The sequence below is a fragment of the Rhineura floridana genome, chromosome 13 (assembly GCF_030035675.1).
Source record: "Rhineura floridana isolate rRhiFlo1 chromosome 13, rRhiFlo1.hap2, whole genome shotgun sequence".
In the NCBI taxonomy this organism is placed as follows: Eukaryota; Metazoa; Chordata; class Lepidosauria; order Squamata; family Rhineuridae; genus Rhineura; species Rhineura floridana.
In genome coordinates, this window is record NC_084492.1 from 29139162 (window position 1) to 29211250 (window position 72089).

General features: G+C 43.0%; 1 protein-coding gene across 1 annotated transcript; it reads right to left on the bottom strand.

Moving 5' to 3' along the window:
- Positions 1-946: 946 nt before the first annotated feature.
- On the bottom strand, positions 947-44876 carry BRD7 (bromodomain containing 7). Its single transcript, XM_061594583.1, has 17 exons — positions 44650-44876; positions 38999-39207; positions 37892-38021; positions 33266-33323; positions 32280-32424; positions 30134-30244; positions 29233-29414; positions 27838-27961; positions 27511-27586; positions 25566-25673; positions 22251-22383; positions 20233-20344; positions 11993-12055; positions 2626-2740; positions 2387-2530; positions 1526-1669; positions 947-1132 (listed from the first exon to the last, which is right to left on the bottom strand). The coding sequence occupies exons 1-17, from the start codon at positions 44696-44698 to the stop codon at positions 1065-1067; spliced, it is 1971 nt and encodes a 656-aa protein (XP_061450567.1). The 5' UTR covers positions 44699-44876; the 3' UTR covers positions 947-1064.
- Positions 44877-72089: the final 27213 nt, after the last annotated feature.

The window sequence follows — 72089 nt, forward strand, 5'->3', positions numbered from 1 at the left end:
CTTCCTATAATAAACACACCGTTTCAAAGGTCAAATGTAGGGTGGCATTCAATGCTAGTCCTACTCAGAGTAGACTCATTACCATTAATCATGTCCATTAACATAGGTTAATTTCAATGGGTGATGCTTAGTAACAGTTGAATTCACTAATAGGCAAAAAAACCCTTGTGGTTTAAGAATGTACCTGTAGCCAACAGATATTTCTATCAAACTTTAAAAAGCAGGGAAATTGGGCAGCTAGACAACTGTCGTCTGCCACCCAAATGTAAAACCAAAGCTGACCCTGATTAGCCAAGCCAAACGGCTGTTAGTCTGGTGTTGAGAACACTGACAGCAGCTTCTTACTGAGCATGCTCGCACTATCATAGACTCCAATGTTAATTTTCTTAAATTAATTAAAAACCAGCCAAGCATTTTTTTTAACTTTTAAACTTCAGAAGATGAAAGTCAGAGTATGGCGCAAGGTCAGTAATAGGATTACAGGGACTCTATGAACATGGGTGATTTTTAGTTAATTTCAACAACACTGACAAAAAAACCTCCAAGGATCTGATTTTTTTTTACTACTATTTCAGATTTTAAACTCTGGATTTTCTCTGAGTGTTTTGTGCATTACCATGAAAACTGAGATTGTTATGCAAGCATTTCTAAATTCAGGACTATACGATTTGTAAGATTTTGTTTTGAAATAAACTTATGGGAAGCAGTAGAATGGCATGGGGGGTATTTTCAATTTAACATGGTGGAATGTAAAAAATCCATGCCGGCTACAACTCTTAATGTTTTCTTGCCAGTTTTCCCTTCAGTCCCATCTGACTCAAGGAATTTGTGCACAGTAGGGGCATCTAGTGTAAGAAGACTTATGTGAACATAAACTCTGTAACTTGCTTCATTTGTATTCCATTGAAGAAGCATCTCTTAGAGCTGTGATTAGAATAGGACTGGATTGGTTTTAAAGATTTTATTAGGAATTCAGATATAACACAAAGTATACAAAGGGCCATGCATGCACTGGCGCAAAGGTTAAAAAAAAAGACTTAAAATTGGTTTAAATATTAGAAGTATCAGGTACCACCAATGGGTTCACATTCATTTGCAATTAAAATGGTAGCTTTCGGAGGTTCCTCTGCAACTGGAAAAAAAAGCATTAATAATAATAGATTACCTTGCTTGTTTTGCCTGAGGAAACAGGTGAAAAGTATATTGGCTTCTGGCTATTTAGACAGATAATGGTGTGAATTTTCTTCAGAATGAACAAGCAGCCCTTTGTGCAGGAAGGGAAAAGTGATGCCTGAAATGGGCCAAACTCAGATTTATGTACTTCATGCAACTCTAGCCCACTCTGATAGGGAGAAAGCCCAACTTCTATGATAAAGTATTCCCGTTTAATGCTTCTCTATGTTAAATGGCTTTAAAGTGCTAGTTTATGGTTACTGTAGTTGCTCCATGTGGTGAGCAACTCACGAACCACGTCTGGGGACAACCAATCTATGGGGACCTGCTGAAATGCACTGTGGTTACTCACCATCTGTTAAGTCAACAAAGCTGTCCATGGCATCTGGTAAAGGGACTGAAATCCCCATTGCTTTACGGATTCCATATGTGCTCACAATATCTCCTGGAGCCACTTGTTGTGCGAGCTCTTTTAGGTTACTGGTCACTCTCTCCGCTGGAAAAGTTACAGTAATACACTTTATATAAAGTTTATCTAAACTCTGCAAAATGCTCCCCAAAGCCTGAATATCTGGGTTATGATAGAACAAATTTGCACACATTTGTTTTCTATGGCCACATTCACACCAGACATTTATTCCAGTATTGTTCCGTTTTTCAATAGTCATGGCTTCCCTCAAAGAATCCTGGGAAGTGTAGTTTGAAGGGTTCTGAGAGTTGTTAGGAGATTCCTATTCCCCTCCCAGGGCTACAATTCCCAGAGTTCTCTGGGAAGAGGGACTGACTGTTAAACCACTCTGACAACCCAAGCTGCTGTACTCACTTGCTGCACAGTCTTTGCTGGCTCTGCCCTGCCCCTCCACAGGAGGGCTACGCTCATCTCGCTTGGCCTCTCTACCAGCAGCAGCCTGGCAGGCTTCAAAGCAGCCCTCTTCAGCTTGCACTAACCAGCCTTTAAATCCCTGCCAGCAAACACCACCCTCCTAAGCCTCCTCCACTCTTCTACTATGACATCCTGCTTTTGGCAATCTGGAAGGTGTTCCTGTATTGTTCTAGCAATGCTGCACTGTTTGATAATGTGGTTACCTAGGCAACCAGCCTGCAAGCTTCACCCAGCATCAGTTTTAAAGAAGTTACAGGGTAGAGATCACACTAAAGAACTAGAACATGTCTAAAATTTAGAGGTTTAATATGCCATGAGAGCCACACTCACCCAAATGCATCTCTTTATAAGATGGGCCCAAAAGGCAAATCATGTTAGGAGGTGGTTTTGTACTCAGTCGTTCATTCTGAGCATCTTGCAGCTCTTTAAGCAATTTTGTGGTTTCATCAAGTTTTCGCTGGAAGACCTCTGCTTCTGTTGAATAAAAAACAAAGTTGTGGGCAGAAGGCTGGGCTGGGGTGTGCCAAGGGGCCTTGCTAAGCAACTCCTGCATGGTTAATGCTACTCACCTTCTGAGTCAAACTCGTCCACGGGCATCCCAAAATTGGTTACTGCTCTCAGTGCTGTAAGTCTCTCCTTGCTAAGAGTGGAGTCAAACCTGCTGGGTGGATCTATTTCCACAATCTGTAGATAGCAGCAAATGCAGGTTCTTAAAATCAAGCAAAAATAAATGCATACAAAATATTGAAACCAAGCAGTGTGCTTGTGGCAACTCTGAATTTTTTCTTCAAAGTATGTCAGGGATGGGGAATGCGTGGCCCTTCCAATGTCCATTGTCCATTTGGGCAGCAACTGATGTGAACCAAGTTCAACAACATCTGGAGGGCTACACGTTCCCTATTCCTGGCATACATGAATAGATGGGATGGTTTAAAGCACCATAGTTAGTTTTTTATTCCCTTGAGTATAAATTTAGAAGTACCCCAATATTAGCTGGCCAGCTATCATATCTGAGGCAATGATGTTGATACTGCATCCTCAGCACTTACATGTTGACAATAATGTAGAGGCTAGAGTGTTGGACGAGGACCTGGGAGACCAGGGTTCAAATCCCCACTCAGTGAAGCTTGGTAGGTAACCTTGTGCCAGTCACCCACTCACTCTCTCAGGCTAACCTACCTCACAGGGTTGTTGTGAGGATAAAGCGGAGACCAGGAGAACCATGTACACCACCTTGAGCTCCTTGGAGAAAAGGTGGGATTCTAAATCTAATAAATAAAAACACAAAAGGAAGACCTTTAAACCATCCTAGAGAATCTCACCCTTTTGCTAATAGGGTCTGATGAAGAGGATACCTCATCAATACATTTATACCTGAAAAAAACTGCTTTAAGTGTCACTACAGGTATTTTAATATAGACAGCTGAGCAACTACAGTGCCTTGCAAAGGTAGTCAGAACCCTGACCAATGCTCTAATATTACTGAATTACAAATGGTACAAGAATTTCATTCTGTATGATATTTTATTTTGAAACACAAACTCAAAATCAATTATTGTAAGGTGACATTGGTTTTATGTTAGGAAATGTTTATAAGAAAATAACAAACTGAAACATGTTGCTTGCATAATTATTCAAACCCCCTCCCCATAATATTTGGTAGAGCCACCTTTCGCTGCATTAACAGCTTTTAAGTCTTTTGGGGTAGATATGTACCAGCTTTGCACAGAGTGTCAGAGGGATTTTGGCCCATTCTTCTTGACAGATTCGCTCCAGGTCATTCAGGTTGGTTGAACATCGCTTGTGGACTGCAATTTTCAAAGAGCGCCACAGATTCTCAATGGGACTGAGATCAGGACTTTGACTGGGCCACTGTAGCACACTCACCTTTTTGTTCTTAAGCCATTCCAATATTGCTTTGGCCAAGTGCTTGGGATCATTGTCCTGCTGAAAAATGAATTTCCTCCCAAGCTTCAGTTTTTGAATGGACTGAAGCAGGTTCTCTTGCAGTATTTCCCTGGATTTTGTTCCATCCATTCTTCCTTCAATTTTAACAAGATGCCCAGTCCCTGCTGATGAGAAGCATCCTCACAGAATGATGCTCCCACCACCATACTTTGTAGGGATGATGTGCCTTGAGGCACAGTGTTAGGATTGCGCCACACATAGCACTTTTGAGTTTTCGCCAAAAATGTACCATTGGTCTCACCTGAAAGGTGATTTTCATAGGAAGGGGCCATCACTGTGGGAAATAGTTCCACCTATCGTGCGAAGGCAAGAATGTTTTTGAAGTCAAGACTAGGGGCGTCATGCCCCTCCCACTCTCCAGTTCATTCGTAGCGAGTCTAAAAGAGATATCTAAAAATACAAGAACAAGGCCAACAGGCCCGCCAGGAAAATAACATAATAGTCACATGCATAACAACATGACTCTAACCTAACTACATAACATAACAGAACTAAAAGTCTTGACTTCACTCTTACATTTAAATATAATATGGAAACAATAACATGTAACCCACTGATAAAATCACTAGTCATCCTCCAACTGGGAGGGTCGTGATGGCCCCTTCCTATGAAAATCACCTTTCAGGTGAGACCAATGGTACATTTTCCATAGGAAGTGGGCCATCACTGTGGGATGTACCAAAGCAACCCATATAGGGAGGGACCATCCGCATGTTAATCCTCATTAAGAACCTGTTGCAACACTCGTCTGCCAAAAGAAGCATCAGCAGAGGCATAACAATCAATTTTATAATGCCTTATAAACGAGTGTGGGGTAGACCAGACTGCGGCCCTACAAATATCGGCAACAGGAGCATTAGTGGCAAAAGCAGCCGAGGTGGCAGCTGACCTGGTAGAATGAGCCGTTATACTAGCTGGAACTGACAGCTTCAGGGACTCATACGCTAAAGTAATGCATGCCCTTAACCAACGAGATAAGGTAGAATTAGATACTTTATGCCCCATAGACCTTGGATGAAAGGGTACAAACAGAGACTCCGTTCTTCGAATCTCTTAGGTCCTAGACAGGTATGACTTGAGAGCCCTCCGAACATCCAACGAATGCCAAGCCTTCTCGAGCGGATGGGTAGGATTCGGGCAAAAGGAAGGTAAAACAATGTTCTGGTTGCAATGAAAAACTGAATCGACCTTGGGACGAAAGGAAGGGTCAGTCTTCAGCACAACAGAGTCCTTATGGAAGACGCAGAGGTGTCCAGCAGAAGACAATGCGCCCAACTCCGAAACGCGTCTGGCAGATGTGATTGCAATCAGAAACAGGACCTTGAAGGACAGTATGCGTAGGGGCACAGTCCTGATGGGTTCAAACGGAGGGCGTTGCAAAGCCTGCAGGATTTTCGGCAAACTCCATGAGGGGAACCGATGGACAACAGCCGGAGAGCGTAGGGCGACTCCCCTCAAAAAACGTTTAATGAACGGATGTGAGGAAATATGATCTCCAGGAGAGGACACTGAGAGAATGGATGACAGAGTAGACGCATGTCTACGTAGAGTGTTGGGTCGAAGTCCCATCATAAAGCCACTATGGAGAAATTGGAGTACCTGGTGCACATTGGCCTGGGATGGATCGTGGTGGTGGGACTGACACCACTTGGAGAAAGCCACCCAGGTATGTTGATAAATTCGAGCGGTAGATGGTCTTCTCGAGGCCAAAATAATATCAATCACAGCGTCAGACAGTCCAGCTGACCTCAAGTGTCTCCGTTCAAACGCCACGCTGTTAGATTGAGCCAAGTAGGGTCCTGGTGCAGTACTGGACCCTGGGATAGGAGGTCTGGCGTTACTGGAAGTGTCCAAGGATCCATCATTGACATTGCCAGAAGATCTGAGAACCATGGTCGGCGTGGCCAAAATGGTGCTATCAGAACCAGCTGTGCCCTTTCGGTTCGCGCCTTCCTCAAGGTTTTGGCTAACAATGGTATGGGAGGAAAGGCGTACAATAGACCGTCTGGCCACGGTGTTGTCAGAGCATCCACTGCTTCTGCTGTTGAGTCCAGGTATCGGGCAAAGTACCTTGGAAGCTGGCAATTGTGACTGGAAGCAAACAGGTCGACTGAGAGGGTGCCGAATCGACACTGGAGACGATGGAAAATGGCTGGATGAAGTTTCCATTCTCCCGGGAAGACCTGTTGTCTGCTGAGCCAGTCTGCTGTCACATTCAAAATCCCTCTGAGGTGCTCTGCTTTCAGGGATTGTAGATGTTGTTCTGCCCAGACAAAGATGAGGGAGGCTAAGTCCTGCAGAGGACGAGACCTGGTGCCCCCCTGTCTGTTCAAATGTGATTTTACACACGTGTTGTCTGTTCGAATGAGCACATGATGCAAAGGGAACAGAGACTGAAAATGACATAGAGCTAAGTGGACAGCCTTTAGTTCCAGCCAGTTGATGCTTTGAGATTGCTCTGCGTTGGACCAAACCCCCTGAACATACTGGGAGTTGCAGTGGGCTCCCCAACCTATGAGGCTGGCGTCTGTGGTCACGACGGTTCTGCGGGGTTCTCTGAACGACGTGCCCTTGGAGAGGTGTTGAACCTTGGTCCACCAGCGGAAGGAGAGGCGCAGAGCGGGGCTCAAACGAACTTTGCGATGGTTGGAGCTGGCAATGTCCTTTTGAAAAGGCAACAGAGTCCACTGAAGGGGCCGAGTGTGAGCTCGAGCCCAGGGCACAATGTGGATTGTGGAGATAAACATCCCGAGCGCTCTGGCGAGAAGCATGACGTCTGCGGATGTTTGTTGCATCAGGGACCTTGCGATGCTTGTGATGGCAGTGATGCGATCTGGAGACAGGAAGACCATTGCCTGCAGGGTGTCCAACATTGCCCCAAGATGTAGTAGGCGTTGGGTTGGTTGGAGATGGCTTTTGTCGAAGTTGACAAGCCAGCCGTAGGTCTGCAAAACATTGAGGGTGATCATTAAATGATGATGAGCCAGCTCTTCAGATTTGGCCCGTATGAGCAGATCATCCAAATATGGGTAGATATGAACCCCTTGGGTCCGAAGGTAAGCCACTAGGATGAGTAGCACCTTGGAAAATACTCTTGGAGCAGAGGAGAGGCCAAATGGCATCGCTCTGTATTGAAAATGTTGGTGGCCAAAGGTAAACCGAAGAAACTTTCTGTGGGCTATGCAAATGGGTACATGGAGATAGGCTTCCTTAAGGTCGATAGAAGCCAGGAAGTCTCCTTCATGCAGACTCTCGGTAATGGAATGGAGAGATTCCATTTTGAACCTGCGGTATGTTACAAAACGGTTGACAAACTTGAGATCCAATACCGCCCTCCAAGATAAATCTCGTTTTGGCACAGCAAATAGGAGGGAGTACACCCCTTCCGATCTCTCAGTTGTGGGAACTGGCTCTATTGCCGCTATGTGCAAGAGGTGATGTATAGCTGTCTGCATGATGTTGTGCCTGGCTGGTGCCCTTGGGCAAGGAGACGGGTGGAATCTGTCTGATGGGGTTGCCCAGAACTCTATGGTATAGCCATAAGTGAAGAGGTCCCTGATCCAGGGGACCGTAGTAAGGCGCAGCCATCGATCTCCAAAATTAAATAATCTGCCACCTATGGGGATGGCGTTAATACTACTTGTGTAGGCGAGGACCTCCCCTATATGAGGACGATGAGTTGCCCCTGCGCCCTTGGTACTGACCTCTGCCCTGGGGGCGTCGGTTCCAGGAGCCCCTGAATGCGTTGGAATCATAGGGTCTGAAATCGCGGCCTCGTCCTCCTGGTTGCGTTCCTCGAAAGGGCTGGTTAGAACGAAAGGAGGGAAATCGCCTGAAGGGCCTGTGGTCGATGTTCTTGACTGTGGCTAGAACCGGTTTGTGGGCGTCTTTTGGATCAACCAGAACTGCCTTTAGAGCTTCCTCACCGAAGAGTAGAGATCCGGAGTAAGGAGCCTTGGACAGGTTCAATCTGGCCGCTGAATCAGCTTGCCAGTGACGAAGCCAGAGGGTGCGACGAGCGACTATTTGAGTCGTCATGGCTCGTGCCCCTAATTGGGTGGCATCCAAAGTGGCGTCGGCCACAAAGGCTGCTGTCTTACGTAGTTTCAATAGTGCTCTTTTGAAGGCGACAGGATCAGGGTTATCATCCTCTAGAAGGTCATCCAGCCACATCATAGATGCTCTGGAGAAAATGGAGGCTGAAGCGGAGGCACGCATGGATAGGGCAGTGGCCTCGTGGTTCTTGCGGAGGGCGAAGTCTATTCGACGTTCAGTAGTATCTTTTAGGTGGGATTCCCCTTCCCTGGGCAAGATAGATCGCGAAACGAGGCGAGCGATCGGTTCGTCTATGCCAGGGACATCTAACTTGGTGGCGAAGTCTGGGGCTAGGGCGTAAAGTCTGTCAGCCGTGTTCTTGAAGCGTTGAGCTTTGAGTGGGTGGGCCCATTCTTCGGAAGCTAATTTGGCAATTGGGTCCGGCACCGGGATGTAGTGTTCAGTAGGTGCAGGGGATTTGAGGACCTTGGCCCCTTTGAGAGTTGGAGCGGACGAAGTTGAAGGCGCAGTCTGGAGACCAAGGGTATGAAGTACCCTACGTGCGAGCGGTTGGTAATCTGAGGTATTGAACAAGCGATACGATGTATCCTCCTCATGATCTGAATAGTCGCTCCAGTCGTCTCCTTCAACATGGTCAGTGAAAGTTAACTCCTCCGCATACGAGGCTTCGTCCGTACATCTGCCTCTGGCTACATCGAAAGGATCTGGTGAGCAGGAAGGATGAGCAGCATGGAACGCACGTTGGTCCATGTTGAGTGGGGGTATGGCAGGAACCTGTGGTAGTGACTGCATTCGTGTGAAATAAGCCAGCATGGCTTGGAGTTGAGAGAGGAAATCAGGAGACAGCTGCAGACCAGATGTGTGAGATGTATGTGCCTGGTGGGCTATTGGAACAGATGTCTGAGGCGGTAAGCCAGAGGTAGGTTCGTTAGGCGAACCGTGAGGGGGAAAGCCAACAAACTCTTCCTCGTCAGATGCAGTAGCAGGAGAATGGAAAATATCACTTATGTGTGTCTGTGCTGTGGTGGTTGTTGGCACAGAGACATAACGAGGGCGCTTTGGTTTACTATGGCTGGAAAGATGTTTTGTCTTAGCCAGTGATTTGGCATGTCTGGTCTTAGACGTGTTAGTATGTTGTGGCTTGGCTGATTGTGGCATGTCTGGCTGATCTGGCACCATGTTGATGGTGACATGCCTGGCTGTTCTGCCATCTTATATGAACCTGGGTGCAGTACACTGCCACGGAGGGGGCAGGATGTAAAGACCCGAACTGGCACAGCGTACTACCACGGAGGGGGTAGGATACACTGGCAGATGGCGAATGCACTGCCACGGAGGGGGCAGAATGCACAGAGGTATCAGCGTTAATATAATATAGGCTGTTTAGAGTAGGCACACTCAGATTAGTGCTGTAGGCTGGGTTTTTTGGCTTGTTCACGGCCCCATAGGGGGCAGGATATGTAATGTAAATCAGATTTAATACAAATCAGCCACTGATATTAAAGCTCCAGCCTTGATAATGTAATCCAGCCACTAGGATTAAAGCTCCACCCTTGATAATGTAATCCAGCCACTAGGATTAAAACTCCAGCCTTGATAATGTAATCCAGCCACTAGGATTAAAGCTCCAGCCTTAATAATACAATCCAGCCCACTAGGATTGGAGCTCCAGCCTTGATAATACAATTCAGCCACTATGATTACAGCCACAGTAATGTGTGTAAATCAGTCGTGTGTAAATTAGTCAGCAGCACATATACACAAACGTACGGATAGTCTGCAGGGGAGGTATCCGATAATAAGGGGAACAAAAAGGGCGGGAAATTCAAATTCTGAAAGAAAATAATGGCGCCCAGAAAAAAGGAGTGGGAAAAAAAAATGACAGAGAGGGAAGAAGCAATGGCGGCCGTCGGAGGCGAACTGGGGGAAGGGCTGCCCAGCACGATCTCGCCAAAAACCGCAGTAGCGGCTCCAAAAAATCCCTGGAGAAAACAGGTAGGGGAAAACGGCCGCCAAAAACCGCAGTAGCGGCTCCAAAAAATCCCTGGAGAAAACAGGTAGGGGAAAACGGCCGCCACCGCAGAGAGAGCCGCCGTCGCGGTCTGAAAAGCCCTCAGTGGGATTTAAGCCACGTTGCGAGGGCGATCTGAGGCAGAGGGTTAACGGCGGGAGCTGCAGCTGCGAGCTCCCGCTGAGATCGGATAAGCCGCAGCCGCGGCAACCGATCAGGGAGGGGGAGGTTAACAGCGATCAGAAGCGATCAAAAGGGGAGAACCGCAGCCGCGGTCCTTGAGGAAGCCCCCTGGCTAAAGAGACAACTGAGCGGGGGTGGGGTGGGGGGCTAGAAACTGCCAAAACGAAGAGAGCCGCAGCCGCGGTCTCAGAGGGAGCCCCCAATCAAGTCAATAAAATGGATTGAATAGCTCTGAGGGAAGGGTGAGGAAGCCGCAGCCGCGGTCCCTGAGGGAACCCTCAGAGGCTAAACACACACAGAAAAAGAGAAAAGATTTAAAGACAAATACGAGACTTAGCTAAATGCTATGTGAAATTCCAATCTTGTTCGTACGAAGGCAAGAATGAACTGGAGAGTGGGAGGGGCATGACGCCCCTAGTCTTGACTTCAAAAACATTCTTGCCTTCGCACGATAGGTGGAACTATTTCCCACAGTGATGGCCCACTTCCTATGGAAAAGCTCTATTTTGGTCTCATCTAACCACAAAACCTTTTCCCACATTGCAGCTGGGGCACTCTCATGCTTTCTGGCAAACTCCAGACATGCTTTCAAATTGTACTTTTTGAGTAACGGCTTCTTTCTTGCCACCCTCCCATACAGGCCAGTGTTATGCAGAGCTCTTGATATGGTTGACTGGTGCACCATTACTCCACTCCCAGCCACTGAACTCTGTAGCTCCTTCAAAGTGATTGTTGGCCTCTCTGTGGCTTCTCTCACAAGTCTCCTTCTTGTTCGAGCACTGCATTTTGAGGGACAGCCTTTTCTTGGCAGTACCTGGGTGGTGCGATGCAGCTTCCACTTCCTGATGCAACTGTGCTCACTGGTATATCCAAACACTTGGATATTATTTTGTACTCTTTTCCTAATCTATGCATTTGTATTACATTATCTCTCACTTCCGTAGAATGCTCTTTGGTCTTCATTTTCCTTCAGATCCACAGCCTGACCAATGATCCTTCAATAGTGGGGTTTTTATCCTGACAATGTGACAGCAACTGTAACGGTTCACAGGCGGAGGCCAATAGCAAAGTCATTATGTCCTCAATAGGGCAATTTCTTTCATCTGTGTAAACTGGGAGCTTCCACAGCACAGGGGTTGAATACTTATGCAAGCAGAATATTTCAGTTTTTTATGTTTCTTACAAACGTTTCCCAACATAAAACCAATGTCACCTTACAATAATTGATTTTGAGTCTCACGTGTTTCAAAGTAAAATATCATACAGAATGTACCATTTGTAATTCAGTAAATGTACCATTTGTAATTCAGTAAAATGAGAGCATTGGTCAGGGGTCTGATTACTTTTGCAAGGCACTGTATCTTGCAAGATAGCATGAAGCTGTGAGGACTAACTTTCAAAGTGCTAAGTATTTCATACAGGTTACTTTATATAGTACAAACTATCTGGTTGTACAGTACAAGAAAACGCTAACTGCTACAGTTAAAATCTGAGTGTGGCACAACAATAAGGTGAACTTTACACACCTTAATTTTCATTCTATGAAAGAAAGGTTGGAATACATAGTTGCAGGTTTATCTCCAATGCTGCATGGTAAAGAGCAAGTGAACTGTTCCTGTATAGGGGTACAAACTTTGGCACTTGAAACATTCTTTTAACTGGCTTGCATGAGACTCTTTTACTGCCTAGAGGCTCAATAAAATTCAAAAGAGTATCACCTCTATGTCCTTGGTTGTAGCAGCCTTTTCATGCACACCTTCAACTTCTTCTGCTGGCTGTAACTGGAAAAGGATGACATAAAGTTTTCAAGTTGCGCAAACCCTTTGATTCGCTACCTCTGACTCAAAGAATCCAGTGTGGTGCCCTCCAAATGTTGGCCACCGCTACTTTAGGTGGACAGCATGAACTTCTCTTAAGTGATAGTTTTGGAATTCACTCCCACAAGAGGCAGCGATGGCTACCAACCTGAATGGCTTTAGAAGAGGACTAGACAAATACATGGAGGATAAGGCTATTAATGGCTAGCTACTAGCCACGATGGCTTTGCTCTGCCACCACGGTTAGAGGCAGTATGCTTCTGAAAACCAGTTGCTGGAAGTCGTAGGAGGGGAGAGTGCTCTTACACTCAGGTCATGCTTGTGGGCTTCACAAAGGCATCTGGATGGCCACTGTGAGAACAGGATGCTGTACTAGATGGGCCATTGTCTTGATCCAGCAGGCTCTTCTTATGTAATCCCAGGCTTCTCATATTACCACTATCATATAGGAAGGAGTAATGTTGCTGTGGCTCACACAACACTGAGGTAACAAAGAAACCTAGTCTGAAGTCAATAGATTTCCACCAGCCTGCACGCAAGATTGCAACCTAAGCTTATAACAAAAGTGTGTAACATCAAGCCTGTTGTCTCCTAATTAATCCATATTACAGAGAATAAATTTCTCAATGACAACTTCACCGGGAGTATCAGCAGGAACCAGCCAAGTTGGACTGATAGTCTGCAGGTATGCCTCCTTCCAATAGGCTTCTCAAGGAGAAATTGTACCTGGTTCCATGAGTAATATTTTTATATTAAGGCTCATCTTGAGTCTATTTGCAGCCAGGGGGAATTATTCCCATATCTATGGACTGCAAGTAACAATAGTCCTGATCAGGAGACGCACATCTGAAGCACTGGGATGCATTCTCAGCACTGCACACAAAAGCTTCCCTTCTTGAACGAGTAGCTAGCACTAGTGGCTCTGATCAGCCCTTGAGGGGTACGGAGAAAAAGGTGCCTGAATTTATTTCATATTTACTGTATATCCTGCCTTTTAGCACTAAAAACATCAAGGCTTACACTCAGATAAGTGAACACAGGATTGCAGCCTTACAGAATAATCCAAACCCAAGATCCACCAGGATGAGCAAGTTTGGAGTAGGTAGATCTTGGGCTGTCCCAGCTGAGCTGGGGCTTCAAACACACAGAGAAGGGTCTCAAACAGACTCATGGAATAGACTTCATTGTCTCTCTGCAGAAGCTGACAGGCTGCTGAAGTCAAGAGAAGCGAGGCAGGCCAATGGAAGGATGGACTTTAGCACTACTTCTTTCCCATCTACAGTTAACAGAATTGTTTCAAGGTTTGCCCCTCTTGGCATCAATTTGTGAGCCTAGGCCTAGAAGTGCGACCCATTTGCAGCAATCTGTAACATGCATGATGTTTCTTTCAATGCTGCTTTGTTACCAAGCCCTGAGAAGCAACAAGCCCGCATATTTTATTTTTACTTGTCTGCTGAGTTAAAAACAAAAAGTTACAGGCTAGAAACAGCAGAGCTGTCACCACGCTTCCCTCCACCCTCCCACTTTCTTTCTGTGTTGCCATCCCGATTAGCTTACATTCTGGCTGTGGAGTAAGTGGCATCACTTCCTCTGCACACCAGTACAGAACCTGATCAGAATGGCAAACTGGAGTACTCCATCTCTGCATTGCCAGCCCAATGATTCACCCAGAGGGGATTCCATGTACTTGCCTGTGTGCAATTCCTGGCCACTAATGGCAAATAGATGAGTGGCTAAAATACAAGCCTAACCCAATCCGTTGGTGTATACAGGTGTGGGAACGGCTCCACTGTCTCACTAGGGGCTCCAAAGTAAAAATGCTTCAGTACTAAAGTACTACAAAAATGGTGCCAAACCATCAGGGAGCCTTACTGGACTTGCAACACATGTCAATGCAGAAGTAAGCTCCACTGAATTCCATGCAAGGTAAACCCTTAGACAAGTGTGTACACAGGATTGCAGCCAGAAGGGAAACACTCAATATTAATTCTGAACAAAAGCCTGAGCAAGCAATTGCTCAAGGATTTTGTTTGGATGGCGTCTTTAAGTGAACAGATCAGATTTGCACTTCCTGGGCTAATATGCATTTGGAACACAGAGTCTTCTGCTTTTTGCACTTCGGTGTTTTGCAATTCAGTGCTTAGCTCAAAAAATGTAAAATTGTGAATATGTCAGTTTTGTTGTTTGTGTTTGGATTTTTTTTTAAAAAAGTACCAAAATGTGTATGAAAATGCATATTTAAGAATAAAATGCACACCAAAAAAATTGTAATTTTTGGTGTAGTTCTGCATCAGAATGATGCAGAAATGAGATGACACACAATGTGAAACAGACATGGATTGAAAACAGACTGCTCATCCATCCCTAGCAATAATTACAATACATCCCAACATTTTCTAGTCCTAGGACTATGTGGAACTTAATTGTCCCCCCCCCCAAATGCTTTTTGGATGTGAGTGCACAAAAGATTCTCTTTAACTATAAGCAAGGATTACTTTTACCTTTTCAAAGTATTCGCCTGCTCCTATGTTCAAAATACTTCATTCTACTTTTGTAGGTTATAGGGCATAAGGTTACACATGTAGCTTTACTTTAGGAGAGAAACATAGCACTGGGGACCACTACAGAGGATTTACTGCAACATAAAACTAGGTAAATATATTAATTTTCCACAACTAGGGTAAGATTGCACTTTTTGCTCCATTGAAAACCAATGTTCACTGTTGATCTTTCCAGTATATCTGCTATAGACCAACCATAGAATATTCTGTTTGGGTAAGTTCTGCAATATCATTTCTAAGCACGGATCTAGTCTTCCCAAATATAAAGTTTTAAAAAACACACAACTCAATCTAGATGGTGCTTCATGCCCTGCTGCAGATGCCACCAGTATGTGTAATATGAACATCTACTGCTAGATAATAAGCGTTTATCACTGTAGCCGTAAGGCTGTGGGCTGACCCACACATACGCTTGAGAGGTAAGGAACAGTTGTTCTTTTCTTTCATGCAGGAACGGCTGAAAATATTTTTTTAATAATTGGGCTTTTGGGATCTCTCCCAGGATTGATTTTTTTCTTGACTGGCTATTTTGCATTTTTTTCATTGCACTGGATTGTTTTTATTAATTATTTTACAGGATTGTCTGCAGGAAAAACAGCATATCAATGCTTACAATTATATGGGGAAGGACCATAGAACATGCTTTGCATGCAGAAGGTCCCGGTTCAATCCCCTGCATCTCAAGTTAAAAAGGGTATCAGGTAGCAGATGATGGAAAGGACCCCAGTCTGAAACCCTGGAGAGCTGCTGCCAGTCAGAATGACAATGCTGGGTCAGATGGATAAATAGTATGACTCAGAATAAAGCAATTTTTCTGTTCCCTAGAATAAAATAGAAAAAGGAAGTATACACGATGGGAGGCTGCAGATGAGCCTTTACCAAGAAGCATCTCCTCATAATGTGCATGTAACCAAGCAAAAAGCTGTCTGTCTGCAGCAGGGGAGTCAAGGGAAGCAAATATTGTTCTTTATCACATGGGAGCATGTTACAGACAGGCAGCCATCTGGGAAGCTGGTTCCACGCACATCAGTTAGTTGTTATAGCCACTTCCTGAATGGTGATTGCAAGCTTTCATTATATTAGGTAAATGTGCAATTCAGTGAAGAAGGTAAACCACTGGACCCAAATCCAGCAATACAGGAATTGAGAGACATTAAATATTAGACTTCTCCCCACTTCCACCAATTGCTTCAACACAGCTCCTTTTACATAACTGCCAGCATAATGAAAAACAAAATGTCTTGTGTATAAAAAGTTCTTCCCAGGGTCTGCTTTTTGAAGGAGCAAAGAGCAGTCTTTAAAAACAGTTGAAGGTAAAGCCCTTTTCAACCACAGAATAGCTCTCCCCTTTTCATCCCAATGTTATCTCTTGCATATTCAGCTGAACAATAGTAAATTAAGCCCACGTATATTCATTTTCAGACTTTTTTTGTTAGGCAAAAAGTGATGAGCAAGAAGATATTTTCTTTCTTTGATGAGCATCATCCGCCTTAGTTGCCATGATTTTCACGCCAGCATTTATACAGTCAGGAGCAGCCAACGTGTTGTTCTCTGGATGTTTAAAAACACTATATTAGAAGCTCAACTGGAGTGCATACCGCAGATCAGAAAAGGTACCGCCAGGGCCAAGAAGATGCCAGCATGGTTAACGAGCAAAGTCAAGGAAGCTCTTAGAGGGAAAAAGTCTTCCTTCAGAAAATGGAAGTCTTGTCCGAATGAAGAAAATAAAAAAGAACACAAACTCTGGCAAAAGAAATGCAAGAAGACAATAAGGGATGCTAAAAAAGAATTTGAGGAGCACATTGCTAAGAACATAAAAACCAACAACAAAAAATTCTATAAATACATTCAAAGCAGGAGACCATCTAGGGAGACAATTGGACCCTTGGATGATAAGGGAGTCAAAGGTGTACTAAAGAACGATAAGGAGATTGCAGAGAAGCTAAATGAATTCTTTGCATCTGTCTTCACAGTGGAAGATATAGGGCAGATCCCTGAACCTGAACTAACATTTGCAGGAAGGGGTTCTGAGGAACTGAGACAAATAGTGGTAACGAGAGAGGAAGTTCTAAGCTTAATGGACAATATAAAAACTGACAAATCACCGGGCCCGGATGGCATCCACCCGAGAGTTCTCAAAGAACTCAAAGGTGAAATTGCTGATCTGCTAACTAAAATATGTAACTTGTCCCTCGGGTCCTCCTCCGTGCCTGAGGACTGGAAAGTGGCAAATGTAACGCCAATCTTCAAAAAGGGATCCAGAGGGGATCCCGGAAACTACAGGCCAGTTAGCTTAACTTCTGTCCCTGGAAAACTGGTAGAAAGTATTATTAAAGCTAGATTAACCAAGCACATAGAAGAACAAGCCTTGCTGAAGCAGAGCCAGCATGGCTTCTGCAAGGGAAAGTCCTGTCTCAGTAACCTATTAGAATTCTTTGAGAGTGTCAACAAGCATATAGATAGAGGTGATCCAGTGGACATAGTGTACTTAGACTTTCAAAAAGCGTTTGACAAGGTACCTCACCAAAGGCTTCTGAGGAAGCTTAGCAGTCATGGAATAAGAGGAGAGGTCCTCTTGTGGATAAGGAATTGGTTAAGAAGCAGAAAGCAGAGAGTAGGAATAAACGGACAGTTCTCCCAATGGAGGGCTGTAGAAAGTGGAGTCCCTCAAGGATCGGTATGGGGACCTGTACTTTTCAACTTGTTCATTAATGACCTAGAATTAGGAGTGAGCAGTGAAGTGGCCAAGTTTGCTGACGACACTAAATTGTTCAGGGTTGTTAAAACAAAAAGGGATTGCGAAGAGCTCCAAAACGACCTCTCCAAACTGAGTGAATGGGCGGAAAAATGGCAAATGCAATTCAATATAAACAAGTGTAAAATTATGCATATTGGAGCAAAAAATCTGAATTTCACATATACGCTCATGGGGTCTGAACTGGCGGTGACCGACCAGGAGAGAGACCTCGGGGTTGTAGTGGACAGCACGATGAAAATGTCGACCCAGTGTGCGGCAGCTGTGAAAAAGGCAAATTCCATGCTAGGGATCATTAGGAAAGGTATTGAAAATAAAACAGCCGATATCATAATGCCGTTGTATAAATCTATGGTGCGGCCGCATTTGGAATACTGTGTACAGTTCTGGTCGCCTCATCTCAAAAAGGATATTATAGAGTTGGAAAAGGTTCAGAAGAGGGCAACCAGAATGATCAAGGGGATGGAGCGACTCCCTTACGAGGAAAGGTTGCAGCATTTGGGGCTTTTTAGTTTAGAGAAAAGGCGGGTCAGAGGAGACATGATAGAAGTGTATAAAATTATGCATGGCATTGAGAAAGTGGATAGAGAAAAGTTCTTCCCCCTCTCTCATAATACTAGAACTCGTGGACATTCAAAGAAGCTGAATGTTGGAAGATTCAGGACAGACAAAAGGAAGTACTTCTTTACTCAGCGCATAGTTAAACTATGGAATTTGCTCCCACAAGATGCAGTAATGGCCACCAGCTTGGATGGCTTTAAAAGAAGATTAGACAAATTCATGGAGGACAGGGCTATCAATGGCTACTAGCCATGATGGCTGTGCTCTGCCACCCTAGTCAGAGGCAGCATGCTTCTGAAAACCAGTTGCCGGAAGCCTCAGGAGGGGAGAGTGTTCTTGCACTCGGGTCCTGCTTGCGGGCTTCCCCCAGGCACCTGGTTGGCCACTGTGAGAACAGGATGCTGGACTAGATGGGCCACTGGCCTGATCCAGCAGGCTCTTCTTATGTTCTTATGTTGTTGGACTACAGGTGCTTGGACAGGTTCGTGCAACCACTTCTGTGCTGGATCCTTGCCCTTCTTGGCTAATAAAAGCTAGCAGGGATGGAACAGCTGCCTGGGCCAGGGAAGTGATTAATGCCTTTCTCAGAGAGGGGGTGGTCCCTGGCTGCCTGAGAGAGGCGGTAGTGAGACCATTCCTGAAGAGACCCTCCCTAGACCTAGAAAATCTTAATAACTATAGGCCGGTAGCAAATGTTCCATTCCTGGGCAAGGTCCTTGTAGTGGCAGGCCAGATCCAGACACTCTTGGATGAGACTGATTATCTGGATCCATTTCACTCGGGTTTCAGGCCTGGTTTTGGCAAGGAAACAGCCTTGGTCGTCCTGTATGATGACCTCTGTCAGGAGACAGGGGGAGTGTGACTCTGCTGATTCTCCTTGATCTCTCAGCAGCTTTTGATACCATCGACCATGGTATCCTTCTGGGAAGACTGGCTGAGTTGGGAGTGGGAGGGACTGCATGGCGGTAGTTCCGCAACTACTTGGTGGGTCAGCTGCAGAAGGTGGTGCTTGGGGAATATTGCTCAGCACCCTGGTATCTCCAGTATGGAGTTCCACAGGGGTCAGTTCTGTCCCCCATGCTGTTCAACATCTACATGAAACCGTTGGGTGCGGTCATCCGGAGCTTTGGAGTGTGTTGCCATCAGTATGCTGATGACATGCAGCTCTACCTCTCGTTTTCATCTTCTTCAGGTGAGTCTGTCAATGTGCTGAATCAGTGCCTGGCTGCGACAATGGACTGGATGAGGGCTAATAAACTGAGGCTCAATCCAGACAAGACTGAGATGCTGCTACTGGGTGGTTCTTCTGACCAGATGGTGGATGTCCAACCTGTCCTGGATGGGGTTGCACTCCCCCTGAAAGAGCAGGTTCATAGCTTGGGGGTTCTCCTAGGATCATCTGTCACTTGAGGCTCAGCTAGCCTCAGTGGCACAGTGCCTTCTACCAACTTTGGTTGGTGGCCCAGCTACGCCCCTATCTGGACAGGGATAACCTGGCTTCAGTTGTCCATGCTCTGGTAACCTTCAAGTTAGATTACTGCAATGCGCTCTACATGGGGCTGCCTTTGAAGACGGTTTGGAAACTGCAGCTTGTGCAAAATGCAGCGGCCAGATTGGTAACAGGGACCAGACGGTTTGGACATATAAAACCGAATCAGGCCCGCTTGCATTGGCTGCCTGTATGCTTCCGAGCTCGATTCAAGGTGCTGGTTTTAACCTATACAGCCTTACATGGCTAGGACCACAATACCTGATGGAACACCTTTCCCGACATGAACCCACCCGTACACTACGCTCAACATCCAAGGCCCTCCTCCAGGTGCCTACTCTGAAGGAAGCTGGGAGGCTGGCAGCAAAGGAGAGAGCCTTCTCAGTGGTGGCCCCCAAGTTATGGAATGATGTTTTTGATGAGATGCACCTGGCGCCAACACTGTTATCTTTTCAGCGCTAGGTCAAGACTTTCCTTGTCTCCCAGGCATTTTAGCATGTGTTTTTAAATTATTTTTAAAATTTTTGAGTTGTGTTTTTAAATTGTTTTTTGTGTTTTAAAATTTGTATATTTGTTTGTAATGTTTTTAATTCCTGTAAACCGCCCAGAGAGCTTTGGCTATGGGGCGGTATAGAAATGTAATAAATAAATAAATAATTAAACTTCCATCAGCCTCAGCCAGTATGGACAATGGTCAGGGATGATGCGAGTTCTAGTCTGGAGGACACCACATTCATTATCCCTGCTACAGATACTCTCATTCAAGTGGACTCACCTTTTCTAGTTCTCTGAGCGAGCGGGAATGCCTCCCTTGGGTCAAAACATCCAACAGGCTGTCTGCCATTACATATGGGTAGTCTTGAGATTTTGCCAAAAACTCATTAATGCTAAAGATGAAAGAAACACAATTACACACCGATTAATTTATGATAAAACAATCGGTGAAAAATAGCACACATAAAATTGCTAAACATTTTCCCCTTTGCGGTTTTGTTCTGTTCATTTTTTTTATAATCTCAGGACCACTTGGGGTGTTAACTCGTGAATTCTCAGATTTTTCCTCTTTTGCAGAAGTTTTTAAATTCACATGTGTGCTGGGAGGCAAGCTTGCAAAAATATTAATGGGCTCATACGTTGTGTAAATTGGAAGTGTCAGTTTAGACTGATGTTTCCTAAAGGGTATATTAAACACACACACACAATTGGGGCTATGTACGCTCTATGGTAAAGGGCACAAACCAGTCAGTCTGTGCCCTTCACACTATTTTGTGGGTACAGGAAGGAGGCTGATAGGAAAAGGAATTGGGTGTATGGGGAGTGGGGGAGGAAGTGAAAAAGCATTCAGCAGGGCGTTAAATTCCCATGAATTCCAACTGGGACTTGTCTGAAAAAGCCAAGGTGCAACCTGGATAAACATTAAGGAAGCCTACCACAAAAATGGGGTTACACCCAATGTTTCAAATACCACTCCAGCAGCTTAGGCCACACATGCCCATCCCTGACCCCTGTGCTCATTCCTTACTCTGTCACAACAAAATAGGTGGATGGCTACAACCAGTCAGGAAAGCTGAGACACAATGAGATCCACCTCTCTGAAACCTTCTAAGGAAATCTTGTGAAAGCAAAAAAGGCTCTTTCAGAATCAAATCACCATTTAGATTTTATTTGCATTAAGAGAAAGGTTGATATGGAAGGGTGAGGAACCTCTGGCCCACAGGCCAAACTGGGCCCACGAGCCCTACATCTGATGTCATAGACATTGTTATATATAGGTGGAACTTGGCTAAATTGGGTTTGCAGCACCTGCAAACCTGCCCTGCAGAGTTTCCAAAGCATCTGACAACCAGCTGGTTGATGGGAGCTCCTCAAGCTTTGCACAAAGCAGGACTGTACTCCTGCAAATCAGCTGTACATGGGGAGGTCAATCCTGCTTGGTCCAGGTGTAGAAGACAGCTCCCTGCAATGGACACTCTCCTTCACCTAAACTAAATGCTATGCAGGACTGACTCCCCCTACACATTGCCCAATGTGATGGGAGATCAGTCCAGCTTGTTTTAGGTGTGGAGCGAGCCTACTGCAGGGAACTCTCTCGCATCCCTGAACCTGCTCAGTTTGGATGCATGTGAACTCCTGAAGTCAGGACTTCAAAGCACCTCAGACAGCAAGGTGCTGCCAAAGGGAAGGGTTCCCCCCCTCCTTTTATTTATTTATTTTATTTATTGTACTTATATACTGCCCCATAGCCGAAGCTCTCTGGGCGGTTTACAGCAATTATAAACATTACAAACAAATATACAAATTTTAAAACACAAAAAACAATTTAAAAACACAACTTAAAAAATTTAAAAACAATTTAAAACTTTTAGAAACTGGTTCAATGCAAACTCGCTCAATCAGCTGCTAACTCCAAGGAAAAAAACTTGTTTTAACAGTGACTTGCTGCTTGCAAAGTCCTTTGAAGGCCCAAAGTCATTTGTGATGTCAGGTGGTTGGCAGGTGGGAACCTCAAGACTAGCATACCTACATTCATGTTATTGCAGAACAAGCAGTAGGGATTTGGTGGAACATTAAAGTATGCCATCAAATGAGATTCTCTTATTCTCACCGTGAAGTAGTAAAAAACAAAACTTATAAAAACTGTGGTCAATTGTCCATTCTTTTTTGCTAGAACTGATGCTAATAAAGGAAAAGGTTATTTCCCTGAGTTGTGAAAGCTTTTAAAAGAGGTTTTCAGTTCAACCAAGTCATCAGAATAGAAACAAAGGTAAGCCAGTGCATTTGTTAAGTACTTACTTAAAACTCCCCTGATTAGAACCTTCCCCATAAGTGGAATATATTAAATCAGAATCATCCTTGCTGATATTTGAAAACGTGGAGTCATAAGCTGGTGCATAAGAGCTAAAGGGCCCATAGTTCAAGTACATCACTAATTAAAAATAAGAAAAATAAGGAATTAATCTCATACGTGTTAGACAGAAAATCGATTTGAGAGTTCAGTAATGAAATTTAAAGCTCTGATCTGATCTTTGCAGGCTTTTATTTTTCATTGGAAGAGGAGGTACAGTTTCTCGATTTAAAGCAAGAAGCACTTTGAAGCTATTGTCCTGAGCAGAGTAAAGAAGTCCCTTCTGTTTCCTAGAGCCCAGCTCCACGGATGCCTGCACATGGCTGCTGCTCTAGTTACACTCAGACAATGGGAAAGTCTGGGGAAAATCCCCTCCCCAACTCCCTCTCCCCCCGTCACTTTTTCCAACAGAAAATACGAAATTTGGAAGAACACTGAGGAAAAAACCCTATTAAATATTTATTTTGGAAAAAGTGAACTACTTTTAAAGACTTTTTTACTCACTCAAAGGCCATGTTCACATGTAACAAACACTAAGCCAAGGACTTTGGCTTAAGAAACCATACTGTGTAAGAGTTGCGAGCTGGTATAGTTTCCATTTCATTCCTCCCTTTGTGCAAATGTGTAAGTGAAGGGATAGTTTAGCATTACATCTCAACTTGAGATCATGCTTTGTTTCTCCCTAACAAGCCAAGAATACTCGCTAGTCTTAAACTAAGGTTTGTTGTTGGCTTACAAAACTTGACTTGTTAGGGAGAAACAAACCACAAACTAACATAAAATGCATAATTCATGGTAGTCAATGTGGTGCTGTCCAGCTGTTACAAACTATAACTCCTATCAGCCCCAGCCAGCATGGCCAATGATGATGGGAGCCGTAGGTCAACAACATCTAGAGGGCACCACATTGGCTTCCCCTCAATTATGCATTTAATATTGTTAAGTAGTAACAAATTTAGATTTGGTAAGTCAGTATTGCATATATTTCAGTTTTTCTCAGTGCTTCCGTTTCCCCAAAAAAACCCTTTGGAAAAAAAGCAAACATTTTCCCCCATAGCTTCCAAATGTCTGGATGGGTTTCATTTCTAGTCAGCCTGCTCCAGATTTTATATGCATGTTTTGTGGTCAGTCACAGCACTACACCAGTTTGGATGAGGTTGGCTTTAGTATTTCCACAATTCTGACCGGCCTCATCTGCCTGCCTTGTGTAAGTCTTTACACAGTACAGATGCATTACTTGTGGCCATGCGCTGGCACAGAATCTAATGCACCTGCACCTGATCCTATCCATTTTTACCTTACACAGCACATTTTAAGGACCATGCTATCAAATTCATATCATATCAGAGGTACATTCATTAATTATTGAGTCATTAAAACTGTTATTTCTATTAACGGTTTTCCAACCCAGATTTAACCAGAATGCGTGGCCCAAGAAAACTGCTTCGGCAAATCCAAATTAGTTTAATAGGTACATGGCTATGTGCTGTGCCACAGTATTTAAATAACAGTGTGAAAATATTATTATGTCACAGTGTAGATATCGTAAAAGCCTTAAGTCATATGTTTCAACTCTTGTATAAATCAAGCTGTGTGAATTTCTATTATTTAGTTAGTGTTTTATCTCAGGAACGAATATATCAGCAAAGAGAGAAAAGACCGTGGATATAGAGCAAGATCCAACATTGCACCAGCAGATGTGATTTTCTCTTTTTCTCCTCCCCTCAACAGCGCCCTCCTTAATCTTCTCCACAGGTGCCCCCATTTATGCAAACAGGATACCCCAATTGTGTATCAGCCATATTCAGCTGTGATCTATGTTAGTTGATCAGCTTAGCTGAGTTTTAAGGACCAAACATATCATGTGTAAGGCTTATAGACGTTCAGATGATGGCTCATAACATGAGATACAAATGCCACATACTTTCATATGTGCATATGTGGATAAATGTTTTTGGATATTTCTAGCAGCTGCCAAAACATACGATGTGATCTTTCAACTACATTTCTGTTTTGGCTAGCTAGCAAAAATTCACTTTTCTGCTGACTAGTCCAATAGCCCTTGCCAAAAAATAAATGATCAAAATATTTAGCTCCAGTCTCCTTAGTTTATATAACCCCAGCAAGTAATACAATAGATTCTCCTCTACTTTTCCCCTGCATATGGAAAATTTCCTTTTTATATGGGGTCTCCTGCATCAAGCATGTACAACTGCAGAAGGCACTAGGTGAAAACAAAGAGATAAATAGCTTTCAATATTTATGAGGGGCCTATATAATACCAAGGATCTGAATTCACAGTGATTGGCTTACACAAGTCATGTTGCACAAGTGCATTGTTCACCCTATCTTTAAAAGGGCTTTATCCACTGCAGGAATGGCACCACTAAAAGAAATACGGGAAAAACCATAGAGCCGCATTAATTGTCCAATGCCATAAATTCAGTTTTAAATCCCTTTTGTATATTCGTTCCAGAAGACCTAAAATAAGCAGCCTGGTATTCTCTATAGCCCAAATTTAACAATAACCTACTATTAAAGTGTGAACTCCTTCTTAGCTATCTCATGAACTGAAAAAAATTGTTTAAATTAGGAACTACTAGTTTAGGACCAGGTTGTACTATGTGTGAATGTACTTGCGAACGTGTGTGTCTATAGTATCTAGGGCAACCTTCGCCAACTTCCAAATGTTGTTGGACTCCAACTCCCACCAGCTTTGACCAGCATGGCCAATGGTCAGGGATAATGGAAGCTGTATTCCGAAATACCTGGAGGACACCAGGGAGCAAAAGCCAGACATAGGGAAATATTCCCATACGTATTTTTTCTATGTTTTTTAAACTTACATTTACATCTCACCTTTTAGAAAATTTCTCATAAGGTTTCGAGTAATATAAAGTCAGACAAACCTGTAACTTTCTTACTTTATTTCAGTTTTATTTCCCTGTGCTAATTTCCTCTAGGAAGTGGACCTTGTTAACATAAGATGTTAGGGTCTTCCTGGACAAAAGGTTGGGGGGGTGGAGTCTGCTGGGGAAAGTGCTGGTTGTTCCCACCTGTAGCTACTCACAGAGGTCATTTGACTTCTCTGTCCCTCACGATACTATATAGGGGTGTCCCTAGATAGGGTGTGAGCTGAAGGGCAAGAGCTAAGGGCTTTTGGTCCACAGTTCTGTCAGTGGTTCATCACTGACCTGAGTAATTTTTGCCAGCCATATCACATTTAAGTGCACCACTAAGCATAAAAGAGAAGTAGCTCATACCAGGAGTAACTTTGTTTCTTTTGTCTTCTTTGAATCCTTGTAATGTATTTACGCCTGACTGAAGTCTTCCAGCCGTCACACCCAACTTCACAGAGCCATGTCCGAGTTCTACCGCCCAAGAGAAGAGGATTTGAACAAAAACAGTTGTATGACAAGTTAGTGACACACACAGAATCTCCCTCCTGAGTATTTACTAGATTTACTAGTATCTAAAGCCTTTGTGTGCATAAACCTTGACAAATATTTCCTGATGAACATAAGAAGAGCCTGCTGGATCAGGCCAGTGGCCCATCTAGTCCAGCATCCTGTTCTCACAGCGCCCAACAGGATGCCTGTTATGCATAGGAAGCCTGCAAGCAGGATCAAAATCCTTAAAAACACCTTAGTCCCAGATTCAACTATAAGCCATAAAATGCACTAAAAGGTAAAAAAAAAAAAGGTAGCTGTAGTAATGACAAAACAGAAATGTCCAAGTTTATGCATTTTTATTAATTTAATAGAGCTGGTGAGCACAGGGAACCACATCTGGTTCATTCTGCATACAAATCATGTGCTTTAGTACTAAGCTATATTATGAGGCCCTCTACATCAGGAGTGGGGAAACTTTTGGGCTCCATGGGCCAGATCCTTATCAGGATTGGCCCTGCAGACCAAATTTCACAGGTGGGCATGGCCAACACTTGTCAATTGCATGCCGTCACTATGACATCATTTGACTGACAGGCAGGCACGACCTATCAAATCCCTTGCACCTTTCCCAAGCACCCGCTGCTGCTACTCGAGAAAGAAGTTCTTTTACACAGCAGCAGCAGGTGCTTGGAAACCCTACCGGCTTCCTACTTTCCCTTTCACCGCCAGCCGCAAGGTGGGGGAGGATGAAGGAGAGAAAGCAAGCTTCTTTCTCCCCACTCCCTGCCATCATGGCTGGCAGCAGACTGCAGAAGAGGAAATTAGTTTCAAAACGCCTGCTGCCGCTGCTGCCTGAAGAGCTTCTTTCTTGCATAGCAGCAGCAGGCGCTTGGGAACCCTGAAAGGGAAGGAAAAGAATAAAGCCAGTGCTTGCTGCTGGCACTTGGGAACCCCGGTGGCTTCCTTCTCCCCCTTCCCATACCACCCAAAGGCAGAGAATGAAAGACTTTCCCAAGTCTCCCCCCTTCCCCGGTTAAGTTCCTGATATCAAGGACTTGAAGGAGAGAGGAGGAGAACTCACAAAGGCTTTTCCAAGTCTCCCCCCTCCTCCTTTGTCTCCAATGTTGAGTAAACGGGAGTGCAGGAGCTGTCTTACAGCCTTTGCAACCCCCCTCTGAAGTAGCTGGCATGTGCTGGGAACAGGATCGCGCAGCCAAGGCAGAATTAAATCCAGCTGGTAGGTGGGCGGGCGTGGTTTGGGCGAAACATCCTTGAGGGCCAAACGAGACCCCCAGAAGGGCCATGATTGGCCCAGAGGCCAAAGGTTCCACATCCTTGCTCTAAATGGTGCTAGACTACAACTCCATTCATCCTTGATCACTTGCTATACTGGCTGGGCAGTCAAAGAACATCTGGAGGGCAAAGGATCCCCATCTCTGCTATATTGTGAACGTATCTTCACCCTTTAATAAATGTAAATAAATAAATAAATAAATGTTTCAACAAGGTATTCATTAAAAAATACCATGGAGTATTCTAAGATTTTAGATGGCTATTCCCTAAACAAAACAGCATTCTTATGAAGGGCATTCCATTTTGAGTTTCTCTAGGGTAATTGTTCAGTCAGGGACCCATTAAGCTCAAGCACAGATCAGAAGCAACCAGATGCTCAATGGGAATTCTAAGGAAAGCTAGTGCAGGAGTAATGTTTAACGCTCAAGAGACTTTCTCCATGCCACTACTAAATGTAGAAAGCCATCAGTAACACACACCACCAAGGGGAAAGATTGTTAAAATGACTCAGTGCAAGCATTACCCCCTGTGTTATTTTCTGCTGGATTAAGAAGTCCCAGGGTGGTTGTGCCATCAGGTTTTCTTCTTTCAAACTCACACTGAAACAAAGATCAAGCCATTAAAACATGTCTCTTGTGCACAGCCTACAAAGCTAGAATGACGCAGAGTCATACATAATTTAGCAGGCTGTCTTGCTTATTGCTTCAATTAATGGATATTATGAGACTCGATTTAGATTTGTAATGAAATTGATCATTGTTACATAAAATCAAAGGTGCTTAAATGTATTTAACTTAAGTTACGGTTTTCTAGTCACTGAGCATCCATATCCTTTTTTGTTTTTGTTTACCTGAGCATTAGCAGGTCGTTTTGTTAACTTTCCTCCTGATTCTTTAATGATACGTTCAATCAGCTCTTGTTCCCTCTCTAAATTACTATTCCTTATTTTTTCTTCAAGCAGCTCTTTCTCTTTCCTAGAAAACAAACATTAAAGAGAGATACAAAAAAAAACCTATGCACATTACTGTATTCCTTCATAGTATACAAGATTACTAAAGAAGTCTAATATCACCAATTCAAAACCTTTTTGTTTTAGAGTATGTGCAGTGCAATAACTGATAAACTGATGAAGAACTTCTTGGAATTTAAAATAGGGAGAAGTGCACATTTGACAGAGATCTCCTGGTAACACGCCTCCTTTGCTGTGCATGTCATCATCCCCGAGTCTGGAAATCTGACTACACACAAAATGTTTTTGAAATTTGTCTTATGCAACAGGACTACAACAGAATTTGAAGCTGGAGTTTTACTAGAGTGCAGATAAAACCATAAAACTTAAGGTAAGTTAATTCTGTAATAGGATAGCTTCAATTATATTAAATTGCATTTTATTTTCAGTCCACTATAAATGTTGTACACTGACGGTTCTAGCATAGAAAGAGTGCTTTAATTCATGTAGATTTTCCAAGTATCTAATTCTGGGGCACATCTCAATCGCAAAGAATTACTTGTGGATATGACTATGCAGGAAGGATCCTCTTTGATCAGACTAAAGGTTCATCGAGTCCAGCATCCTGCTTCCCAAAGTGGCCAATCATATGCCTTGGCTTCAAAAAATACAACTATGTGGTGAGACTCTCTGGTCAGCATGTCAAGCGGCCAGCCTTTCTTCCAACTTTGAAACTGCAGAGATGGGCAGGATCATCTGAGCAGTTGTACAGCAATCACTGCTACCTCCACAGTTCCAGAGTTGGGAGCAAGGCTGGGGACTGATTGGCAGCTGTATTGCAAAGACATCCAAGCAGCCTTAGCCTAGCACAAGCAAAGTGGCAACCCCTCCCACATTGGCCTTTCCTGCTCTGGAGCAGAAAAGGCAAGTGGGTGGTGGAAGGACTGGGTGCTGCACCTTTGAAAAGAGGTACCAGCAGTGTCTGCTTCCCATTACCTTTCCCTCAGGAAAAGCCGGGGGGGGGGAATGGAGACAGGGCTGGCAACTACAATTTTTGGTCAAGGCTAGCCAAAAATCTTTCATCTCTGTATATGCCTCTAGGAAACTGACTCTGTACATGCGTGTTCCATGTAGCCATCATGATTAAAAAAACTGCTGACACACTAATCCTCCTTGTATTTGTTTAATCCTCTTTCAAAGCTATTCAAGTTAGTTGTCTTCACCACAGCCTGGGACAACTTGCTCCTAATTTTGCTGAAATAAAAGAAATACTTAAGCCCATTGCAGTGTAATTACTTTTTGAGTTCTTTGCTAGGTGTTTTAAACACTCTGAGGTCTATGTCCATGGAGTCTGCATCTTTTAAAAAGCCATCATCATCTTCTCCACCTGATTGAAGACCTTCTTTATCTTTCTGCTTCCTGCTTTTTTGAAGGTCTGCCATGAAGTCGATACTTTGTTTCAAGCTCTGAATTCTTTCCTAAGAAAACAAAAGGAATAGATTTTAAATTTCGTAACTGATTTCCCCCCAATTTAAAATTGGTGTAACCAGAGGAAAAGCCTGTGAATTAAATGTCTTTCTTTTAGTTACAAGCGTTTTTTAGAAGGGTTAGGGGAAGAAGGCAGCATGACTGCCTCGAAACCTTTGCATCAAATTGCAAGGGCTGCAGCCTTTGTTCCAAGCAGATGGTTGAATTTTGCACTAATACAACACAGGAAAATTAGTTGTACCAGCAATGAAAGGTGAGGGAGAAAAGCCTGCTGAGAGCTGTCAGTTTAGATTTCTGGCAAGAGTGCTCTGTTTTTCCCCTAACTGCCCACTGGGTAGGAGAACAGAACGAGAGAGAGAGAGAGAGATGTGTAAGCATGTTTACTCAGATGTAAATAGGACTCACTGAGTGCAACAGGACTTGCTCCCAAATAAGTGTGCTTAGGATTGCAGCCTTAGTGATTCTTGGATGCAAGATCAATCAAGTAGGGATACTTCAAATAACATGCAAACAATCTAATTATAACTGTTCTTGGACAGCTAAGAAAAAGCCATATTGAATTATCCCAGATCAGTGTAATGACTTAATATTTAAATAGAGCAGGATGGCGTTTTCTCTTATTAAACACAAAAGGTAAATATGATGGAAACATGCACAAAACAAAAAACACGATTCAATACCTCTAGAATATTTTTCTTCATTTGATTACCTGGCTGAGTATTTTCATTCCTGAATGCAAGAGTTTTTTTGCAGCCTTGTAATAAATGGTCTCTGGTTTGTTATACACCATGGCATTAGTGCACATCAGCTTGAAATTGTCCTGTATCAACAGAAAAATTAAGGCACGTGAGCAGAAATGTCTAGGAGTGCTTCCTAGGAGACATAGCCATCCCTTTATACGAACGAAGAGTGGCAATTTGGATTGTGGGCAGGGTGGCAAGTGCTAAGATTTTGGAACAGAAGCACAGTTTGTTCTGTCTGGCTGGAGAAGGCATACTGACATGACCGAAGCCGCTAAAAGCAGCACCATATGAAGAATATTGGAGGTGCAAGTTCTGCTACAGTTTCTTTCTAGGACTTTCAAGTTTCAACTTGTGATGTTATTGCCATTTTAAGAAACCAAAGGTTTGTGCATGTGTGCGCACACACATATGAAGAGAGCAGACTGTTGTGTGTGCATGCAAGTACATGCAGAGAGAAACACAGAGCAGCAGTTTCCTATCTTACTCCACTGTTCCAAAAGTCTCTTTCATGGCTCTCATCTTCCACCTCTACAATTCAACTTGCAATTGCAGATAAAAGAGGGCAGGTAAAGGAATCATTAGACTAGTGGATAGAGAGAGAGGCACCAAGAGGCACCATGGCTACATTCTCTGCTGTCTCTGAACACTTAAGAGTGACCGGTTGAGCCTCTAGTTGGAATCTGGTACCCTTAGGCAGTCCATTTCCATTTTGCATAGACCTTACCTTGCAAAACATTAGGCCAGAAGTTGATGCATGTTAGAGGCAAACCTGATCTGAGACCAAAGATGCTAATGACAGACATATGACAATGCTCAATGCAGACAGTACAGCCAGATCAGGGGAACCACACGTTTTTCTTTAGCTCAGAACTCAATGGCCAGATTGCTGATTGGAGGTAGGACGTCTGATCATATAACACTGATCCTGGCCAGACTGCATTGGCTGCCAATTAGTTTTCAGACTCAATTCAAAGTTCTGGTTTTGACCTTTAAAGCCTTATGACGCTCAGGACCCCAATACCTTAGGGACTGTGTTGCCTCATGTGAACCTACCCGGACCCTTTATCTATCATCTGGGGTTCTTCTTTGTGTGTCCCCTCTGAGGGAGGTATGCAGGGTGGCAACACGAGATCAGGCCTTTTCAGTGATGGCTCTCTGACTGTGGAACGCTCTCCCCGGAGAGCTCTGTCTGGCGCAATCACTATCCATCTTTAGGTGCCAGGTAAAGATGCTTTTATTCACCCAGGCATTTTGCTCCTAATTGGTGTTCACTGTTCAGTTGGGTGCAGTGGGATACATCCTTTTCACATTGTAATTGCATGAGTGATTTTAGCTATTTTTTAAAAAAATCTCTAATGTATTTTAAATGTTATATTAGATGCTTTTTAAAAATTGTAAGTCGCTTTGAAACAAAAAAATTATAGTAAGCAAATAAATAATAATAAGTACAAATAGAACGGTAAAAGGATGGGTCAGGCATTTTAATATATAACACTATAAAAGGCAGGAAAAAATGATTTTTGACCCCCTAAGCTTTTGGGGTGAGTCAATATACATACTATTTGTTTCAGTAACAATTCTATTTCATTCAAGAAGAATGCAAGGGATTCTTACTACTGCCCTGTGTGCTAAAGCTTCTTTCCTACATTTCAAAGAAAAAATCCAATTTCTGTAACTGAGATTCTTCTATAAGAAAATCACTTAATCTTATTAGTACAATGGTGAAGGGTCACTTCATTATGGCTATAAGAATTCATTGTTCTGACAAGCTAATAACCAAGTTCTCTTCACATCCTTATTGAATATGCTTTTCCACAGTCTGTGTTGTTTAAAATAAAGTACTTTTGCTGTTCAGTCTTTCTCCCTGATATGCATACACAAATTTCTAATTTCTAACACCTTACAGGTTAACAATAAAAAGTGTCTCTTGAAGACATTCAAAGACTTTCTCTAAATAAAGTGAATGAACAACTCTTTTAAAGCCAGATGTGCTGATTTTTGATTCTGTGGGTTCATAAACTATGAAAGTTCAGCCCCAAAATGCAATTGCTAGTACTAGCAATGTGAATGTCTAATCCCCTCTCTGCAGTTAAAATATAAAATTAAAGGCACCTTTAGTTCTTCTATGGACTGGTAACCATTGTTCTTGATCTTCTCTTTCATGGTACTAAAATCCATTGGGCGTTTAATGATCATGGAGTAGCCAGGAGCAATAAAGTCAGTCACAGGAAATGAAAAGAAAGCATTTGGATCCTTTCTGTTAAAGAAATGAAAAGGAGAACCCTTTACATTTCATTTCTATTACAAAGAACAGACAGAGCTTAGTATTAAATAGGAGAGAAGATTCCAACTTGAGAGAAACCACAGAACTGAACTGAAACGTTTTGCTCTAATATAATCTTACATTTCTTTAAAGTTGTAGTGCTGCCCTGGAAGCATTCTCACCTCCCCATTTTTATTTTTATTTTTTGGCTGGGATGTTATTTTTAAAATATGCTTAATATTTCTAAACCAACAACAGGTACCACTTTCTGTCTCTTAGAACACAAATATGTATTATAATGTCAACGGCAGGGAAAGCAAATTTATTGTATAAGGAATGCATGCAAAATAGTACTCTCACCTTCAAATGAAGGGTCTTCATTTGTGAGCATTCCTCAAACCCCTAGGAGTGTGAATATATAGAGCAAAGCATTCAAACACCAATAGTCCAAGCCTTACCAAGTGTAGGTTAAAACTAAGATGGGAGGCACCAATTCCTTCCACATGGGTATTCAGGATAGCTCAAAACTACAAATGAAGTTGTCCAAGCTAGCCACTAGTAAGAGCCTAAGTAAGAAGAGCTCGCTGGATCAGGCCAATGGCCCATTAAGTACACCATCCTGTTCTCTTAGTGACCAACTAGACACCTATGGGAAGCCTGAAAGAAGGGTCTGACCACAACAGCATTCTCCCCTTGTTGATAGGAGCATAACAACACAAACACACTTAGAAAGAAAGACCCAGTTTAGAAAAATGAACACTTTGGTTATACTTTCTAGTGTCTGACAACTTCAACTAGCAGGATTATAAATGGTCAGAGTCTGACAAGAACTCACCTTTGCAGTTGCCTCACAAGTTGGTTCAATGCTTCTTGAAGTGGTGTCTGTTCCACTTCTAGGACAAAAAGATGAGGGAAAAATGAAACACCACACACAGAACACATTAAGAATACATAAAATCATTCTCAACAGATGGAAGTACAGTTTCAAACGCTGATGTACAATCTAAAAGCAAGGTAATGAACGCACTAAGAGCTGTTTTCTCCTGTTAATCTCAACAATGTTTTTCCATCAGTGGAGGAGGTTTTCTGAGCTGGTTAGTCCTCTCATGTGCTTCAAAGGGCAGGGTCTGTCAGGCTTAGGTGGGCAACACAGCCAGTTCCAGACAAGACTGTTAGGAGTTAAAGACACAGTGAAGCCGGTAATTGACAGCACTTGGCAGAAACGCCCAAGGTCAGGCTGCAGCTGTAACTGATAAGTGAAGCAGCAATAAAAAGGCTTCAATGAGCACACAGAGGTGTGGGGGTAATAGGAAAGCATTATAGAGTTGGTTGGTGAGCAAGAGACGGAGCACGGTGTGAAACCAGTAAAGTTTTGTTTTCTTAAAGACTTGGCTGATGGTCTATTATTACGGTCGGCAACTGGCACTGATAAGCAAGCTAAAATGCTACTGGACTCTACTGGTTATACTGGTTAATAGGTGCTGCACTCTACAAGGGTTATGGGCCCAGTTCCAAACCAGTAACACCCAGTTAAAACCAGTGAGCAAGCTTGTGCTACGCCGGACAACTGAAGGAAGCTGAGCCGGAGAGCTGTGGGAGAGCGGCAAAGCAGAGATAGAGAACCGTGTTGCCTGGAAACCAAAGTGATAAGAGGTCTGCAAGAATGACTGGAGTAACTTTGGCTGGCATTCCACTGGAACGTCTCTCTGAACGAAATTACTCATGCTGGCGGCTGCGGATGCAAGCCTATCTAAACAGAGAAGATTTATGGCAGGTAATTGACCAACAACCCCCCTCCGTTCCACCACCTGCTGAATGGCTACGCTTGGATGAAAGAGCGAAGTCATTAATTATCTTGGCTGTTGGAGACTCGCAACTACTGCTTCTAAGAGGTAAAGAGACTGCTAAAGAAATGTGGACTGCTTTAAGAGCATATTATGTTCAAGAAACAGCTAGCAGTAGAATAAGTCTTGCGAGAAAGCTATACAGAATGCGGCTAACTGACGAAGTAACTATGTCAGAACACTTAATGAACATTACAAGCCTGTTTGTAGAATTACAAGAAAGGGGAGTGGAACACTCTGAAACGCAGCAGATCTATATCACTCTTTCAACACTTAATGACACTTGGAATCCTGTTATCAGCGCACTTGAAGCGATGCCCGATTCTGGACTTTCGTTTTGATATGTTGCAGACAAACTAAAGCAAGAGTGGGAGAGAAGAAAAGAAACAAAACAAAAGCAAGAGGGACGGAACGAAAGGAGTGAAAGAAAAGAAAAGACTGAGATAAAGGCTTTTGGGACTAAAGCTTGTTACAACTGCGGCTCCTTGCATCATTTAAAGCGGGACCATTTCCCAAAACGCAAGGTGGTGCTAGATATTTTCTCGTGATTGTTGATGATTATTCAAGATATTGTCATGTAAAGTTATTGAAAACAAAAGATGAGGCTGCAGAGCAATTAAAACGTTTTCTAAACAGAGTAGAAGTGCAGCATGGTACACAGGTGCAACACGTTAGATCTGACCAGGACGGGGAGTTCACAGGAAAGTCCCTGGAAGAATATTTGGAAATGAAAGGAATAAACCTTGCTGTAAATGTGAATCAGAATGGGACAGCTGAAAACAAAACATTGCAGGATGCCATGAGAGCAATGTTAAAGGATTCAGGCCTTGATCAATCTTTCTGGGGAGAAAGTTTAATGTATGCTGCTTATATTCAAAACAGAGTACTGCACAGAACTATTGCCATGTCACAATATGAACTGTTGTACAAAAGAAAGCCCAGACTACTACACATACTGAGATTTGGTTCCCCATGCTGGGTGCATGTTCCCAAGGGAAAGAGAAAGGGAAAATTGGATCCCAGAGCGAAAAAGGGATATGTGTTGGGGTTTCAACATGTGAATTACTGCGTGTGGGTTCCACAGGATGGTAGTGTAACACTCAGCAGGAGTGTTAGAACACAAGAACAAGACTCAGAGAACCACAAAACATATGTAAATCTAGATTGCAGTGACACAAATGGCATAAATGCAACAGAGCCTGCTCAACAAATAAAACAGGAAAGGGAAGAAACAAAACAGGAGATAGAGACAAGCAGCTCTGATTCCAGTAGCAGTGCATCAAGCACAGACATAGATACAGAACAGGAACAAGAAACAGGAACATTAAGGAGGTCAACAAGACAAAACAAAGGGAAACCTCCAGAACGTTTCCAAGTATCAGCCATACAGGGTGAGACAAACAAAGAGGAAAACAAACAGTGCAAAGTAATAACAGACAGTGATACTCTGTTCATCAATAGCATAAGAAAACGAATGGCAAAGTATGCTCAAGAAGGTGACAGTGACTGTGCATATATGTGTTAAATGTGTAAAGAATGTAGAAAAGTGAAAAATGCCTGAAGACTGTACAAAGTAAAAAGCAAATGTATGTAACAAAGGAAATGTATAATTGTACTGTGAAAAAAAAATGTAAAATTGTAACTTGAAACGTCTGTCTGGAAGGTGGGGGCTGTCAGGCTTAGGTGGGCAACACAGCCAGTTCCAGACAAGACTGTTAGGAGTTAAAGACACAGAGAAGCCGGTAATTGACAGCACTTGGCAGAAACGCCCAAGGTCAGGCTGCAGCTGTAACTGATAAGTGAAGCAACAATAAAAAGGCTTCAATGAGCACACAGAGGTGTGGGGGTAATAGGAAAGCATTATAGAGTTGGTTGGTGAGCAAGAGACAGAGCACGGTGTGAAACCAGTAAAGTTTTGTTTTCTTAAAGACTTGGCTGATGGTCTATTATTACGGTCGGCAACTGGCACTGATAAGCAAGCTAAAATGCTACTGGACTCTACTGGTTATACTGGTTAATAGGTGCTGCACTCTACAGGGTCAAGCAAACTAGTAAGAGCTTTGTCCTTTTCCGTGGGAGGCAGTGCCCTCCCCCATTCCAGTCCTGCCTGCTCCATAGCAACAGAGTTGTTTCAGAGCTCCTGTTCAGATCTGCTCTAGAACATCTCTTCCTCGCCCTTCTCCAGTTTAGCCAGCTCAGGCTGGAAGTCAGGCAGCCGGTTTAACTCAGGCCATACCTGCTTAGCAGGGAGGCTCCATAACAAAACATAGATGTGTGCCTCACTCTTCCACCTTGGGTCACATACCTTGCTTGTTCCCGTCACTAAGAAAATAGTCACAGGAGGTTTCCTCTCCAGTACTATCTAGGAGAAGAGCTTCGGCTGGTAAGACAGCTGCGGCCGTTTCTGGACCGGGATAGCCTGACCACTGTTGTCCACGCACTGGTAACCTCCAGGCTGGATTACTGTAATGCACTCTATGTGGGGCTGCCCTTGAGGTTGGTCCAGAAGCTGCAGCTGGTGCAAAATGCGGTGGTGAGACTGCTCACTGGGGCAGGGTATCGCCAACATGTCACCCCACTGCTGAAAAAATTGCACTGGATGCCCATTTGCTACCAGGCCAAGTTCAAGGTTCTAGTTTTAGTGTACAAAGCCCTATACAGCTCAGGACCAGGACACCTGAAAGACCGTCTTACCCCTTATATACCCAGTTGATCACTGTGCTCTGCAGGTGAGGGCCTCCTGCAGATACTATCTTATCAGGAGGTTCGTTCTGCACAATATAGGAAACAGACCTTTAGTGTGGCAGCACCTACCCTGTGTAATTCCCTCCCCTTAAATATTAGACAGGCGCCATCTCTACCTTTTCCGCGCCTTTTGAAGGCTTTCCTCTTTCAACAAGCCTTTTAAGTTGAGAGCTATCCCAGTCTGTGTCTATGTTAGAATTGCTTTTAATATGTTTAATAATATGTTTTTAACCCTTTTTTTAAAAAAAAGATGTTTTTAAAGCTTTTTTAAAAATGTTTTAACGTTGTTTTGTTTTAACGTATTTTAAAGTCTTTTTATGTTTTAAAGTGTTTTTAGCGTTTCTGTTTGCCGCCCTGGGCTCCTGCTGGGAGGAAGGGCGGGATATAAATCAAATAATAAATAAAAAATAATAAAGTGCTAGCATGCACTAGAGCTGTTTGGACCAGGAAACCCACAGAAAGGGATGATGTTTTTGGTGGGTGTAGTTTGAAGTTTTTCATCTGAGGGATCTAAACCCCAATTTATTTAAATTTGAGAAACATAAACTTATGAAAACATTTCAGCCTACCAAAAAAAAGGAACAATCTGAAAACAAACTTCAGAGTTTTTCAGATTTTGAATAATTACATGTTAGTGATGGAGAGGACTAAGAGTAATACTGCTGCTTCTATTTCTGATTTATATTGACACTATTCTTATTGTATTTGACTAAGAATTCTTAAAAAACTTTCAAGATTTATATTCCACTTTTCCACTTCAACAAAATAGTATTCAAGGTGGCTAACATAAATTTAAAGCTAGGAAGAAAGATCAAATCAATAAGTCAACAGCTTAAAAAGCAACAACTAAACAAACAGATTTTTGTTTTTACCCTCTTGTTTTGCCAAACTGCTTGCCAATGGTTTTTCAAGTGGTAATTCTAGTCTTATAGGAGTCTGACATTTCAGTTCTCTTTCTCCTTCACTTTCACCACGGTCCCTGTCTCGCTTCTTTTTATCATCCTGTGGACATAAATGATAACCAAAAATGTTCAGTGAAATGTCTGTACTAATGATTGTAAAGCTCTGATTACAATGTTTTTACTCAAGGAGATAATTAATTGTAAGAATATTAGATACACACAGAATGTTACAAATCTGTTAGTTACGTGCTGTCTCCATCTACTGGAAGACACACTCATTCAAGACAAAATTTGCAGCATTTAAGGAATACAAAAGGCTGGGTCTATAGGAAACTACCTTATACCGGGTCAGGCTATTTGTCTATCTAGCCCAGTATTGTCTACTCTGACCCGCAGTAGCTCTCCAGGATCTCAGTTATGCTGTCTTTCCCATTACTTGCTATTCTTTTTAAACTAGAGATGCCAGGGATTGAACAGCAAATCCTACAGTGTGCAAAGAGGGTCACTGATTTCTGAGCTATGGGCTAAAGTTGCACAAGTGGAAGTCTGGTTGTGCCCTGTGGCTTTTTGCTCATACAAGGTTCCTCTGCCCATTTTTTTCCAATTCACCATTCCCACCACAGCCCATGCCACGTCCCAGGTCTTTCCTGAAGGTCAAAGAGGCCTATCCCAAAGACCAGCCTTCGCCAACCTGGTGCCCTCCAGCTGTGCTGGTTGGGGCTGATGGGAGTTGTAGTCCAAAACAGGTTGGAGACCAGATTGGCAAAGGCTGCCAGAGGCTACTCAGCACAAGCAAATAATTTTATAAGCAAAATTAACTGCTCATGCATGTTATTTTTTTTGTTCCCCAGATATGTTAAAGCTGATTTGAAATCAATAATTTGGAAAGCAGTTAAAGGATTGTTTGCTGAGACAAGACTTATTTAAATAATAGTACTGGGTTTCCTTAATGGTTAGATACAAGATAAAAATCTTTGCTGTATGCATATATTTATGATTTGTTGCTATGTCCAATTTACTTTAAATAAGGTATTAATATTTGTGATGGTAATAATAATAATCTGCCCTAAAAACTACCTTTACTTTTCTCTTTCTTTTTTCCTTTTCTTCTCCAGGAGCTTGCTTTTCTGCTTTTTTCCTCTTCTTCCTTTTCTTGTCTTTGTGTTTTTCATGTTCATTTTTGTCTTCATATGGGGCTGAATCGTGTACTGAGCTCTGGGTGGAAAGTTCCGTGACTTCATTTCCTCCCACTTTTAAAACAAGCTTTAAGGGTTTATCTACATATTCTTGAAGAAACACATGAAACAGGCAAAATGGTTAAGGCTGCAATCCAGGACATGTCTGCGCCAGCAGTAAGCTCCATTGGGTTCAATGGGACGTACTCCCAGGTAAGTGTGCATTGGATTGCAGCCTCAGTATTAGAAATAAATTTGTAGTACATACCTCAATAATCTATTCAGCTTTGAGTGCTCTAGTCACCTCAGGTTACAAAAAGTTATAAACAGTTAATTAAACAAATGTATATACAAAGTAGTCAACAGAAACCAGAAGTCTGATCTAAAGCTTGTTTTAATTGTACAAAAAATCATTTAAAAATGTTTACTAATATAATTATGTACATGCATCCTGGGAACAAAAAAAAGTTTGTTGTTTCAGGGTTCAATTCAATAATCAAAAGAGAGATGTCAGAAAATGACAAAAGTGGCCTATGGCCCTTCAAAGGGCAAGCAACCTAACAGGAAAGTTTTAAGTGAATGCTATCAATGAAAGTAAGAAAAAAAATGCTATTGCGGAACAGAAAAGATATGACACTGGTGTTTGTTTATAAAGAAAATAAAACATTGTTCTGATAATTCTAACATAAGTCTGAAGGGGACTATAAGCCTAGAAGCCCTCAGTTCCAATATCACCTCAATCTCCTTAGGTGAGACTGAACTGAGATGATTTCACACATTGGCTATGTTCACGTGTCACACTAAGCTATGGTTTAGCATGATGTGCATGTGCACAAACAAGTTATTCCCCCCTCTCTTCACCCCATGTATCCAGGAGGAATTCAAAAGCTTTTGGTTTTGCTTCGTTTCTTATGCTGTCTTCAGCAACCATTGGCAGTTAACTTTTTTATTATTTAGAAACATTTACAAACTGCCTTAATCAAAAAGCTTTTAAGCTTGTTATGGCACTTTACATTACAGAACCCGACCCCAGCCCCCAAGGCTTTCAGTCTAAAATAGACACAGGATATATATGTGGTGACTGAGTGTGTGTTCATCAATCTCTCTCTCCATAGATATGTTGTATGTATGAAACATGACATAAATAGGTGTAGGGGTGTGTGTGTGAGAGAGAGGTGTATACACACACACAAAATTTAGAGAGATGTGTGCATGGACATAGTCAGAGCCACCCCTAGGCACCGGGACAGTTGCTCCAGGCCCTGCGCTTTGGGCCCCCCCCGCGCTTGGCGATCTGCTCACCAGCCGGCTCCTCCCTCCCTGCCTGCTTGCCTTCATCACGCTAGGCAGGGCGCAGCGCTCGCTCGCTCTCTTTCTCTCCACCCAGGACAGGGGCTCGCTTGCTTGCCCACCCTGCCGAAGCCGCTGCTCCTGCTGCGGTCAGTGAGCTGTAGCCGCCCCGGGAACAGCGAGCTGGGCCGGCAGTTCCAGGACTGGTGCCTGCGCACCTATGGCGACTTGGCCAAGACCAAGACGGTGACCTGGAGCAAATGTGGGGGGCCCCCACCTATGCTTTTGCCCCGGGCCCCGCACATGCTAAGGGAGGGCCTGGACATAGCCATAAGTGTATGAGTAAAGAGAGAGACACATGTAAATCCGGAGATAGAAATATATATATATTTATTTATTTTTATTTATTTATTTATTAAATTTATATACCGCCCGACTAGCAATAGCTCTCTGGGCGGTGAACATAAAACATATAGAGAGAGGATGGACAGGCTCCTTCTCCATATCTTACATATACATATGTGTGTGTGTGTGTGTATATATATATATATATATGTATGCATGTCTACCTATCTATCTATCGAGTAGGTGTATATATGCATTTGTGTCTATATGTATGTATAGGTGCATATATGTGTGCATGCATATGTGGGTTCTGTATATGTGTGTATGTATATGTATGTGTGTATATATATATATATATATATATATATATATATATATATATATATATATATATATATATATATATATATATATATATATATATATATTGTTGTTGTTATGTGCCTTCAAGTCGATTACGACTTATGGCGACCCTATGAATCAGCGACCTCCAAGAGCATCTGTCGTGAACCACCCTGTTCAGATCTTGTAACTTCAGGTCTGTGGCTTCCTTTATGGAATCAAGGCATCTCTTGTTCGGCCTTCCTCTTTTTCTACTCCCTTCTGCTTTTCCCTACATTATTGCCTTTTTTGGTGAATCATGTCTTCTCATGATGTGTCCAAAGTATGATAACCCCAGTTTCATCATTTTAGTTTCTAGTGATAGTTCTGGTTTAATCTGTTGTAACACCCAATTATTTTTCTTTTTCGCAGTCCATGGTATGCGCAAAGCTCTCCTCCAACACCACATTTCAAATGAGTTGATTTTTCTCTTATCCGCCTTTTTCACTGTCCAACTTTCACATCCATACACAGAGATCGGGAATACCATGGTCTGAATGATCCTGACTTTGGTGTTCAATGATACACCTTTGTATTTGAGGACCTTTTCTAGTTCTCTCACAGCTGCCCTACCCATTCCTAGCCTTCTTCTGATTTCTTGACTATTGTCTCCATTTTGGTTAATGACTGTGCCGAGGTATTGATAATCCTTGACAAGTTCAATGTCCTCATTGTCAACTTTAAAGTTACATAAATCTGTTGTCATTACTTTAGTCTTCTTGACATTCAGCTGTAGTCCTGCTATTGTGCTTTCCTCTTTAATTTTTATCAGCATTCGTTTCAAATCATTACTGGTTTCTGCTAAGAGTATGGTATCGTCTGCATATTGTAAATTATTGATGTTTTTCCTCCAATTTTCACACCTCCTTCATCTTGGTTCAATCCTGCTTTCCATATATGTTCTGCGTACAGATTAAACAAATAGGGTGATAAAATACAACCCTGTCTCACACCCTTTCCAATGGGGAACAAATCAGTTTCTCCATATTCTGTCCTTACAGTAGCGTCTTGTCCAGAGCATAGGTTGCGCATCAGGACAATCAGATGCTGTGGCACCCCCATTTCTTTTAAAGCATTCCATAGTTTTTCATGATCTACACAGTCAAAGGCTTTTCTGTAGTCTATGAAGCACAGGGTGATTCTCTTCTGAAATTCCTTGCTCCGTTCCATTATCCAACGTATGTTTGCGATATGATCTCTGGTGCCTCTTCCCTTTCTAAATCCAGCTTGGACGTCTGGCATTTCTCGATCCATATATTGTAAGAGCCTTTGTTGTAGAATCTTGAGCATTACTTTACTTGCATGGGTTATTAAGGCAATAATTCAGTAATTACTGCATTCTCTGAGATCCCCTTTCTTTGGAAGTGGGATATATATGGAACGCTTCCAGTCTGTGGGCCATTGTTTAGTTTTCCATATTTCTTGACAATTCTAAAATTTCTGGTTCTTCATCATATGGTTCCTCCGTGAATGAATCTGTCATCCTGTCATCTCTTTTATAGAGTTCTTCAGTGTATTGCTTCCATCTTCCTTTTATTTCATCTCAGTCAGTCAGTGTGTTCTCCTGTTGATTATTCAACATCCCTACTCGTGGTTTAAATTTCCCTTTCATTTCTCTAATCTTTTGGAATAGGGCTCTTGTTCTTCCCATTTTGTTGTCCTCTTCTATTTCTATACAATAACTATTGTAATAGTTTTCTTTGTCCCTACGTACTAGTCGTTGTATAGTTGCATTTAGGGTTCTGACCAGGTTTCTATCTCCTTCTGCTTTTGCTTTCCTTCTCTCTTTAACCTTTTTAAGAGTTTCTTCAGTGATCCATTGAGGTCTTTCTCTCTTTTTAACTAGAGGTATTGTCTTTTTGCATTCTTCCCTGATAATGTCCCTGACTTTAGTCCATAGTTTTTCTGGTTCTCTGTCAACTAAGTTTAAACCCTCAAACCTGTTCCTTATTTGATCTTTATATTCTTCTGGGATGTTATTTACATTGTATTTTGGCATTATGAGTGCTTTGTTCTTCTTCTTTAGCTTTACTCTGATTTACGATATGATCAGTTCATGATCTGTTCCGCAGTCTGCTCCTGGTCTTGTTTTTGCAGAAAGTATGGAACTTCTCCATCTTCTGTTTCCAATTATATAATCAATTTGATTCCTATATTGACCATCTGGTGATGTCCACATGTACAGTCATCTTTTTGGTTGCTCAAAAAGTGTGTTGGCAAGAAACAAATCATTGGCTTCACAGAATTCAATAAGCCTTTCTCCTGCTTCATTTCTGTCACCTAAGCCCCATTTCTCCACAATTCCTAGTTCTTCCCTGTTCCCTACTTTTGCATTCCAGTCCCCCATGATTATCATCATATCTTGTTTTGGTGTGTGATCAATTTCCTCCTGTACTTCTGCATAAAATCTCTCCATTCTTCTTCTTCTGCGTTAGATGTTGGAGTGTAGACTTGGATGATGGTGATGTTAATAGGTTTCCCGTTTAATCTCATTGATATCACTCGCTCAGACCTTGCGTTGTAGCTAATTGCTCTTGCTACCTCACTTCTCACTATTAAAGCAACCCTGTTTCTTCTTGATTTCTCATTTCCTGCTTAAAATATTTTGTAGTTGCCTGATTGAAAATGTCCCATTCCAGTCCATTTTAATTCACTCACGCCAAGTATTGTAATGTTGATATGCTCCATTTCTTGCTTGACATTTTCTAACTTTCCCTGGTTCATGCTTCTCACATTCCATGTTCCTATTGTGTGTGTCGTGCAACTCCGGACTCTCCTTTCGCATCTGTGCGCATCAGCCTCTGAGCTTCCTTTCGGCTTTGACCCAGCTGCATCATTAGTCACAGCGCTACTCGTACTTGTCCTTTGTGCTTCCCCAGTAGCTCGGTGAGTGCCTTCTGACCTGGGGGTCTCATCTTCCAGCTCTATCTCGTGTTGCATTTTGGATACTCTGTTCATAGGGTTTTCGTGGTAAGGGGTATTCAGAGGTGGTTTACCATTGTCTTCCTCTGAGTTTGGATGCATCTTAGTCTGGTGTCTCAGCTTTGACCATTCTGCCTTGGGTGCCCCTACTAGGAGTCCAGCCTCTTGGTCTAGACTCCTGACGGCATTGCTGTCAGCTTCTTCAATACTCTCAAACCCCCTCACCACGTTAAGGTGTGCGTGTGTGTGTATATGTGCGTGTGTAGACATATACACCACCCCATCAGAACCAAAACATCCCTGAGATGCCCCAAGAATAACCTCTGACACCCCCACCATGAAGTTAAGAGGACGGGGGAGAAGAGGTGCCGTGTGGGTCTCACATAATTCTCTCCACGTACAAGCACGCACTCCCCCCCCCCCGGCCCCGAGGTGGAGAGGAGGGCTAGGCTCCTTCCCTTCAGAATTCAGATCCCTCACAAAGCGAACCCCACCCCGCTTCACGACCTGCCGCCTTCTCCCCGAAGGAGATGGTGAGCGACCCCCGACCTTCCCGCCCTCTCAGCTTTCCTTCCCTCCCTCAGAAAGCGAGGAAAAGGCAGAAGGGGGAGGTACCTTCATACGGGTATTTGTCCCCCTTGTGTTTCTTGTGCTTCTTGCCCATGGTCCGAATGAGGCGGCGGCGCGACACTCTCCTCGTCACTGCCTCGCCCCTCCCCTCCGCCGGCTTTGTTACTCGCGCGAGAGAAAGGCCGAGCGCACAAAGCGGAGAAAAGGGGAGAGGAGCACAGAGATGCAAATAAGAGTAACCTCACCCATTGTCTGGTTAGACAACTTCCGGGGTCGCGTTGGGAGTCGTTCCTTCACCTACCACCACCACCGTCGAGGCGCGGGAGAGATAGTCAACGATGAGCGGAAGGGCAGGGGTGTAGTCGTCCAGGGTCGCGGCGGTGGGTGGGTCATAGAACGTTTATTTTTGGGGGGCGGAGCAGGGTCCCAGCCAGGGCCCTATGTACAAGCCAGTCATGATGAAAGGGGGAATCTGTGTTAGCCACTGAGAAGAGTGCTTGTCCTTTGGTGCTGATTGGAGGCAATCAGAGTGAAAAGAGGTGAATCAGCCGCTGAGAAGACTCTTCTCAGTAGCTAACATGCAGCCTCCCCTTTCAGGCTGATAGGTCTGTTGTTATGGACTGTGGACTCAGAGACAGCAGGGAGGGCAAGGCAGACGAGGGAAAGTGGGAAGGGGACCTGGCTGTGAGGGGATGTGGCGTGGCTATCATAGAGGGACCCTGCACTTCTGAATTTGCCTCTGCACTACTGCAGGAAAGGGAGGCAGCACTTGCGAGCATGTATTTCCCCACTATATTTTGTTTTTGCTGTGCTTTTTGTTGTTTGTTTGTATACGTTTTTGTATTTTATTATGATATATTGTATTTTATCTTGTTTGTTCACCGCCCTGAGAGCTATTTTGCTAAGGGTGGTATATAAATTGAAATAATAAATAAATAAATAAATATAGCCAGCCTAAAAGTTTGGTGTGGGGGCATGAAAAAAAGTAAGGGGTGGAGACAAAATTCTGTAATAAATTTAATTGAGGGGTTAAACATTTTAAGGAATAGACCCCTTAGTGCCCCCTTAGCACCCCCAACTAAAGTTGTGCCCCCTGCTGCCTTACCCTTCTTTTCACCCCTCCCCTTCCAAAGGGTTGTAGTAGTAGTAGTAGTAGTAGTAGCATTAGTAGCATTTGTTAGTCGTTTTCGTCTCAACGTGACTTAAGATAAAACACTACAGACAAAACAATTAAAACCAGAATATTTAAAGCACTGAACAATTAAAAAATGCATAATATGCCCATGCCATAGCCATGAAGCTCACTGGGTGACCTTGGGCCAGTCACTGCCTCTCAGCCTCATGAAAACCCTATTCAAGGGGTTGCCATAAGTCGGAATCGACTTGAAGGCAGTACATTTACATTTTTAATTAATGAGGACATGTCCTACCCACCCCTTTTAGTTCTACTCGGAGTAGACCCATTGAAATGAATGGACCTGAGTTAGTCATGTCCGTGAATTTCAGTGGGTCGACTCTGAGTAGCACTAGCGCTGGATACAATCCTAAGCACTTACAGTGCAAGCCCAACCATAGTCTCCGCCAAAGTAAGTCCTAATTGAATCCAATGGGGCTTACTCCCAGATAAGTGATGTTAGGATTGCACTCTGAGTGAGGCAGAGTATTGTGAAATAATATGATTTCCCAGCGTTTTTGTTCCCTGTGGACCCTGCCACGTAAAAAGCAGCCCATCGGTTGTGATGCCCACATTGCAGGGTGCGCGTGTGCAATATTTATTTATTTGTCTAAAATATTTGCAAACCGCCCTTCATCAAAAGATTTCCGAGGCGGCGCACAAAAAAAGTGGGGATAAAGGCTAATCCACACACGCAGCATATAAATGCAGTTTTTGAAAAACCAACCAACCAACCTAGCAATATATAAGAAGAGGAACACATTAAACCCCGAATAACTGAAGAGCAAACAAAAATAATCTAAAATCTTTAATCCGTATGGCACGTCTACGAAGGGTAGCCTAGATTTGCTTTTAGCCGTACCGTGAGAGACAGCGAGAGAGCGAGAGCCAAGTGTGTGACAACAACCCTACAATGTAGTCCAGGTTATTAACCACCAATCCAGTCTTTTAGGGTTTTGTTTGTTCTGTGGGTGGTGAGGCGGTAGCAGTGGCTGCGATGTTGATTGCCACTACGATCCTATGCCCATTTACCTGTGAACAAGCGCTGCTGGATTCAACTGGATTTACCTCTGAGTAGGATTGCGTGGTAAAAATCCCATTGAAATCACTAGGACCTCTGAGCAAAGATAGTGTTGAGCCAATTAAACTGCCCGATTAACTCCACCTCCAAGCCGGCGCTTAATTGAACGGAGAAGAGTTGGGTATTGACCACTTCAACCGTATGAAATAAGTGCTCTCAAAATAACCCGGCAGCTAGAGCTGTATTTTCTGAGGTCTATCTCCATGGGCCCAAAACGAAGGGGAGGAGGGGGGAAAGGAGGAAGAAAAAACATCAACGACCGCGTAAAAGAGCGGCTCCAGCAAGGTCTATGTGCCTGCAAAGAAGCGTGGAAACGCGCTCCCTAGCGGCTTCCGGACGCCGCTGCAGCGATCGGGTACTCTTCTTCCTAGCTTTCCTGTTGAAAGGTCAGTCTTAAATCATAGACACAGAGAGATAAGATTATAAATAAAGATACAGATCATATTATGTGTTATCAGTTATCTTACACGGATATATGTCCGTCCATATTGTGGAGAGGACGGCTTAGTTTTGGGATAAAGGTTAAGAAGGTTCCTATTATATTAAAATCCTATTTTATTTTATTTTTTACGTGTAAGGTTATTATATCACACTGCAGGTGAGGGGAGGCTTGATTTTGGGATAGGTGTTAAGATTGGAGGTTTCCAAAAGGGAAGGGAAGAACCTTATATTGATGTGGTCATTGTTTAATATGTCTTTGTTATCTTTTCCTGTATTACATGTATTGTAAGTCACTTTGAGACTTTTTTTTAGTATAAAATGATATAGTCTTGTAAATCAAATCAAATCGACGTGAAATAAACAGATTTGGGGGGTTTGTTTGTTGTTTGCTCTTTTAAAAAATCTGTATAGGATGATACTATTTTAAAGTTCTTAAAGTCTTTAAATTGTAATTCGCATCAGGGCTGTTTTGGAGCTTGAAGGCAACTCATAAATCATTTCATAAATAAGCTCTATTTTATAAATAAACAAACTGTAGTGCCTCTTTTCACACACTGCATGCTGAGCGAGGTTTGAGAGACCCCTAATGCCTTTTGTGAACTTTGTCGTTCCCACTTGCGTTGTGTTACATCCTTTCATCCTTCCTTAGGGTTTGTACTACCTTTCCCCAAAATTCTCCTAGCTGTCATGCTGAGTACCACGAAGCATGTGCAGAGTGCCCTGTGGTGAAGAAGGCCCATATCTCGTTGATAGTATGCATGCTTTGCACACAAAAGGTTCAATCTTTGGAGCATCTCTAGGGAGGGCTGGGAGAAGCCCCCTGCCTGAAACCCTAGAGAGCCACTGCTAGTCATTATAGATAATACTGAGCTAGATGGACCAGTGGATTGACTTGGTATAAGGCAGATTCCTATGTTCCCAGTGCCAGCATCGGGAGATTTGTCCACCCCTAGATCTCATGCAGCATGCATCTGACTTTTGCTGCAGTTCTGTACATATGTGCCTGGAATGAAGATTCACTGAACTCAGTAGGACTTACTTCTGAGTAGACATGCATAGGAATGTACTGTAAGAAAGTGGAGTTGTAACCCAGGTAGTCTCAAATTCAAATATTGCATCTGCCATAAGCTCACTAGATAGCCAGTGTGGCGTAATGGCGAGAGTGTAAAACTAGGAGACCTAGGTTCAAATCCCCCACTCAGGTATGAAGCTCACTAGGTGACCTTGGACCAGTCACTATCTCTTAGTTTGACTTAATCTATCTGTCAGGGTTATCATGAGGATGAAACAGAGGTGGGGAAAGCCATGTGTGCAACAGTAAAGTCCTTGGAGGAAATACAGGATATAAATGTAATTAAAACAAACAAATCAAAACTATTACAATGATAGTCAATTTATTACCTGCCCTTCACTACCAAGTCCCAGGGCAGGTTGCAACAATCTAAAATTCAACATTAAAAACAGTTAAAACAACTCATAGTCACAGGAATAGGGTGGGTCCCTAAAATACATATATCAGGTGTCAAAGGTCAAATAACAACCGTAGAATTAGCTGTGTTACAGGTGTGGTTGATGGGAATGCTTGAGAGTGGGGTTTGAACGTGGGTTACTAAGGATGTGTTTGGGGGATATTACTGTTGGAACGAGTGTGTGGGGCAGCTTCTCAGTTATTTTGCTTAGTTGCTAACAATGCTTTATACTTAGAGGCTTTGTTGTATTTGTGTATTTGATTTTCATTAAGATAATATATTGTTTTTCTGTTAATTGTGCTGCTTTCAGTGTGGATCCTTGTATTTTGTATTTGATTTTATATTTGTCCAGTTTTATTTTGATATATTTGTAATGTTTTATTTGAGATGGGTTGTAAACTGCTTAGAAATTTATTTATTTATTTGGAAATGTAAAGCGGAATATAAATGAATGAATGAAATAAATAAGTATAGAAGCCATTGCCAGTCTATATAGGCTACACCCGAACAGCTGCACAATGGGTCATCTACACCAGAGGAAATTATTCCATGGCATAAAAAAAGTTTTCTGAGCTCTGGGAAGAAATGGAAGCTGAACAGGGCAAACATGGGACAAGGACATTTTGATCACTGCATAAGAACATAAGAACCCGCTGGATCAGGCGAAAGGCCCATTAAGGGCAACATCCTGTTCTCACAGTGGCCAATCAGATGCCTATGGGAAGCCTGCAAGCAGGACCTAAGCACAACAGCGCTCTCCCCTCCTGCTCTTTCCAGCAACTAGTATTCAGTGGTGAAGTACATCTAACATCTAACAGTACACCTAACAGTGCAGAGACAAAACCATTGTGGCTAGTAGCCATTGATAGCCTTATCCTATGTGGATTTGTCCAGTCCTCTTCTATAGCCATCTACTTTGGCCATCACTACCTCTTGTGGGGGTGAATTCCATAGTTTGTGTGCTGTGTGTAGCAGGACGTCATTCTGTCTGTCCTGAGTCTTCCAACATGCCTACATCATGCAGATGCCCCATAAAGAGTGGGTGAACAATGCATGGCTGTTGCATAGTAAATGCACAGTGTGGAAGCACCCTAGAATGTAGAAATGTCGTCTTATCCATCAACTCAGAGAGTATCCTGCAGATCTGCCTTTTAAACTACTGATGTTGAGAAACCTCTGTTAAATTTCATTACGCCTGTCTAGCAAAACACTGACAGATTTGTTTGCACCACTGGCTCCTACTTGTTTGGGAGAGAGAGGGTTCATTTCTCCATGCTCTTTCATTTTCTCCATTCTCATTGATAGCATTTTAGGTGTTAATGTATGCTGGAGTTCTAAATCCCATTTGCAAACAAATGTGGAGTCACTAGCCATGAAGAAATGGAGATTATTATGAAGGCCAGGAGAGGTGGGGTGGGTGGAATGTAATCCTGCTACTTTTTTTCTCTCAGCAATGAATAACCGATAGACATGCCTTTCTGCCACCACGGCATTTATATGATTAACAGAAGCCATTCTCTCAGCTGAATTGCCCTCTTTAGTGGATGCCTACTAGTAACTAGGTATGGGGGAGAATTCAATTCAGGTTGCATTTAAAGGAAATCTTCCCTAATTTGCTTTTTCTGAAACAATACGTGAACCAAAATACAGCCATCTTTTGAAGTGTCCACTCCTCCAAATTTTGCAATGCAGTTCTCCAGACAAGTAATGTCTACAGAAATGCAAATATTAGGGTAGTGTCTGCATATAAATTCTTATAATAGTAAAAAAAAGTGCAAAAATGCATTATACTAGGGAAAACTGCTTTTCAAAAAACTTTTACTAGGTAAAATTGCACATGAAAATATGTATATTAGGAGAAACACCCATCAAAATGTTAATGAATTTTCGTGAGGATTTTTAAAAAAATCCCAAATTGATGTGGAAATGTGGAGAACTAAACTTAAAATTGGAAAAATGAGAAACTGAAATGGACATACTTGCTCATCCTTAAGGGTAGCCTTTTCTTGTACAGCTGTGACATCACAAGTGTCCAAATGAGAGCCTGCCCTAGGAATTAGGGTTTCCTGAAATGGTTCCACAGAATTAGAGGAATATCAGAGGTCATCTAGTCCAACCCCCTAGTGATGCAGGAAATCCACTACCACAGCATCCCTGATAGGTGGCCATCCAGCCTCTGCTTAAAAAACTCTATTAAAGGAGACTCTACCACAGTGATTCTCAAAGGGTGCGCCCAGGCACACTGGTGTGCCCTAAGAGGTGGCTAGGTGTGCCTCAAATATTATGAAAGTATATTTTAAAAATGAGAAGAAACCCATTTGTATAGGGTAAGCAATAGTTTTCTGTACCTTAAGTTATTTCTATTCATAGTTTAAAATATATTAATACATTTTTAATTTTGTACACAAAGTGCGCCAGAAATTTTTTATATGTTTTACAGTGCGCCGCAAACCAAAAAAGTTTGAGAACCACTGCTCTACCACCTTCCAAGACAGTCTGTTCTACTTTCAAAGACTTCATACCATCAGGAAGTTCTTCCTAAAGTTCAGTCAAAATCCCCTTGTAATTCAGTCAAAATCCCATTTGGGTGTGGCCTCTGGAGCAACAGAAAACAAATTTGCTCCCTCATCTATGTGAAGCCATAGTTGAAGATGGCTCTCATATCAACCAGGTTTGCACATAACACCAAGCCAAATCATGGCTTAGCATGAATGAACAAATGTGTGGGTTCCCAGAGAGAAGGTCATGGTCACTTTTCTCCTCTGCTGAGGCTGTGAGTGAAGCCATGGTTTGACTAGAGATGGGGGCGAATTTCAGCATTTTTGGATTTGTTACCAAATTCTGTCAGAATCCATAAATCCTGTATGTCTTTGGTTTGGGTTTGACCAATGCTTGCGACTGTCAGCGACACCATTTTTTAAAAAATACAAATCCGCGGCTTATTTGACATCATTATTAACATAAACAGCTTTGCTCTGAAGTGCTGCGATGTGTATTCATCAGTGAGGTGATAACAATCCCCATTAACATCTTTGGTCAGCACTGCAGTAACCTGAGGCAAGAGGCAGAATTGACAGGTGATGATCTACGTAATTTAAATAGAAAACCCAAGAGACCATAGGTAGAAAGATTGCCAACAGCATTAGCAATTTTGTTAGTTATTACAAGCAGATTGGAAATAGCCAAAAAAAAAAAAAAATCATGGGGAAAATGTTGCAGATCAGCACTGCAAGCCAGTTGTGAAAACCAAAACATGGACTGGAACCAAAGAGCAAATCCCATCCCTAGTCTGTAATCAGGGTCATGTTTTATCTTGCTCCAGACATACTATGAGCTGTAGCCAAGGTATTGTTGCACAGGGGGACATACAAGACAGCTGAGGGGCGCATGCAATCTGCAGGCCCTGGGTTGTCCACCTATGGATGAGATGGAATCATAGAATCATCATAGAATCATAGAATAGTAGAGTTGGAAGGGGCCTATAAGGCCATCAACTCCAACCCCCTGCTCAATGCAGGAATCCAAATCAAAGCATTCCCAACAGGTGGCTGTCCAGCTGCCTCTTGAATGCTTCCAGTGTCGGAGAGCCTACTACCTCTCTAGGTAATTGGTTCCATTGTCGTATAGCTCTAACAGTTAGGAAGTTTTTCCTGATGTCCAGTCAAAATGGCTTCCTGCAACTTGAGCCCATTATTCTGTGTCCTCCACTCTGGGATGATTGAGAAGAGATCCTGGCCCTCCTCTGTGTGAGAACCTTTCAAGTACTTGAAGAGTGCCATCATATCCCCTCAGTCTTTTCTTCTCCAGGCTAAACATGCCCAGTTCTTTCAGTCTCTCCTCATAGAGCTTTGTTTCCAGTCCCCTGATCATCCTTGTTGCCCTCCTCTGAACCTGTTCTCATCCAAGAGGGCTCCTCTTATGGTCTTAATTGTACAATTCGTCTCATTTTCTTTGGCCTGCCAGGGGTCCCAGTTTAGCCTGCCAGGCCATTTCAAGTGAACCACACCCATCTGCCCTACACTGGACCTCACAAAGTTGACACAAGGTGTGGGGAGGGCATTGCTTCAAAGGAACAATCATGGGCTTAAAGTGAGCTCCCAACTGTTCCTTTGCTGGCTCAAGGTGCACTCCCCCGACCCACCCATCAATAGATGGTCAGAGGAAGCGCTTCTTGCTCCAGGATCGCAAAAGGGATTGCACTGAAACCGCTGCTAAAATGGAAGGAAAAGCCTCTTTGAAGGCACAGTAGGAGCGTACCTTCAAAGAGGCTAATCTCAGTGATGTCAGGTGATTGACAGTTGGGCAGTCCCATCCCCTTTTCAGATTTGGCCTGTGAGGGGTAGGGCAGATATAAATCTGGCCCACCGCAGGGAAAAGGCACCCTACCCTTCTTTTACAATATTAAGCCTCTTTATGGAAAGCAAACACCCTGAAATACACTTATAAAACAGATTGGGAGGGAACCCCATATGCAGAATTGTATTCACAATTGGCCAGATGTTTGAGATGGTCTACCAAACCTATGTTGAGTCTCAATGAGAGTCTTGTTTTTATTCTTCTAATTTTTTTTAAGAACCCACATTCTTCAACATATAGTTCCTCTCTCTCCTTTGTGTCTCTAGAGGATGCCAGTGAATGGAGTCGTACCTTCCTATGCTTTCATCCACTTGGTGGTGTAATATGCAAAGGAAAACGGACTTGTCACGTTCAGCATTTCCGCATTAATGAAACATGGATTTCTATTTCAGATAACATAACTTGCTGGATTATTTAACAGCACTGGAACTTGTTAAGTGCTCGGCTAAGCTTCTGAGTTATGAAATAGTGGGAAGAAATATTTGTCCAAACTGTTGTTTTACGGGGAGTCTCTGCAGTTGTTTGCTTTGAGTTTATGTGGTGAAAAAGTTATTTGCTAAGGCTGATATTGCACTTCATTATGTAAAAAGCAGTAGTTTGGGAAATGATGGAGAAGTTAAACCTTAAAAAAACCTTAGAGGAGTTTATTGTTTTATTTTACTGTCTTGCCTGTTTATATCTAAGAGTTCATAAGCTGAGCTAAGAGAAGTGTGTCTGGAGTTCAAGGTAAGGTGGAAACCATACTTTCTGCCCAGGAAACCCTTCCTCCCCTAAATCAGTTTTCTTCCAGCTAGTCTACGTACTCAGGGCACAATGCAAATAACATCAAAGAAGCAGGTTTGATCCTGAGGTGAGTAACAGTATTCAGTGGAGGCATGGGGAGATAGGAAGCTACCTTATACCATTAGACCAGTGGTTCTTAACCTGGGATGCACATACCCCTGGGGGTGCGAGACACTTTTTCTAGGGGTGCGAGGCCCAACCAAAAATTTTGGAAAACTGTCATTTATCTTAGCTAAGTTAGGCTAAAATACACATTAAAGTAAAATAAAATATTTATTATTTATTTATTTATTGCATTTGTATACCGCCCCATAGCCGAAGCTCTGTGGGCGGTTTACAACAATTAAAAACAAATATACAAATTTAAAAACACATTTTAAAAAAGCAATTTAAAAATGGATGCTAAAATGCCCAGGAGAAGAGGAAAGTTAAAAATTAAAATAAAATATGAATGGTATTTTTTCAGGGGGTGCGAGAGCATGTTTTGGAAATCCAAGGGGTGCTGGCAGTGGAAAAGGTTAAGAACCACTGCGTTAGACCATTCATCCATCTAGCTTACTATTGTCTCCATCAGGGGTAGCCAACATAGTGCCTTCCAGATTTTGTTGGACTTCAGCTCCCATCAGTCCCAGCTGATATGGCCAATAGTTAGGAATTTTATTATTATTATTATTATTATTATTATTATTATTATTATTATTATTATTATTATTATTATTATTATTATTATTATTAGTTGAATTTGTAGCCAGCCCTTTTTCCCGAAGGAGCCCAGGAAGGCAAATACATCAACAAAACAATTTAACAACCAGAAGGAGAAAAGCATTCTAAAAATAGTTAAAAACATTCTAAACAACAGTTACAGATAAAAACATTCTAAAAACATTTACAGATAAAAACAATCTAAAACACAGTTACAGATAAAAACGGCCTTTCATCCAGTGATGTCTGGGTTGCCAGGAACATCTCCTTCAGCCATCAAATACCTGGATAAGCAGGAATGTTTTCAAATTCCTCTTAAAAGTCAGTAGTGATAGTGACAGATGCATGATGGAAGTTGAAGTCCAGCAAGCTCTGGAGGGCACCCCATTTGTTGTTGCATTTATATCCTCTCCTTTCTTCCAATGAGCTCAAGGTGGTATACCTTGGTTCTCCCCCTCTCCATTTCCCCCCTCACAACAACTTTGTGTGGTAGGTTGAGCTGGGAGTTGGTGACTGGTCCAAGGTTACCGAGTGAACTTCATGGATGAGTGAGGATTTTAACCTTGGTCTTCCAGGTTCTAGTCCATCACTCTAACCACTGCACCATACTGGCTCTCCTAGTCTACATGATTGGCAGCATCTGTCTGGGGTCTCAGACAGGGGTCTTTCCCAATCCCAGCCCTACCTTGAGATGCTAGAGATTAACATCTAGGATCTTCTGCATGCAACGCATTTGCAGCCTCTCCCCAAAGGGACATAGCTCAATGGTGGATAGAGTTGCCAGATTTAAAAGCAGGAAAACAGCCTTACACATTTAACTCTCTGGTTCCAGGTAGATGGAATGCTTTTTTATGCCCAGGGAGGTTTTATTTTTGTTATGGGGAAGCATTCAGACATGTGATTCCTTGACTGCAATCTGAAATGTACAGTCCAGGAAGCTCTAAGCTATGTAATTCTCTTGATCGGGTTGGTTGGTCCTACGGTCAACAACACTTCCCATCACTCTCAGAAACAACGAATATCATGTGCAATTTTTATTTTTTGTGTGCAAATTAAGTTGTTGAGTTCTTTGACAGCTATTTGATCTCTTTCCCAGAAACTGGCATGTGCATTTGCCCCATAGAACAACACGTCTGACAGTACAGTAATACCTCAGTTGACAAAGTAGATGTGTTCCTGGACATCACTTCTTTAACAGAAACTTTGGTACCAGAGGTAGGAATAACAGGGAAAGAATAGGGATAGATTCCTACACCCGGCCATAGATGGTGGGGGCAGCTTCAACAGGGGCTTTAAAGGATGCCTACCTGGCACCTACCCACTCCCCTCCTTCTCCTCTAAATCCCTCCCCATCCCAGGGAGAAAGCAAGAGATCTCTTCAATGCACAGCAAACATACTGGCTTGTCAGTTTCATCCTAGCAAAGCAAAGGCACAGGCTTGAAAGTTTATCCATAGCAAAGGCATAGGCTGGTCAGTTTCATCTCTTAAAAAGCCTTCCTTAAAACATCTTCTTTAACTGAGGTATTATTGTAGTATGCTACACACACACACAGAGCAAAGCTGCCCCCTCCCCACAAAATGGGACAGGTCTACACGTAGTACTAAACCATGGTTTATTAAACCATAGCTTAGCATTCTGCCCAGCAGCTTAAAAAAGGTGTTTACTGACAACAAACAATGAACTGAAGTGGCACAAGCCACAACCTTTCTTGGTGGCTTGTGAACTTTGGGTTTTTTAACATTATGGCCTGTTGTTATGTGTGAACCTAGCATGCTTCCTTAACTATGATTTGTTTGACCACCCCATCCCATATACTCACCAGATCACAAAGTCATAAGACAAGAGCAGCTGTAGAAACAAGCCATGGCATGTTTGATTGTCTTTGGACAACTTGTGCTTAACTTGTGGTTTCTTAAACAAACCACAGCTAAGCCTTATCATTATGTGTGAACTAGACCATGGGATCTGAATGTTGTACTATAGATTTTCATTGCGGATTTGAGAGATACAAATCTCCAACCAATGATTCACCAGTTGTTTTGTAATCCCTCTTTCCTGAGCCAGGCAAGGTGCAGAAGTGGCCTTTATAGAGACAGTTTTCTTTGGAAGCGAGATCACTAGAGATTGAGGGAAGAAGATTGTATACCTGGCTAAAATGTGGGGAATATCTTTCTACAGCAAGCTCACTATTTTAATTATGTATGTCTAAATGCAGGTCTGTAATAATCTGTTTATTGACAAGTTTGTTGGTTCAGTGGGTGTTACATGGTTGCAAAGCAGGAACAAAACATTTCCTCAGTAGTAGTTGTCAGTAGCAGAACCAGGAACCTACCACTTTGTGGGCAGCTGCTTGCTGTTGTGAGCAACCAGGGTTACAAGTTGAAACATCTCTCCAGCAGTGAGGGGTTTTGAGATAGTGGAGTAGCTCCATCCATCCAAGCTAGCCATTGGCTGTCCTCAACAGGAAGAGAGACAAAGGCTTCCTGTTCAGGCTGGAACTTTGCATGCGCAATAATAGTCTTCCCTGGTTCTAGCTTATTCAGATTCCTGCCTTGACCCTTCAGCTCTGAACTCTTAGGTGACTTCTGGATCCCAGCTGCCACTTAATGGCTGCATTCTGTTCAGCACCAGTTCATCATTGACAGTAATATCAGCCCAAGATGCCCAGTGGGGAATTGGACCGCACTGCAACTATTCTGCAGGAAAGAACGGACAAGGGCTTTTGAAAAGAAATTGCTTTCTTCTCTCACAGTTGCCCTTTTTCATCAGCTTTTATCATCCCCATTACCAGGCCTCCAAGACGGAAAGCATTTCCTCCAGTTTGCATGACAAAGCTCTTGTCATAACAAGGTATTTCACAGTCTGGGGTAGTGCTGGTGGAGAAGGTAAGAGCACTGCTCTCTAGCAAAGTACTCTCTGACAATCTCTCAGCTTAGTTGCCTTGATTTGTAGTATGAGGAGGGCAGATCAGAGCAGGAAAGGGCAGAGAGAGAGGCAGCTTTGCTAGCGATATCAAGATCAGAGGTGTGCAAGAAATGAAAGCAACAGGAAGAGAGAAAATGAGAGAGGAAACTCTTCAGCACCTCATCATAATGATCACAACGCCACACTAAACATTTCTCCCCCTTTTTCTTTGACATTGAAAGTGACAGAACATTTCCTCCCCTAAACACATCGTAACTCTGTGTTCTCTTGCGGAAGGGAAAAGGTTCAAACTACAGAATTTCTCACCCAAAGAATTATATTATCAGGTCTCTGTTGCAAGCCATAATAGTGACCTTTATTGTTTATTATGACTGAAATGCATTTCTTAACGGCATCATATTTCAGAAACCTCCAAGCAGTGTACACTGCGTACAAAATAAAAACAATATCCATCCAAACAAAAATACAACCAAAAACCAAGAAAACAACAGGGTAGAAACATGTAAAAGCATGTAAAAGCAAAACACGTTCAGGGGATTCCGACACATGAGGCTGACTCATATGGGCAAAAAGAGAAGTCTTTGTCTGGAGCAACTGATGGTTGCTGATTGGCGTAGGGCAGTAGTTCCCAACCTGGGGTCCGTGATCCTTAGAGGGGCCGGGAAGTCATTCTGGGAGGGCCGCAAAGAGCCAAGAGAGGAATTATTTATTAATTTTTTAAAGAAGTCTTCAGGATGGCTGAAACAAACTGAGCAGGTGCAAGCGACTTCCATTCCCAGCTCCTCACCATGCCCCTTAAGGAGACCAGCTGCTAATTGCTTTTCCTGAGCTCCCAGCTCCTTAACCCCATATGGAGAAGGGTCGCCCCAGTCTTTGCATGAGGCACAGACTGGGGGCAGCAGCAGCAATAGCAGGAAAGCGCAGATATGGAGGCGAACATGTACTGAGTGGAAGGGGTGTGTGTGTGTGTGTGTGTAGAGAAGGGGGGTCCTCTGACCTTCCCACAACCCCTTTCCACAACCCACCAGATTCCTGCAATGAGAATGACACAGAAGGAGGCATATAGCAGCGGCAGCACACTCTCCCCTCCCCATGCATTTTCCTGTAGTCCCACACAGGCTAAGAGGAAGGTTGTGGTGATGGAGGGGGGTGAGGGAGAGAAAAGAAGGGGAGGTCACTCCTCACCCCTTTGCCTCAGAAAGAGGGGAAGAGAAAGGGGTGGTGGTTGAGGAGGATTCCATCCTCACACTCACCATCTACTTCTCCCTCCTGCGGGACACTCTCCCTTTGGTGAGAGGGGACAGGAGGGGGGAGTGAGGGAAAAAAGAGGAGTGGGACCATGTGCATTTGTTTTAAGGTCTCACTGCCACCACAGGTCACTCCAAAAAAGGAAGCACCTAGAATGGACACACAGCCCACTTTACTCCAACCCTCCCTGTCCTCATGTCCTGAGTGCCCTTCTCACATGGCTGCTCCTCTTCACTTGCAGCTGCCACCACCTCTTACTTGCTGCCTTCTTTTAAACCCACCGAATCTCTCCCCACCCACAACCTGACATGTCTTTCCTCCCTCTGACCCTCCCCCGTTCCTTCGTGTTACGTCTATCTCTCTTTTTCTTCTCTCTCTGTCCATTCACACTCACTGCCCTGGCCTGGTGCCCAAGTTTGCTCCTATTTTGATTGTGCATATAGGCTTGCGTGAATCATGTGTTTACATATATTATATATTTATTGGGCTTTAATTGATGGGGAATTTTGGGATTCATTGGACCGGGGGTCCTAGATGAAATTGAAGACTCAGGCTTGCAGCAAAGTTAGGCCTTTTTTGGTTATGCGTGCATGGTCAATCTCCCATGATGATGGTGGAGAGCTGTCCCATGGCACTGCTTGCCTGGGTTTGTATACATTCCAGGACAAAGACTTTAGGATTAACAAATCAGGAGTTTTCACATCAGTAATGCATAAGTATTACATAGACACTGGACAGTGAAAAAAGTAGATATGAGAAAAAATCAACTCATTTGAAATGTGGTGTTGGAGGAGAGCTTTTTGGATACCATGGACTGTGAAAAAGACAAATAATTAGGTGTTAGAACAAATTAAACCAGAACTATCACTAGAAGCTAAAATGATGAAACTGAGGTTATTGTACTTTGAACACATAATGAGAAGACATGATTCACTACAAAAGACAATAATGCTGGGAAAAACAGCAGGGAGTAGAAAAAGAGGAAGGCCAAACAAGAGATGGCTTGATTCCATAAAGGAAGCCACAGACCTGAACTTACAAGATCTGAACAGGGTGGTTCATGACAGATGCTCTTGGAGGTTGCTGATTTATAGGGTCACCATAAGTCGTAATCTACTTGAAGGCACATAACACACACACACAGGCGCAGCTTGGAGTCCATGAAATCACACACTTTTATGCATCAGTGTAAATATACAAAGTAAGGCTGGTTTGAAATTCTGCCCCTGTGAAAACAGGAGACAGTTCTCTGCTGGTTTTTTTGGGGGGGGGGATTTCTCCAAATATTTTAAGAGGGGCTGTGGCTTCCATTAGTGGGTCTCAAGAAGTGCCACTGGCCAGAAACTCTGGGGAGAGCCAAATGCCGCTTCATGTAGACCTCACTTCCTGGAATGCCTTAGGTGCCACGCTATATGAGAAGATGTGGTGCCATTCCCAAGGAAGTGCAGTCAGTGAAAAGCTGCAGAGAGAACCATGTGCTGCTGTGAACTGCACGGGGCATTTTTAGAGGTTTTTTTTTTAAAGCAAAGATGGAAATGGAAAACTCTTGGCGTCCTTATAAGGCCGAGTAAGGTAAGCGTCAACCCCCTTCTGCATAATTCAGAGACATTACTTCCTTCACCATGGGTTTTCAGGAGAGCTTTCTTTTGCCCCCGTCCAACAAATGGTTGAAAAATACATTTTATGTGTGAAGACACCTTTAATGCCAAAGGTGGTGGAAGGATTCTGGCTTTGGCAAGGCGAAGATGCTTTTGTCAGTGTAGCATGCTCATTCCAGTATCTCACTCCAGTTCCAGTCACTGCCACATCCTTTTTTTTTTTGCCCTGTGCACATGAATGCATGCATATGCATTCTCCCAGTGAGCACCACTCACTGTATGATGAGGTGCAAAGTCGAAGTGAGACTATAGGCATGCTGTGCAATGCATCTGTCTGACTGATAAAGTTTTTACTATATAGAGTGGTGATCTCATACGTAGATTAATCAGTTTCTCAGAGCTAGAGGATTTCTGACAGGCTGTAGCCATGATCACTCTCCGGGGTGTTAGGCTCTCAGACCAGGGTAAGAGGCTGGCTATCAGGCCACGTAGGACAGAAGCAGGTGCATGATCAGGAGTCAAGATCAAAATGGAAATGGACTGCCTTCAAGCCGATCCCGACCTATGGCAACCCTATGAATAGGGTATTCATGGTAAGTGGTATTCAGAGGGGGTTTACCATTGCCTCCCTCTGAGACTAGTCCTCCCCAGCTGGCTAGGGCCTGCTCAGCTTGCCACAGTTGCACAAGCCTGCCCCTTCCTTGTCTGCAACTGCCAGCTGGGGGGCAACTGGGCTCCTTGGGACTATTCAGCTTGCCTATGGCTGCACAGGTGGCAGGGCACGTAACCCCTGAGCCACTCACTGTGGGAGTGAACTTTAGCTGGCCCTTGACACCCAGGAGACACAAGCAGGGATTTGAATTCACAGACTCTGGACTCCCAGTCAGGCTGTCCTCCCCACTGTGCTACACCAGCTGTGTCAAGATCAAAGTCACACCCAAAGTCTTCACACCCAAGATGTGCTTCTTGTATTGAGGATCAAGCTTTGAGACTTCAGTGGGGTTGGTGAACAGGGATTGCCCCCTGGGGCCAGGTGAGTATTAAACTATGGAGGCTTGTGCCCATTGTACGGTGGAAGGCAGAGAGTCCAACAGAAGGTGGAGTCAGAGCTAATTGTGGGTTCTAGTTTTGCCCCTCCCTGCTAAATTCTACAGTGGCAACATGAGATGAAGAAGGAGGAAGCTGAAAGCCAATGCCCCATTTGTCCTAACAGGCCAGCCTCCACTAGTGTTCAGGGAGGATGGTACTGTGGCGTAGATGTCACCTTCAAATCATGGACTCTGTCTACAAGGCTTACAGATGTGACAGAAGAGCACCAGTGGTATAGGGCCAGAGCTGTACTGCTGGGACCCCCAGTGCATGACAACTTCCTCCTGTTGAGCATGTCCTAAAAACAGGGATGCAACCACATGTGGCCTTCGGCCTCATTTCAAAAGCCCTCTGTAAGCGTTCAGACCTGGGGGAAGTGCCATTGTTCAATGGGATAGCAACTGCTTTGCACGCAGAAGGTTCCAGGTTCAATCCTTGGCATCTCCAGGTAGTGTTGGGAAAGAACCCCTACCTGAGTTTAATAGATGTTATCTCTTACAGTTCCACCTGGTGAGTTTTTATAAGGGTTATATTTTATAGACATTACAAATTAGTATTGTTATTATTTTTAAGTACTTAACAGTCATTTTTATTTTTTTACTTTTGCAGGTGGTGTTAGTTTTGAATTGCACAGTTGTGTATATGTTTTGCTGGATTGTTATTTCTATTTGATCTGTATTGTTTGACCACTGAAGAAGACTCTCTGTCGAAATACATCTGATCATATTTTTCTAATCTACTTCTGTGGTCAGGCTTTGTTAACATGATTCTGTTATCATACACATCGTTTTTATTTAGTCTTCCAGATTTTGATAACACTTACTGCACACAGTTTGTTAATAGGATTTGCACAGTGTTTGTTTTTAACTTGTTTCTTCATTTCCCATCAAGTGCTTGTACGTATTATTCAAGGTAGTCATCAAGAGTTCTTGTTAGGACTTATTTCCTTGTTTATTAGTAGTAGCAGCCTTAGCCAGGATTATGGGGGTGGGGATTGGTTGGTTGGCAACCGTTTGTTTTTCCTGGCATTGGAAGACTGCAATTTTGGGGATTGCAAGAGTTCACTTATACTCCAACCCACATTTGCTCTGACAGAAGTCCTGCTGAGTCCAACTGTCCTCTCACGCTTGCCCGCTCTGTGGCGCTTCTGCAGTGGCATCACCACATCTCATTCACACCTCCTACTCTCTGCTCCGACAGCCCCCATAACAAAGATTGACAGTATCAATAATATGTCAATTTGCCTTGTTAATATATTTTCTCTCCCTAGGAATGTTTGCCATCATCGAGGGAAAAACAACAAACATATTTCATGTAGTCAACAGATCAGAGCATCTCTCTCTCTCTCGTTTTGTTTTCTTTTTCTGCCCTTTTTTTTCTTTTTTAGGTGCTTCTATCACTGAATCCTGACATTGCAAGGAAATGTTCTGACTGGAGATCTTTACGTTGCCGGTTATTAAAATGAGACAGTTGCAATTAAGCACACAGTGACAGCTTCTTATCATCAAAACCGTTTTCACCTTCGGATGAAATAGCTTTCCTTTGTGCTCCCCCCCCACCTCCACATGCCACACACACCCTCCCTTGTGAGCTGCTCCGGTGTGTCTGTGTGTGCTGGCTTAAACTGTTCAAACTGGATCCCGTAAATAGGAAGCACTGTCCTGCTCTGGGAAAGCTTTAGAAATTCCACATGAAGTGTTTCATTATATAATTACCAAACAGACCTCCTCCGGTTCAATTAATTAGTGTTTCACCAAATTGCTTCCCATGACTCCAGAGTTCCCTCTTTCGCTGCTGGTAATGGAAACTTGTGGAAGCAGATTGCTCCAATGGGGAGGGGGGTCCCCACTTCTCTCTCTCTCTGCGATTTTCTAGGTGTTCTTGTGACTTTTCTTTTTCTGAGGGTGACACATGAAAGACAAAAAAACCCCCAAATCAACAAACCTGCCAGCCGGCCATTGTTGCTTTGAAGAAACTGTTTCAATCACTTTGCGTTGTCTTTATGTCAGTTTGCCAGATGGCTTGGGTCTTTCTGAGGTCCTCCACCAACGGGGCTTACAGAGCACTGTTAAAGCTTCAAAGCCGCTTTTTAATCTTCCCGAACATCACAGGGGCTGCGAAAGTGACTTGGGCTCCCTGAAGTCTCTCCTACAAAAGAGGCCAAGCGAGCCTGGAAATGAAAGCCAGATAAAGGGATTGCTGGAATAAGTAACAGAGGGAAAAGAGCAGTGGTTAGTCCTTCTTGTAGCGTTTCAAAAGAAATTCTAAGACAAATTATGGCTCTGGGTGTTTCCAGTCCCTCCCCTCACTCCCACCCCCCCACCCCCAAAATAGGACTGATGCAGGGAAGAAATGCCACGGCAGAATATTTTGACCCAGAGAAACTTTCACCTTGTATGAAGAAAAAGCAAGCGAAAAACAGTAAAAGCCCTTCTTTTAAAAAGCATCTTAAGAAAGCGTCCCTTGCATAATTACCAGCATGCCTGCATAGAGAGAAATAAAGGAGTAGTGTCCTCCACTCACCTTGCCAGCAGTGGTGTTAATAATGAGGTCTTGGTTTTGATTTTAGGGGCTGTGTGTGGGTTGTTTTTTGGGGGGGAGACCCTTTTTTCCTTAGTCGCATTGCTACACCAAACAATGTTGCCCTCAGATGCTGCTGACATTTGATGATGGTTGTGTTTATTCGATGTGACACTCGATCTGAAGAAGTACACCTTTCTTCTATAGAGAAAGGGCTGGCTGGTTTCCCCCCACTCTTCTCCTTAAAATGCTTTAATTCATCTTCTGTGCACAAATAAGTCCTTGCAACGTGTTTTGCACAATCCACTCTCTCTCTCTCTCTCTCATCTTGAAAATGGTGAAGTATTGCAGACTTTTAGAACCACATTTAATGGCATACAAAATACTGGTTGCCCTGTATGAGCGTATCATTCTGGTTGTGTCTGGCTGAGCTTTATGACTGTTTGGAAGCTTCTGGGACACAGTGGCCCACTGTAGGCATCCAGGAATACATCACACCAATATTCTGCTACAGTAGTATAGTGCCGAATTCAGAAGTACAGAGTTCCTTTATGATAGTCATAGCCACATCCCCTTCTAGCCTTTGAAAACCATAGAATAATTTGGCCAGACTTGAATATTGCTTTCTGCTTCTCTGTCACTGTCACCGTTTGACTGTCCTTTCTCACTGTCGTATGAATTACTGAATTCAGTGTCTACCCCAGCCTTTCCCAACTAGTGGGCCACCAGATGTTGTTGGACCACAATTCCCATCTTTCCTGACCGTTGGCAGTGCTGGCTGAGGCTGATGGGAGTTGTGGTCCAGCAACATCTAGTGGCCCACTAGTTGGGAAAGGCTGGTCTACCCGTTTATCTCCTCCTGCTCCCATACTGCTTGATGAGGTAGATGGGATGCTATCACCAGGATTCACTGTCTCTTCTGCAGTTACAGAATTCTCACTCTCCACAACTTGTCTTTTCGAAGTAGGAACTAATAAAGGCTTGCATGCAATGGACACTCATTGGGACTCTTCTCTGTGGCTAACACACTCCCCTTTCATGCTGATTGCCTCATCAGACTCTGGAGATGTAGGGCCCTCCTGGGACCTGGCTCTCAAAAAGATAAGGGGTCTAAGACCCCCCCAGGACTTTGGACAACTACACCCCTGTTCTGCTACCTGCACTGGCCTTCCCAGCACAATGAAAGTGGTGTTGGCTGTGGACTTAGAAAGGTTAGCAGAGGTGGCTCTTAACTCTGCAAGGCCAGGTTTTTGCCAATTTAAATTATAGATCCAGGATTGGCAACAAAGGTTGGTATGGCCAGGCATCTGCTGAGGGAAAGGGGACCCACTGACAAAGGCCTCCTGGACAGGCTTTTGCTCTTCATTTTTTCACCTATTTTTCATTCTGGGGAACAGTTTTGCTGAGGAGCAGCGGCAGCAATAGATGCCACGGCCTGCTCCCTGCCTGGAAAGCAAGTGAGCAGTGATGACAGTGAGCTGGTGATTATGGAGGTGAAGAAGTAGATTCGCTGAGAGAGGGGAGTCTTGCCTTGTGTGTCTTGCCTAAGGACCCTCCAAAACTTGGAGCAGGCACCGTGAGGATGTTAAGATAATTTGTTCTGGCGATAACAAAGGGTAGTGATGAATAGCGTCTAAAATATTGCATATTTTGAATCCTTTTCATACCATTTTTAAAAATCTTTGTATATTTTGCAAATGTCCTTGGCCACAAGAAATAAAAAATGGCTAGCTGTCTTATAGGAAGGCCATTACTATGAGCCTTATATAGCTTACTAATTCCATACCGTCTATAAGATCAGCTGGCAGATGGATCTTATGAATATTTATTGGGAAGTAAGCCCCACTAAATTCAATCCCAAATTCAGGATTGCAGCATCAGTGTGCCTCTTTATCCTTGCAAAAAATATTCAAATTTGAAAGACACATTAAAACCTGGTGACCATTCCCGTTTTCTTTGATAATGAAGACCTTTTCTTTGTAATTTGATTTATAAAAGCAACACCTTCTCTCAAATGACTTGATACAGTATTCTCTCATATGGGTCTGCCTGCCAGAGCTGGCTTGAGGAGCTGCCCTCAGCATAGCTCTCTCCTTGGGCCCACTTCTGCACCCATGTCCACCCCAGTGGGCTTAGCTGGTGGCAGATGCAGCTATTGGCTCCATGTCAGTGGGGCAGTGCAATCTGTCAGGTTGTAGTCCAAACTGTCAAGAAGTCAATGATTACATCCAAACTAGGCCATTACTGATAACCATCAAACCGTTATTTGGCCATCAGGCCCATGCCTTAGACTCGCACATTCATTCCTTTCCCTCCCTCACATGCTATAGACAGTATCTTCCCTGCCTGGTTCACAACAAACTATACTTTTGTATTTACACCCAAGCTGGTGAAACCATTGTTTGCTACAAAGCAAAACTGAAAACTGTTCAAACTGTACTTTCCAGTTCTCACCTGCAAACAATCATTTGCACCTAAACCATAGTTTGCCCACCTGGGATGTAATGTTAAACTATAGCTCTACTCGGGCATATGTCTTCTGTGTTAAATCAACTTGCGAGGAGAAAGAGAGTGGGTACAAGCATGCCAGCTCTGCCCCCATCAACTCCCATTAGTTGGAGGGCTACTATCTACAGCTCCCTGCATGCTGTATTTGTGTAGGCCAGCTTTCCCCAATCTAGTGCCCTCTAGCTGTTTCGGTCTATGTAACTCCCAACATCCCTGACCAGTGGCCATGCTGGCTGAGGGTGATAGGAGTTGATTGATTTAGGGCATTTATACCTCTCCTTTTAGCCACAAAGGCTCTCAGAGTGGCTTACAAAAATCAGCTATAGTCTAAAACATCTGAAGGACACCAGGTTGAGAAAGGCTAGTGTAGGTTCTTGGTTCTAGGATAAGGTTATCAATTACTACTAGCAATGCTGGCTATGCCCAACCTCTACTTGGTGGAGACTGGTGGCCCTGATGTCAGTGGGGCAGTGAATCCACTCTTGGTTTTAGTCTGAACTTAGAGGTGGTCTAATGTGCTGAAACTAGGCTCAGCACCTTGGACAGCTCCTTGAAAGTTTGGCCTAAAACCTGGAGTGGATTTACTACCCACTGGCGTTGATTGGAGGCAGTATGTCTCTGAATACATTGCTGGGAATTGCAAGTGGGGAGAGTGCTGTTGTGCTCATGACCTGCTTTTGGGTTTCCCATGGGCATCTGTTTCGTCACTGTGAGATCAGGATGCTGGACTATTTAGGTGATCCAGCAGGGTTTCACTTACGTTTTTATGTTCTACAGGAACAGAACAGGCTCTCCACTACAGATGTTCACCCACCAAGATGGTTGATGGGGATGGAGCTAAGATGCTCCTTCCTACTCTCCTTCCTCAAGCATTAACCCAGAAGAGAAATGCTTGAATAGGGCTTGTCGTTTGTTGCAAACCAGGAAGGCAAGGAAAGAGTCAGAACACCTTTGGAAAGTGCCGGCAATAGGTTTGAGAAGGAGAGCACAAGGCAAGGACCCAGATGGCCAAATGATGGTTTGGCTCTTGCATCCAAACTGACTTACCATTGTTTCAGCAATATGTTTCTGGGAAAAAGAACTGGCTAGCTATTTTGCGCTTCAGAAAGGGCACTTCTCTGCCCTCTTTTCCTTTTGTCACCATCTTGTTTTTCCATAATAAGGATGTAATTTTCAGCCCACTTTTTTTTACAATGAACACCTTCCCCACCCTACTCCAAGGTTATTACCCACAAAGGCAAGTAGCAGCCTTTTGCTTCCATACACACAGGTTCCAAATTTCTGTCCCTCGCTGACAAAGTTTTGAGTGAAAAAAAAGAGAGAGGGGAAAAAAAAACCCTGGAAAAAGAAGCACACACAATAACTTGGCTTTGACCTTGTGCTCTTCAAAAATGAAGTTACTTCTGAGCCACTAACATCAAAAAGAATAAATAATTGTTTTTCTTTTTTGTTGTTATGATATGGATCATCTGAGCAGTTAGTGGTAAGCAAGCAGCCTTTGATATGGTTTAGATGCCCTGGTGCTCGGCCCTCTATTTATGTCAGCATGTTCCTGTTCCCACACCAGGAAAGTAGAATCCCTTGATTAAATTCATATTTGTTTTAATCTTTCCCTGTGTCTGATCTTAAGCTCAAAGATCCTAATGAAAAAAGTAACACATCCTGCTGGGTTTAGTGCTGATGTCAGGCATTCATGCGTTTGTCCTGTTCTAACCTGATAGCGTTGGAAAGGCTCAGAATCCAAATGGTTCAAAACTCCAGCCGATTCGAAAGACCAAGTTATTTCAATATTTCATGTGGGGTATTTCCCACGCCTCCATGCAAACTATAGGTCTGCTTCTATACTATAGGTCTGCTTCGTTTGTTTTTTTAAAAATGCTTTGTTTATAGAAAGAAAGAAAGAGAACCTCAATAAATAACTATTTATAAAGTATCAACTGGTCACAACAGGGAATTTAATTAATCTGACCCTGATACAATTTTGTATGTGGAGGATATTTGTGTGTAATATGTAGGAGTGAAAAGAAAACAAAATTGGTGGGGATAAGAAGGAATGATAAGGGGAAAAGAAAAAGACTTGCTTAATTATGCTGGCTCTCTCTTGGAATATTTCTGCAAATGTGGATTTTTCCAGGAGCAAGTTTTGTTGTTCTTTGCAAATAGCAACCCATAGGGTTGTATGCCACTAATTCATGTTCAGGGAAGAACTACTGAAATAAGCAGTCTTAAGTTACTCATATTCATTGTTTTCGGTGGGTGTATTCTTGAGTATGACTCAGTTGGAAAACAACCCAGTATTAAGGGATTGGGAGTTGAGATAGATGACTTCTTTGGATCCCCTCAAGCCTGTAGCCTTGAATCTGGAAGTGGCATCTGCAGTGGAAAAAACCCGAGCCACTGGTCAGACTAGTTTCCTTTGTTAATCTAATAGTTTAGTCAGGTCAGCCTGTGAGTTAATCGACTTATTGAATGGGCAATCTGCATATCCAAAGGGATGTGGCCAAGAGAGATCCTGTGGCTACTGAAACTTTTTTCAGGGGAGAGGCCCTCCTTCCTCCATCCTGGAGCCAAGGAGAGGCTTGTAATTTTTTTAGTCTCATAGCCCACCCCCATAGCCCACCCCCATAGCCTTCTATCACTATGCAACCAAAAAATAACTTTTGACCAATGCAGACACTGAGTTACAACTCAGTTTCAGTCAGAATAGATGCATTGCAATTAATGGACCAATGTTAGTCTTGTCCACCAATTTTAATGGGTTGCATGCAACCAAGTCCTACTCATAGCAGACCCATTGAAATGAATGAACCTAAGTTAGTGACGTCTCCTGGGAGGAAGGGTGGGGTATAAATCTAATAAATAAATAAAATGTCTGTTAACTTCAATAGGTCTACTCTGAGTAAGACTAACGTTGATACCACCCATTATGGTTTCAATACCAATACAGCTTATCCCCTCCCCCTCCCTCCCTCTCACATACAGACCATTTTGCTTAACATCCAGCCTGATGAAGAGTCTTGGTGGATTCAAAAGTTACTTGCTATTTTATGAAATCTTGGGTGGTCAAAATGAAGGGGCATTGGAATTTTTTCAAATTAAAAGTGCCAGTTTAACCTTTAGCCATGCATTTCCTGGGCTTCTTCTGGAGGAATGGTGGGATATACATTCAATAAATAAAGTACATAATAACTTACCTCTGCTTGGCTTCTTCAAATAAACGTATTTATTTGGCATGCAGAGGATTGGCAAAAAATATCGCAGGAGATGAGATCACTGTACCTGCTGAGAAATAAGTTGTGGCATTTTGTCTGCCCCTTCCTGCTCAGCTACACTGCTGATTGTTGGGTAGTTTACAGTAGAATCAGCTCTCTTGTCAGCTCTGAAAGGATGCCTTTGTAATTTAAAAAAACCCTGTCATAATACGAGCAGGAAAAACTACTTCAGGCAGGGCCTTTTCAGTGGTGGACCAAGATTGTGGAACACTCTCCCCATGAAGATCCATCAAGCCCCTTATCTTTTCATCTTCAGGCATATGCAAAATAACTTAAAAAAATAAATAAATGAAAAGCATAATGAAAATGGAAATGGACTGCCATCAAGTTGATCCTGACTTATGGCGACCCTATGAATAGGGTTTCATGGTAAGTGGTATTCAGAGGGGGGTTACCATTGCCTCCCTCTGAGGGAGTGACTGGCCCAAGGTCACCCAGTGAGCTTCACGGCTGTGCGGGGATTTGAACCCTGTCGTAGTCCAGCACCTTAACCACTATACCACACTTGCTCTCTAAAAAGCATAATAACATATCACAAGTACATTAAGAATATAAGAACATCAGAGGAGCCCTGCTGGATCAGTCCAAAGGCCCATCTAGTTCAGTGTCCTGTTCTCACAGGCCAAACAGATAGCTATGGGAAGCCAATAAGCAGGGTCTGAGTGCAACATAGCAGATAGTTCTTAAAGCAGTTAAAGACACAGTGTTGATATTTTTTTGAAAAATACAGAATAATTGATTTTAGAATATTAAGAAAATGCATCAAGGGAGTTCCTCCGATAAAATATATGGGTTTATTGCACCTTGAAGTTTATCATCCCAAAATATAATAAATCTAATTCAAATGACAACCTTGAGATTTTTGTCCATTATCTAAGCTGACAAGTCCTGAACATGAGACCTGATGAATGTTAAGCACTACTTATGTGCTACCACTCAGTACTGGCACTGTCATTCAGTTTATGCACTACTTGGCACTGGCCAAAGGAAAACTAGCAAAGAAGTCTCTTGACAATAGGTCACAGGCTTGCCGTGTCATGCTGCCTAACGTTTCTGGAAACTTCCATGTCAGGCTTGCCCACTGTTATGAGCAACAAGTGATGCTGTTACTCCTATTTCCTCTGGGAGGAGGGGACCACCTTCACTCTTGGCTTCACCTTCACCTTGTTTACCCCCCACCTCTAGCACCAATGTGACAGGAGCCATGTCTAGAGATATGAAAGCCAAGAAAAAAACGGGGGGGAGGGAACCTGGAAATTTTTGGAAAAAAGGATGTTTGGGTGGGTGTGTTTTCATTTTTTTCCATCCCACCCCCCAAGTCTTCACATCTTGACAGGAGCGTGGATGCAAAGGGTTACATCACAGCAGACTCACGTCTGTCTTAAACAACCATGTTGAACCATGTGCTTGGCCATTGAACGGTCTCTCATAGGAGCGTAGGCAGCTGCCTTATTCCATATCAGACTATTGGCCCATCGAGCACGGTATTGTCTACGATGATTGGCAGCAGCTCTCCAGGATTTTCAGGCAGGAGCCTTTCCCAGCCTCATCTGGAGACACGGAGGTTGCACCCGGGACCTTCTGCCTGCAAAGCAGAACCTTTGCGAATGAGCTATGGCTTTTCCCCTCTCCTGCTGAAACAAAAAATGCATAAGAGCACAAAGCTTACACTGTTATTAATGCTCCAGTTCTAACAAGGACTTTGATCGCATGTCACTTTTTGTAGGTTGCTATTTTTTATTTTGTTTAGCCTTTTTTCTTTGCTTGGTTTGCCTTCTTTTGACTTCCCTTTTGATATCACTATCATCAGTTTGATTTCTTACCATCCCTCCGCCACAGCATCCCAGGGTGGGTTACAGCAATTTAACAATACAATATTAAAACCACTTTAAAACAAATGCAATCCAAACAATGGGGTGGGTCCTAATATGTATGTATAGACAGACAAACAGACAGACAGACAGTTAGGTAGATAGGCAGATATCTCAAGTAGGGATGGGATGTGTTGATCAGTCGACCTAACAGGCTGGTATCGATTCAAGTTTGTTCTTTTCTGCTAGCTGCTGCTTTTACCAAGCTGTTTTCCCCCCTCGCAAAAATAATTGATATTAATATCAATATTTTTAAATGACATCTTGATTATTTTAAAGGAAATATCAGTATTTTGAATATCAATATTTTGAAAGGAAATATTGAAATTACCATTCTTAATACTGGTATTTTGGAGGCGGTTTTTAAAAAAGTTTTCAAAAATAGCCACGAAAAATTGCTACATAAAAATCTGAAAAGATAGAGAATAAGCAAATTAATGGAAAAT

What these genes read in the sequence shown, in the direction of transcription:
- BRD7 (XM_061594583.1), bottom strand. Translation starts at nt 44,698, where the DNA reads ATGGGCAAGAAGCACAAGAAACACAAGGGGGACAAATACCCGTATGAA. An exon ending in CTTGTGAGGCAACTGCAAAG is followed by an intron (nt 32,425 to 33,265) that starts GTGAGTTCTTGT and finishes TTTCTTTAACAG; the next exon opens with AAAGGATCCAAATGCTTTCT. An exon ending in GGACGAGTTTGACTCAGAAG is followed by an intron (nt 2,531 to 2,625) that starts GTGAGTAGCATT and finishes TTTATTCAACAG; the next exon opens with AAGCAGAGGTCTTCCAGCGA.